The sequence below is a fragment of the Carassius carassius genome, chromosome 47 (assembly GCF_963082965.1).
Source record: "Carassius carassius chromosome 47, fCarCar2.1, whole genome shotgun sequence".
Taxonomy (NCBI): domain Eukaryota; kingdom Metazoa; phylum Chordata; class Actinopteri; order Cypriniformes; family Cyprinidae; genus Carassius; species Carassius carassius.
In genome coordinates, this window is record NC_081801.1 from 3,524,803 (window position 1) to 3,596,891 (window position 72,089).

The following is a 72,089-nucleotide window of genomic DNA, read 5'->3' on the forward strand; positions in this document are numbered from 1 at the left end:
ATAATGTGAACTTCCACCGTGGCCCACGCATCAGAACCTGGTTCACCACCCATCCCCGGATGCTAATGGAGTTTTATTCATAGTGGTATTCTGTTGCTAGACCTGTGCCTCAGTGACAAAACGTCTAAGCATTTTGACTTGCAGTGCTTAAACAATGCCAAAGGTATAATGCATTTTGGGGGCATTGACTATTTATATGAGAAGGATATTTAGTTTTGACACATGGATAAACTGTTTTGGGAGAGATATGAGCTTTTGCAGGGGATCCATGGTGTTGTGCTAAACCATCCAGGTTATTTTGACAAAAGCACTAAATGAATGCACATGTGCCAAGGCAATTGAGAAGGATCTGTGCTATTTTGACTGTACTGACCTTTTATATGGGAAAGGAATCTGCTTTTGAAGCATGGAAGAAGAGTTTGGGGAAAGATATTTGATTTTGCTAGTGAGCTATAATGTTGAGCAGAACTGTAAGACTGTTTGGCCAAAGAACCTTATGGTTTTGAGAATGTCATCTCGGTTTCAAGAAATAAGCCAAACCAATCGAGAAAAACTGTAATAAAGGAATGGCATGAAGAATAATAAAGCAATGCACAATAAATCTTCAAATATCTAATTTTCTTTATGCTAAATATTTCTTTTTTATATTAGATTTTGGGATGAAATATGTTCGAAATGTAGCCTTGAAATGAAAAAAACTGAAATTAACTATTTTAAGCTGAATTATAGAAAAAATACTAAAACTTGGACAGTGTTGTTATTGTTAACTAAAAATATACAAAAAATTCAGAATCTATCTATCTGCATATGAAAAAGTCACTATCAAAAATATTGATAGTACAATAAAATACATTCTTCATTTTAAAAGTCACCTTGAATTTTAATTTAGGGTCCACTGGAAGTACATTTAGAAGTTATTAATAAATACTTATTTTCTGGACATTATCAAGTCAATTAAAAAAAATTAATAATAAAGTTGTTGAGAATAGTAAAACCAGTTCACACACACATTTTCACTTATACATGCACACGCTCTCGTCTCATTCCTTAACACAGTAGAATGAAGCGGATGGGCTGAGAATCCTAATGCTGCATTGCTGAACTTTCAAAGTCAAAGTCTGCAAAGGCAGGAAACAACGTGAGATGAAGCAGAGGGATGTGATCTCACTGCAGCTGCTATCAAGAGGATCAAGTTGCTTTTAAGGATCCTAATACGACATTCTGATGAGCCCTGGAGCAAGAAAATCAACGTCCATGTTAAGCAGCCAGAGAACAAAAAGATGAATTATTCCAGAAGCCAATCTTGGCGTTAATGACAGGTGAATGAAAGGGTGCGTTTGGCCCCACTTTGATCAATCTGTTTTTTAATTATTCATCTGCAGATGAGGTGTCATCTCCTCTTCCTTCTCCTGTTGCTGTCATGTCGTACAACAATAGCTCCTCACGGAGTGAAAGATCTCTTGATGAAAACTGAAGGCTCTTTGTGTCATGGAGAAATTGCATCATCAGAAGATGAGAGACGAAAGGGAGTTTGTCTTGATCACAGCTCTGAAACAAGGCAAAAAACAATCCTGAATTAACCTGATGAGTGAGTTTTGACAGTAAAAAATGAAAACAGGTCAAAGAAGCCGGTCAGAGTCATAGCATAATGGTTCTAGTAAAAGCCTGATATCTGATACTGAATATATAATATTAAACTATATACATAAACTAGCATTCAAATGTTTGAAGTCAGTACGTTTAGGAAAAAAAGCAAGGATGCATTGATCAAAAGTGACAGTAAAGACATTAAGAGACATAAAGCCATAATTTTACAAAAGATTTCTATTTCAAATCAATTAAATTCTTTTGAACTTTCTATATTTCAGAAAAACGTAAAAAAAAACTATGCTTTCCCCACCTTTCAACAAAAACAATAGGCAGCACAACTGTTTTCAACATTGGTGATAATCAGAAATGTTTCTTGAGCAGTAAATCAGTATGTCAGAATAATTTCTGAAGATCATGTGACACTGAAGACTGGAGGAATGATGCCGAAAATACAGCTTTGATCACAGGAATAAATTACAATTTAAAACATATTCTAACACAAAAAGTTACTTTGAATTGTAAAAAAAATGTCCCGATATTACTGTTTTTACAATATTTTTGGATGAAATACTGTTCAGTCAGGCACACTTCATCAAGAATGCTATGCTAGATGCTGGATTATCATTTGATTATTTTTTTCTAATTGTATCACATTGTCAGTGACTATTTCTGCAAGTAATTGATTGATTGATTGATAGACTTTATTAATCCCACATTGGGGAAATTTCTGTGTTACAGCAGCTCAAAAATAAAAAATGTAATATAATAGAATAGAATAAGAGTGGTTACAATAACAGTAATAATGATGATTAGAGAACAACTGTATTCACAAAATAACCAACCTTATGTAAACAGACAGTATATAAATACAAATATACAATTATACAAATAAGTATAATGTAAATGAACGAAGGTTACATATTGCACAATTGTAGGTGACACACGTAATACATAGATAAAGAAATACACATAATGCAGAATAATTGTCCGGTGCTACTTAAAATTCAGAAGCAGCTTGCAGTGCTGCATTATGATGTTGCATTAAAAAGTCTGACTGCTGCTGGAACAAAGGACCTGCGGAAGCGCTCCTTCTTACACTGAGGGTGCAGCAGTCTGCTACTGAAGGAGCTGCTCAAGGAGCTCACAGTCTCATGCAGGGGGTGAGAAGTGTTGCCCATAATAGATGTCAACCTGGCTAACATCCTCCTCTCCCCCACCTCCTCTATGGTGTCCAGAGGGCAGACCAGAACAGAGCTAGCCTTCTTCACCAGTTTATTAAGCTTTTTCCTGTCCCTTTCTGTACTCCCAGCTCCCCAGCATACTACTGCATAAAATATTGCAGATGCCACCACAGAGTCATAAAAAGTTTTTAACAGAGACCTGCACACACCGAAAGAACTCAGCCTCCTCAGCAGGTGGAGATGGCTTTGGCCCTTCTTGTACAGGACATCTGTGTTTGTGGACCAGTCTAGTTTCTTGTTAAGGTGAACACCCAGGTATTTGTATGTCTCCACCATCTCAATGTCAACACCCTGGATGTTCACCGGTGTAGCACCAGGTGGCCTCTGGCGAAAGTCAACTACCATCTCCTTAGTCTTGCTGGTGTTGATGTGAAAATGGTTTAACTCACACCAGTTGACAAAATCCCCGATGACCTCCCGGTACTCCTGGTCATTCTCCTCTGCAACCCTCCCAACAATGGCAGTATCGTCTGAGAACTTCTGCATGTGACAGCTGCTTGTGTTATACCTGAAGTCTGCTGTATACAGGGTGTAGAGAAAAGGATCAAGCACTGTCCCCTGTGGTGCTCCTGTGCTGCTCATCACCACATCAGACACACAGTCCTGGAGCCTCACATACTGTGGTCTGTCCGTGAGGTAACTGATGGTCCATGCAGACAGGTGTTGGTCAACACCAGCCCCCAATAGCTTCTCCCAGAGCAGTGATGGTTGAATTGTATTGAAAGCACTGGAAAAATAAAAAAACATGACCCTCACAGTGCTCTCCAGATGTGACAGTGCTCTGTGTGAAAGATAGATGATGGCATCCTCCACCCCTATGCCTGGTTGGTAAGCGAACTGTAGGGGATCCAGTTCTGAACTCACCACGGTTCTCAGATGTCGTAGTACAATCCTCTCCAAGGTCTTCAACAGGTGTGAAGTTAAGGCAACTGGTCTGAAGTGATTGGGCTCCCTGGGATGTGCAGTTTTTGGAACTGGAACAACACACAAAGTCTTCCAAAGAACTGGAACTCGCTCCAGACTCAGGCTCAAGTTGAAGATGTGCAGGATGACTTCGCTGAGCTGATCTGCACAATCTTTAAGCATTCTGGGGCAGATTCCATCCGGGCCCGGTGCCTTTCTTGCCTTGATCTTTTTTAGCTCCATCCTCACCTGATTGACTGTCAGAGAGAGGCTGCTAGAGGGAGGTATAGAAGCTCCCGACAGGTCTGAAGTCTGGTTGGAGGTGGGAGGAGAGGGGGTAGAATCAAATCTATTGAAAAAAAGATTTAATTCATTTGCCCTGTCACAGTCACCAGAAACAAAGCCTCTGCCACTGACTTTGTTCTGACCAGAGATGGTTTTCAGACCCCTCCAAACCTCCCTTATGTTGTTTTGTTGGAGGCGTGACTCCAACTTCTTCCTGTAACTGTCTTTTCCTTTCCTAATCTCCCATCTTAGTTGTTTTTGGACCGTCTTCAACTCTTCTTTTCCCCCAGATTTAAAAAGTCTTTTCTTTTCATTCAGCAGGGCTTTGAGTTCTGAAGTCACCCAAGGTTTGTTGTTGGAGAAACACCGAACCTAACATCGATATGCCAGTAGGTGGCAGCAAAGGACCGTCTTTATCACTCATTAAACCGATTTATTAAAAAACATTATTTAATTAACAAATGTAACAAGCGACTGCCTCTATGAGCAGTCTTTTAATGATTCACTCAACTGATTTGTTCAAAAGCACAAATATGTTCAGGGATGCAGCAAGAGACTGTATGTGTAAGTCACAGATTCGTTCAAAACAAGAGACTGTTTTTATGACTTAAAGGGATAGTTCACCCAAAAATGAAAATTATGTCATTAATAACTCACCCTCATGTCGTTATAAACCCGTGAGACCTCCGTTCATCTTCGGAACACAGTTTAAGATATTTTAGATTTAGTCCGAGAGCTCTCAGTCCCTCCATTGAAACTGTGTGTACGGTCTACTGTCCATGTCCAGAAAGGTAAGAAAAACATCATCAAAGTAGTCCATGTGACATCAGAGGGTCAGTTGGAATTTTTTGAAGCATCGAAAATACATTTTGGTCCAAAAATAGCTAAAATTACGACTTTATTCAGCATTGTCTTCTCTTCCGGGTCTGTTCAGTGACTTACATCAGCATACATATGTCACTGCGGAGTCGTGAACACAGATTGACAACAAACACGGAAGAGAAGACAATGCTGAATAAAGTCGTAGTTTTTGTTATTTTTGGACCAAAATGTATTTTCGATGCTTCAAAATATTCTAACTGACCCTCTGATGTCACATGGACTACTTTGATGATGTTTTTCTTACCTTTCTTTACATGAACAGTAGACCGTACACACAGTTTCAATGGAGGGACTGAGAGCTCTCGGACTAAATCTAAAATATCTTTCGTAAATTGGATTTCCAAATTTGCTCAACTGTTTAATCATCAACCAACTATTCATTGAACATCTCCACTCAAAAAAAAAAAAAAAACTAAACACTCTTCCTCCTGCTCTGTTCCTCTGTTTGTTTGCTCGGAGAAGAGCAGCCGGAGGATTAGAAGACGTTTAATCGCAGCAAACAGCCCACCTGATCCTCAGCACACACAGATGGGGATGCTGACCATGATTTCCACTTCAGCATGAGAGTGAATGAGGACAGAAAGAGGACACAGCAGCAGATAGACTGCTTAAAGGGATCTTTATAGCACTGAGCTCCTGAAATGAGACACACTTGCTTTAGTAGAAAGCAGGACAGAGAGGACAATGAAGAAAAGAGATATGTATGTACCATGAGGTCAACAAACCTTCACTTCTGTTCTCTCTCTCTCTCTCCTCAGTGTCTATAATGTTGTTGATGAACAAAATTACATATTGCAGAGTGTTAAATGAACAAGCTTTTAATGAGCTTTTAATAGTACTGTCAAGTCAGGTTTAGTCATGTCATCTTCCAAGTTTTAAGTTTCTTGCCTTGTATCTTCTGTCAAAAAACTGCACTTGTTTTTTTTTTGTCAGAAAACTCAAGAGATCTTCGTTACAAATGAAGACCTAAAAAAAATGTCACGTCAAAAAAAGAAATCATACAAGAATCAAGAAACAAGCAAACTAAGAATAGACAATAACCAAATGCAACACAGAACAAAAATAGGATGGATTTGAACTATGCTGTTAATTGATAACATTTTAATTACTCACAATTAATTAAATATAAATACATTTACATTTAATCATTTAGCAGACGCTTTTATCCAAAGCGACTTACAGATGAGGACGGTGGAAGCAATCAAAAACAACAAAAAGAGCAATGATATATAAGTGCTATAACAAGTCTCAGTTAGGTTAACACAGTACACCTAGCATGGGATTTTAATAATTTATGATACTTTATTATTGTGGCACATTATAAGTTGTATAAAATGTCACGATTATAAGGTCACAACAAATCAATTATAAGGTCATTAATTAAATATACATTAATATTTTGCTAAGAAATAAATGAACTTATAATTTCATTTTCATTCATCTAATAAAAAAAAAATTAGTGTAATGATTCACATTTATATTTTTTAACTTGAGCCAATGAAAAATAACTTAATTATTTTCCATTAGCTCAAGTTAAAAAAAAAAATATATATATATATATATATATATGTGAATCATTACCCTATATTTTTTTAATTGGATGAGTACATTCTAATTATAATATTTGTATTATAATCATTACACATGAAATATTTAATAATACAGTATTATATATAATATAATAACACACACACACATACATACATAATATATATATATATATATATATATATATATATGTATATATATATATATATATATATATATATATATATATATATAGTACAGACCAAAAGTTTGGACACACCTCATTCAAAGAGTTTTCTTTATTTTCATGACTATGAAAATTGTAGATTCACACTGAAGGCATCAAAACTATGAATTAACACATGTGGAATTATATATGGAATTATATACATAACAAAAAAGTGTGAAACAACTGAAAATATGTCATATTGTAGGTTCTTCAAAGTAGCCACCTTTTGCTTTGATTACTGCTTTGCACACTCTTGGCATTCTCTTGATGAGCTTCAAGAGGTAGTCACCTGAAATGGTCTTCCAACAGTCTTGAAGGAGTTCCCCGAGAGATGCTTAGCACTTGTTGGCCCTTTTGCCTTCTGTATGCGGTCCAGCTCATATATATATACACACGCATAATGTTTAAACTAGAATTACATCAAAATACTCCTCATACAGGTAGTGTTAGCTAATATGCCTCCCTGATGAGCTCTTATAATTTTTTTTATCTTGTAGGTCTTCCTCTATTTTTATCATTTTCTTGTAAGGAGTATTTTCTCTTCATTAAACTGACAGTGTGATTGTGGGCGGGTGGGTGAGTTTGCCGTCACCCTGTACTGACAGGTTTAAACCTAAACCTCTTTACTAATGAGCACGAGTCCCACACACACACACACACACACACACACACGCACACACAGAATCCTGACAGTCATGATCAGCACTGCACATTGTTTCCCTTCCAAGCATTCCATCTGCACTCCTCCAAAAACAATCCCGCCATCACCTTATCAACACAATCTCAGCGCCTCTCTATCTGTCAGATACATTTCTTACCTTCAGAGTGTCGTTCTCCCAGTCATTTCTCAAGTTTTCTCTGTGCCTCTTCGCTCTCTTTGTCACTCCTCCGTTTTATCAGTCATATGAGCTTGTGAAATGATAAAAAGATGCTGTTGAATATAGTCTCAGCTCAAGGAGCTCACAACTACAGAAAAGTTTAAAAGCAAAACAATCTTGCCCATGATGCTTTTCTCCGTCTTTCAGTCTTGATCTTTGTTTGCTGTTTTTTAGAAAGTGACGTGATGACATACAACAGCTATTTCTGGTTTGTGTTCTTCTTAACTACACATTTATCTTTATTTACTGCTTATGTAACACTAACCATAACCATACGCTCCTTTTTCTTTTCTTTTCTTTTCGTTTTTTAAATAAAACATAAAGAAATAGAATAGTGAAAGAAATAAAGTGTAATTCTAGTAGGCAAATAATCATTTTGATATTTTTGGCAATAATATTCAAAAATACGCACTCTTATTTGTATGCCTAATATGTGAAAAATGTTAAATGTTTTGTGTCACATTCAGTTAGAAATTATATGAATCACATAAATTGTACCATATTTTCAACTGAGAAAATATTTTGAGTAGTTTGCATCTAAAGAGTTAACTTTTTCCATCTCACCTCACTTTCTATCGATGTTAAAAGTGATGCTTCACGTTTCTTTTGTAAAATGAATTAAAAATGAATGGAGATTGGTTGGAAGTTTCAGTTTTTGAAGTGCTGCTAATACGTTGTGTTCTTTATATTGTCTTAAAAACGCTTCAATTTACGTTAATAAAACATTCAAAAGCTCTGAAAATTGTGACTGAACTCCACACTGCAGACTAAAATAAATACTATGAAAGGGAAAGAAACAGTGAAATAATTAATTAAAAAATGCTTTATTCCCTTCTGCTGCGATTCCTCATCTGGCGTTTCAGAGTTCAAGGTGACAGTTCTGAGACGGGACTCATTAGAGAGGGTCTGTGTGAGAGAGTGTGTGTGTGTGTGTGTGTGTGTGTGTGTGTGTACGTGGCTGTGCTCACCAGCTGTTCTTACACAGGCCTCATTAGAGTGTTTATGTTCGACGCTGCTCATGTTTGGTCAAAAAACCTTAGAATAATTTCACACGGTCACAGGTTCACTATGAGCACTATGGGCAGCTGTGTGTGTGTGTGTGTGTGTTTGTGGAATAGTAGTATTAGTAGCTGTTGTAGCTAATTTGATGTTAATGAAAAAACTAAAGTCTTGGTTCATGTTAAACGGAATTGGTTAGGGATATGATGTGTGTGTGTGTGTGTGTGTGTGTGTGTGTTTCTCCACATGTAATATGTCCACTGTTGTATTGATCTGTTTCCTTCCAGACTGAATGACTGAACTCGTATCGATCTCAGCCATTGCTCAATCAGCTTGTTGGTGTGAGTGTGTGTGTGTGTGTGTGTTTGTGTTTCTGACTGTCCAAAACAAATCAATATAAAACAGGATGAATGCATCACGGGTAAGAGATTAACTGTCCCACACTTCATTTGACACAAAACACACTTCTTCAGCTCCAGTGAGAATATAGACCAACATGGACAACGGCTCATTAGGCACATCTCTTAAACAAGGTGATTTTATACAGCATTAATTGTGAAATACATTTAATGCTTCGGTGAACAAATGAAAAATCAGTTTAAAATCACATGCACTTTACATGAGCCTTAAGTCATATGGCCTCATGATGGCCGACATGTTGAAATCACTCAACAAACTAATGCGTTACTCTAATAAGCATAAGAATAGATATATTCTTAAATTGCCATATCTGTACAGATACATCCAAAATCATTGTATTTGATCATTTATTACTAATTTGGAACAGCTTTTGTGCATATGATGGCCTAAAATGTTCTCTAGTTAGGGAACTCACTAGGGACCGGAACAGAGGTAGTTTATCACTGTTTATCTTTGTATTTGTCCCATAATTAGAGAGAGAGAAAGAGAGAGAGAGAGAGGTCACTATGTTCAGTAGACAGTCATTGATTGAGAGTTTTGAATGCATTATTTCCTTCTGCAAACCTGTTTTTCACCGCAGACCTTCTATTATTTATTTATTTATTTATAGAGACAGAAAACAGAAGAGATTTGGGTCCCCAAACAAAGACAAAGAGAAAACCTTTACAAAATCACTATCACAAATATGAATGCCGAACACACAGACACACACACACACACACACACACACACACAGTGACTGAGTCTGCAGTGTTTATATTGTCCTGTCATTTCGGTTCAGGTTTTTAATGCCTCTTTTCTCTGTCTGAGTCTTTGTTTATTGCACATACTGACAACAAAACACTGAAAATTAAATTTCTAGTATATTCCAAGGGGAATGAAAGGCATAATGTGTGTGTGTGTGTGTGGTGGAATGGGGTTGAGTTTTCCTTGCATTTGTCCAATCTGTGTTGCCCATGGCAACAGCTGAAAAAATCATAGTAATCGAAAGCGTCGCAGACACGACCACAATGACACATTCCACACAGACTTCGACAAATCATTTGCTCATTTTGTTCAACATCAATTATTGAACACACACGCACTCCATCTGCAAGACAAAACTGGAACACACACATTATTAATCAACAAAAACGGCTTCACTGCAGATGAGAGAGCTGCTTGTTTCAAACTTCGCCCTAAAATCGAAAAACTCAAAACTAAAGGAAAATAGTAAATAATATTCCATATTTTTTGCATTATGATATTTGAATGACAATAATGCTAAAACCAGAACTGTCGCAGTATTATTGAAGCACCTCCTCTGTTTTCATCTAGAAACAAATCACACATTTGTCTTTCCAAGCTCCTCCCTTCTACTCGTTCTGTGTAATAGAGACTCAATCTTCAATCCATACTTGCTGGAGCTCTCCCAATTAGTTTCTTTAATGACTATTGAACACCAACATCAAGTAAATTACCGGCGAGAGATTTCTAGCCTGCGACCGAATGCAATCCCAGCCTCTGTCCAACACGAATGAACAATCGTAAAGATGTACTAGAGTTCAGAGCCACCCAGAACATTACAGCATTTCCTGCTTTAAATAAGGGTATTTACTAGCAGACTCTCCATATAGCATGTTTCCCCAAATGGAATGAAGAAAATGTGAGAAACTTTTACAACACATGGCAAATTTGCAGTTGTGGGATTCTAAAGCAGAACTTATTGATGTTAAAGCTAATTAGCTGTGGTTCAGTGTGAGACATTGCAAATCAGTTCCTAACAGAAAGAAGAGGAATCATTGGTTTTTGTTCACGCTCTGAAAACATTTTGTATAATAATTTAAACTGAAGTTAAATTTATTACATAAAAAAGTGCAGACACGGGTTTGCTGATTTATAGACAATCGACTCTGATTATGATAATGATTTGGCCGCAGAAAAACCAAGACATGCTCATCATGAAGTTTATTTGGGATTCAAATTGGCTGATGATACTGTGGTTCTGGGCCTCATTCACAACAATAATGAGACCGCATAAACTAACATCATGGTGTCTCTGTCTCTCTCTGAATGTGAGCAAAACTAAAGAACTGATTGTGGACTTCAGGAAGAGACAGCAGCAGCCCTATACTCCTCTTATGATCAGCGGGACCCCTGTGGAGAGGGTGAGCAGCTTCAAGTACCTTGGTGTAAACATCTCCAAGGACCTGACTTGGACTAAAAACATTCAAACACAGGTTAATAAAGCCAGGCAAAGACTGTACCATCTGAGACACCTAAGGAAATTCAGGGTCTCACCAGCAATCCTGAAAACTTTCTATGCAGGGGCTATAGAAAGTGTATTGACTCAGTGTATCTCAGTGTGGTATGGGAACAGCTCCAGTCAAGACTGCAAAGCCCTGCAGAGAGTTGTGCGCTTAACTGAGTGCATTTCAGGGTCTGCTCTCGCCTCTCTGCAGGACATCTATCTCAAACGCTGCAGAAGCAGAGCTGCTAAAATCATCAAGGACTCTATCCACCCCAGTTACCATCTTTTCACTTTGGTGCCATCTGGTAAGCACTTCCGTAGCCTGATGGCAAAAACCGAGAGATTCAGGAGGAGTTTCTTCCCCCAGGCCATCAGGCTCCTAAACTCTAAACCAGCCTCTTAACATCTTCATGTCTCCACTTAATATTAACTTTATCAGTAAGATATTCATCATTCTCTACCTTACATTGACACACTGACAGTGTCAACATTTGCCTCTTGTACATTCCTGTGTATCTTAATATTTAAGACTACAGTATAATGCACATATGCACATTGTACATCTCTTTGTATCTTAATATTTAAGACTACAGTTCACTCTCATGCACATTATTTTGCATTCTATATTTAATCCTACAGTATACATCTTTTTTATATTTTATTCTTATATTTTTATTGTTTACTTTTATTTCATTCTTCATAGCTATATTTATGTATATTTTCATCTGTGTTGTATTCTTTAATAATTGCACTGTCCATGGAGCGGACCTGACTCACATTTCACTGCTGGTTATATATGCTCTATATAATTGTGTACATGACGAATAAAAATCTTGAAATCTTGATTCACCAATAAAAATTTACTGTAACTAAACCTTTTTAATGATTGACATTAGCGAAAGAGTTATATGTGAAACTTTCATTTATGCTCCTAAAATCATTCCCACATAATATCTAAAAATAACACTCACCAAGCACCAAATGCGAGAAAAATCTGTTATTGGCTAGTTACTGGACAAGTGAAAATTTACCATCAGCAGTAAAGCAGCAAGCCAAGTGTTTTTCTTTCTTATTGCCTCAACCACAGAGCACCATGTGCTGACATTTGTGGTGCCAAAACAGAAATATGAGCAAGTGCATCGGGATGAGTCTGGATATTTTTGTGACTGAGAAACTCTGCGAGAGAGAGAGAGAGAGAGAGAAAGCCGGAGAGCTACATTAAAACAAAAATAATTCTTTCTTTGAAATAATATATTCCTAAAATAATATACAGATTTATTATAACTACAAGCTATAAACTATAAGATTTTTTAAATGGTGTTGAAAGTCTCTTCTGTTCACTAAGGATGCATTTATTTGATCAAAAATACAGTAAAATCAGTAACAGGGTGAAATATTATTACAATTCAAAATAACTTTTCTATTTGAATATATTGTAAAATGCTATTTATACCTTTGATGCAAAGATGAATTTTCAACATCTTCAGTATTTCATGATCCTTCAGAAATCATTCTAATATGCTGATTTGCTGCTCATGAAGCATTTATCATTAATATCGATATTAAAAGCAGTTGTGCTGCTTATATTTTTGTGAAAACTGTTATGCACTTTTTTTTCCGCATGAATCTTTGATGGATAGGAAGTTCAAAATGTCAGCATTCATGCTGAAATAGAAATCTTTTATAACATTATAAATGAATAAATAATATAAAGTATATGTTTTACATTTGGGTTCCATTTGGAATGGACAGGAGAAAAGAAAGTTGGCAGAGACAGGAAACTGAAAGAGAAAATGAATATGAAGAGGAAACTCTGGTGGAAAGAGGAACAGTGAAAGATGAGGAGGGCATATTGGGAGATGGGAACAGCTAAAAATAGAGCGAGAAAAAAGAAAGAGAGTGTGGTATGTAGGACAAGATTGACAATTGAAAATGAGATAAAAAAAAAGATTCCAGAATAAAAATCCAGAAACCAGATCTCATGATTATTATTATTTATGTTTTTGCATTTAAAACCTGATGCTTATATTTTTGAGAAACACAGATTCATCATTTCTCACGGATGCATTGGCCTGCATTCGACTCGTCTGATGAGGGGCTGACAGCCCAAATTTGGCAAAAAATAGATGTGGAACATTCAGGATCATTTCGAATATGCATGAGGGCCACATGACATCATGATGTGGGTGTCATGTTGGCATATAACCGTCAGTGACTGGCCCGTTTTCATCAATAAAAAATGGATCTCACTAACTGTGTACGTGTATGTCTGAGTGTTTTCCCAGGGCTGTCAAGGTTCACATTACAGGGATCCTGACGAGGTGAACGGCCTCATTAAGATCTCGTCAGATGTGTTAAACTCCCCCAAGGCAGACACAGCCTCTTCTAATCAGCAAGGTCAAGTGCACTACGCTCAGACTGTGTAATGTCCGTCGATGATTGACAGCTCTGTAGGCCAATCATGAACAACCTGAAGGGCACAAGCTCCCACCCTCCGGACTGATCTGTGACTGACAGCTACAGCAAAGTACGCTGGAATATTTATCATCCGCTAAATCATAAATACAACTAGATTCTGGTGGAGATATGGGTGGTGATTGTCAGCACAAAAACTTGCCGTCACGGAGAGTGTTGCAGATGATTTCTGCTGCATTTCTATGTGGTTGTGCGTCCAAACATTGACCTCAGACATTCTGGGGGAAATCTCCTTAAGAAAATCCTTTAAAAAAGTCAAAAGAATGTTCATAAGATTCATAAAATTCTTTAAAAGTTCTCAAATATTTCCTTCAATATTTCTTAAATAAAATGACTTCAGGCTTTATCTTTGATAATTTAGGATAAGTTAAGGGGGTTTTAGGAACATTTAAGAACATTCTTTTCAAGAATTCTAATTCCAATCTTAAGAAAAAAAAACATGTTTGTGAATAGTAAATATTCTTAATTTCTTCTTTTTTTTTTTTATAAAAAATGTGAAATGTTTTGTGAACCTGGAAAAAAACTGACTATTCTGGAGAATTGTGGTGAATTCACATCAATTTGAGTTTTATTTTTTAGAAAAGGACAAAGAAATCATACTGTACACTCCTAAAAATAAAGGTTCTTCATTGCCATGGTGATTCCACGATAGAACCTTTCAATTCCACAATGGAATTTATAGTGGTTAAGATAGGTTCTTTGGGGAATAAAAAAGGTTCTTCTCTGGCATCACTGCAAAAGCTGAAAAAAAAAAAGTGTACAAAACATACAAATTAGATCATCTGAGTTCATACAAATTGACCAGGTCTCAATCATGTCTGCAGCAGAAATGGTGCAGGATTAGCTATGCACCAAATTTTAGCAGGTTACTTAGGGTTGGTGGTTTGTTTAAATAACTAACTGTACATGACGATAGTCTCTGACAGGCTGTGAATGCGTAAACCTCAGCATACTGTAAATCTTTTCTAAGTTCAAATCTAACCAACTTTTATTTGAGTTATTATCTAAACCTCCATGCTTCACTGGTTTTAACAAGAATATCAGGACTTGGAAAGGAAGCTAAATGTCAGAACGCAGAGGGCTCTTAATCACACGGTAAAGTTGAGAATTATACAACAATGGTTTGAGCAGCCAAATCACACATCTATACTCCAGTCTTTCCTGTAGCATGATGGTAACAAAATATATGGACATAATAATTAATAATTAGCTTTAATAATTATTATTGATTAATAATCAGTAATAATTATAAATTCTGCATGCTATGAATGCCATTGAAATACATTTAAATATTCAAGAAAAATTATAATAATAAGTATAAATAATATTTCAACTAATTAATTATTATTGGTTCTTAAACATTTTATATAAAATATAATACTTTAATTTAATTTATTAATAATTAGTGATTACCACTGTGTGCTATAAATGCTATTTAAGGAAAAGGCATTATTTTTTTTTTAAGAAAAAATAATAATTATTATTATTTCTAATTAGCTTTGTGCTACAAGTGCCAGTGATATGGTAATTTAGAATGCATTTAATTATTCAAGATTAAATAATATAAAAAAATACAAATTATTGATTAGGTTAGTTAATTAATAATAGTTAAAAACATTATTCAATACTTGCTACTGCAATAGCAACTGTATTATGAAAACGTCTAGAGTAATGCTAATGAAAAATGTAAAGTTAGAGGCATTGCAGCTTTTATCCAGTTTTTCCTCAACACCAGTGATGCCCTGCTAGTATCTGAAAAGCCTGGGTGTTTTTTGTTTGTTATACAGACCATGTCCTGTGTGTGGGAGTGTTTGTTCACTTGTGTGTGGATGTTTGTACATTGATCTCCGTATTGATCTGTTTATTGTGAGTGATAAGCTCTCGGATGCGTGTGTGTGAGTATGAGTGAGATGAGTGCTGAGATTTGTTCTAATAGGCAGGACTGATCCTCTCTAAAAGGTCAGGACTCAAAACACAGCGTGCACTTGATGCAATAATTCACTTTTCTCGTTCTTTTTCACAAGCGAGGAAACATTTTGTCCTCTTACATAATGATTCTTCTATTCCTTGTGAAAGTGAAAAGTTGTGACATTTGCCAAGTATGGTAGCCCATACTCAGAATTGGTGCTGTGCATTTAACCCATCCAAGTGCACACACACAGCAGTGAGAAGTGAACACACACCCGGAGCAGTGGGCAGCTATAGATCCAGCACCCAGGGTGGCAACTGGGGGTTCAGTGCCTTGCTCAAGGGCACTTCAGCCATGGGTATTGAATTGAAGGTGGAAGAGCACTGTTCATTCACTGCTCCCCTTCTGTCAGCACCGAGACTCGAACCTGCGACCTTCGGGTTAGATGCCCAACTCTCTAACCATTAGGACACAGCTGCCACCGCTGCCCTTTTCTCTGTCCATTTCATCTGAAACAGATTTTTTTTCCCTCTTGCGGCTCGTTTAAAATGCCAATGTTAACACTAACTAGGTCACCCCATCCCATTATGTCTGTCAAACCATAATTAGAGATATTTTTAAATCTGAGGAAGTAAATTAAGCCCCTGATAGACACCGCTGAATCTGTAATGGAACTCTACAGGGAAAACGCTTCCCGCTTGTACAAAAAAACTTTTGATCTCTAGCACTGATGTAATCAAGTTAGGATTAAGTAAAGTAAATGTAAAGGGATAGCTCACCCCAAAAAAATTAAATTCTGTCATCATTTACTCACCCACATGTCGTTCCAAACTTGTATGACTTTCATTCTTCTGTGGAACACACACACACACACAAAAGAAAGAGAGATATGTTGAAATCAATTTTGTTCATCCATAAAATGAAAGTCTATGGATTCTAGTGTAGTTTTGGACCCCACTGACTTTCACTGCATTGACAAATACATCTGAAACATCCTTTAAAATATCTTCTTTTGTGTTTCACAGAAAAAGGTAGTCAGTACGGATTTCAAACATTTCTAAATGCATGTCGGGTCTTAAATCATCCCTTATTTCTAGCTGAACAGACACCACTACCATTCCTTCAGTAATGCTTCAAATTCATAGACCCTCGCAAATGATAGGATTTTGCACTGTAAACCAATTTAAGTTCAAATTAAATTAAAAATAAAATACAAATAAACATACAAATAAACGAACAAACAAATAATTCAATTAACTTCTGATAGTCTGATCAAAAAATTACAAATAATAAATCAATCACGCACCTGGTAGTCGTGTCACAGTCAATAATAATAATTACAAAATCATAATAAAAGTCATTAAAAAATAAATAATAAAACCTGAAACTCTGAGTCAAATATGTTCTTAGGACAACTGAAAAAATCAGTCATCATATTTAAAACACAAACTATCATTTATAACTTTTTAAAAATATATATAATTAATGCTTTTATAACAAGAATGTATTAAACCGATTAAAAGTGTCAGTAAAGACATTTGTCATGTTACAAAAGATTTTTACTTCAAATAAATGCTGTTCTTTTGAACATCAAAGAATTCTGAAAAAAAAGAATCCACAAAAATAATAAGCAGTACAACTGTTTTCAATATTAGTAATGGCAAGAAATGGTTCTTGATCAGAACATTTGCATATGAGAATGATTTCTGAAGGATCATGTGACACTGAAGACCTGATTTAGCCTTCCATCAAAGTATTAAATTACATTTTAAAATAAACTGAATATGGTATATTTTTCAAAATATTACTATTTTTACTATACTTTTGATCAAATAAATGGAGCCTTGGTGAGCAGAAGAGACATTAAGAAGCTCACAATAAAAAACACTGATTGTCATGTCAACAGCAAAGTCTATGGTGGCTGAACTTTTGAACTCTAATGCAGAGAAATCCTATAAAAATCATGCACAATCAGACAAGCTTGTCTATGAAAACAGCAAACATCATGTAAGCTTTTGAAGCAGATTTTCTCTCTTTTTGCCCCTGGTTATAGCCAAAAATGAATGTTCAGACCTATTTGAGAAGCAGCAGTGACAGTTTGTGGGTGGCTATGTTTGTTTTTATCTGTGTGACCAATCCAGGATGGCATCAAAACGCTCAATTTACATAATGTCTGGCAGCTACAGTCTAAGTAAATCACAGTGAGTCTGAATAAGAATGAGAGAGAAGAGCAGAAAGCCTATAAACAATATGTGAAACAGAGCATGCAACACACGTGCATGCACACACACACACACACAACTTAATGGCATTATATAAAGCATTCGCTGACACACATGCACACATAAACACATAGATGTGAGAGAAAATAGAACACGCATTTGTGGCGCCCTTTATTTCAATCCATTAAAGAAACCTATATGCAGTTTCTCAGCTTGATCAATGCTCCAAACATGGCGTGCAAAAACACACACGCATAAAGATATTTTACGAGCGCTAATGTTCATAAAACAGCCGGCTGAGATGAAACCAATTAGGTTGTGTTCCCATGAGAAACATTCCCAGTGAGGAGATCGCCACATAGCCTACACGCAGAGTCGTATAAATATAAAAGCACCAAGACAAGCTCTGTTCCCTGTGTCTAGTTTCCTGCCAGGACAGAATAAACTGCAGCGACGCAGGAGGATCTGAGCTTTTCTGTACACGGAGTTCATATTGACATTTCTGCAGGGAAAAATCGGTTTTAGTAAATCTTTCACAGCCACAGAGACAGATCATTACAGATTTTCTGTATCGTGGAGAGACATTGGGGGGTTGAAAATGTATAAAATAATGAAAGTATCCTGGTTAACACTCCCATTTATACGATAAAATGTGCTTCAAAGTCATGCTTAGCATTATAACTGCTCTAAATGTTAAATGGCAGGAATAAGACTGCACAAGGGTGTTTTAATGAGGTAATGATGTCTAGCCGAACCCAACCCTTCTGTGACATGAGGTTGCATTCATACTCCATAAATTGCAGATGAATTTTAGCTGGCCTTTACAAGCAGAAATCAGATCTCTGTGCAAATATGAAAGTGATGAAAGGAATACTTCACCCAAAAATGAAAGTTTGCTGAACATTTACTCATCCTCAGACCATTTAAGTAGTTTGTTTCTTCATTTGAAAAGATTTGGAGAAATTCAGCATTACATCACCAGTGGATCCACTGTAGTGAATGGGTGCCGTCAGAATGAGAGTCCAAACAGCTGATGAAAATAACAAATCCACAAATCCATCAGTTAATGTCTTGTGAAGTAAAAAGTTGAGTGTTTGTAAGAAACAAATCATTAAGAAGTTTTTTTTTCTTATGTCAAACCATTGCTTCCGACTATATTATGAGTTTTCTATCCACAATATTGCTTTCGCCAGAGAAAAAGTAATCTTATCTGATTTAAGAGAGAAATATGCACAGATCAAGCACTGTTTACAAGCAGTTCTAAACAAGTATTTTGATGTGAGAACAACAAAGGATGTTTTTCACTATAGGAAGCATTATAATAATTTTATGGACTCATATTTTGACCAGAAGAAACGGTTTAAAGTTAAAACGTCTTAATGATAACTTTCACATAATGTTAATAGTGCACTGCAGAGTATCCACGGGATGCAACTGATGAATTGCTACATTTCTCCAAATCTGATGAAGAAACAAACTCATGAGCTGAGGACATTTTCAGCCAATCATTTTGGGGTGACTAATCCTTTAAACCTTCACACTAAATCAGTGATAATTCATGTGGTCTATAAACTATACTGGATGTATTTTAGCAGAGTTTATAATGAAATATATGGACAGTGATTTTCTTGGCTCCTAGTCTCAGTCTGGAACGGCCCATCGGATGCAAGGTCAATAGGTTCTTATCAGCCCACTAGGAAGAAAAATCGTTTTAAAAGATACTTGGAGTGATATCATAAAACATTTCTCTGGAAGAGCTAATCATCACATTGATGTGTTCAGCATAAAAAAAGCACAAATTTCTAAACCCAACTCAATCATTAATGCTTATACTGCATCGTAAAATGTAGCCTTCTCATAATTATAATGAGGACTGTGCTGCTGATATGAATCATGTTAATATTTAATTATATTTTTAAACACCTTGCTATACGGTTGTTAGTCTGAATGTTTTATACAGGCTGAACACATTACTCGTGGTTGCTGCAGTGAAATAAAGCCATATAAATTTGCAATAATGGTTTCCACAGACACCAATCAATAATGCATAGGACATCAATAGCAGCATTATTTCAAATATAAATCTGGCAAACTTAACTGACCACAACTTTCTAAACACACACAGTGGCCCCAAAATATATTATATTTGGATACTTAAAATGTCTGGACATTATTGCAAAGATGATAAAACATCAACTCAAATGGCATCTTGACAAATGCTGCAGCATCTTTTCTCAGGAATTATTTTCTTTAGTTTTGCTCAGTGACATACTTTAGTTTTTAGAGGAGCATTATATATGATGTCTTATTTAGAAACCTTAAACTTCTTTGTGTTAAATATTTTACTTCAAAAAAGTGCTAGCACTTACTATAAGATAAGTGCCACTTGGTTTGATATTTTATAAAATGCAATCAAGTCCATATAAAACACAAAATCACAAAATTTTAGAGGTCATTATATAGTATTTATGCTTCCTATGCTCACCAAGGCTACATTTACTTGATCAAAAAAACATTGGAAATAAATATTGTGAAATAATCTACAATTTAAAATAATTAAAAAGCACCATAAAACTCCAAAGTCTTGTTTGCTGTCAAATTTATGATTGTCGGGTTTAACAACAGTGACTAAGAGGTAGCCTACATTTTTAAGCAAATAAGAGATTAAACTTAAATACTGGGATGGTAGGCTTTTTTAATGTTTTTGAAAGAATTCCAAGGCTGCATTTATTTGTTTAAAAAAAATATTGTGAAATATTGTTACAATTTAAAATGTGTTTTCTTCTTAAATATATTTTAAAATGTAATACATTCCTGTGATGAAAACCTTAAAGGGTTAGTTCACCCAAAAATCAAAATTATGTCATTAATGACAATCTTTCAATCAATCTTTCATTCGTTATCTGGCTCGGCTCGGCTCGGTGTTCATCTTCAGTTCTCTCTTCACAGCAGTTCAGCAGTGTACTGTTTGAGTAAATGAATTACTCCGGGATATTGGTTTGTTTTAACTCAGGGAGTGTCAGCCACATTAAAAAAGTTAACAGCTTAAGTCATTTGTGGATTAATGCGTATTGGAGACGCGAACAGTTACAAACGATTCAGTTCGATTTGTTGAACTGGTTCAAGAAGATCCAGTTACATCGAATGATTCGTTTGTGAACCGGATATCACTAAACTGCAGTGTTTTGAACTCTCACAACAGACACGGAAAAGAGAAGACAATGCTGAATAAAGTTGTCGTTTTTGTTATTTTTGGACCAAAATGTATTTTCGATGCTTCAAAATATTCTAACTGACCCTCTGATGTCACATGGACTACTTTGATTATGTTTTTCTCACCTTTCTTTACATGAATAGTAGACCGTACACACAGCTTCATTGGAGGGACTGAGAGCTCTCGGACTAAATCTAAAATATCTTAAACTGTGTTCTGAAGATGAACGGAGGTCTTACTGGTTTGGAACGACATGAGGGTGAGTCATTAACGACATAATTGTGATTTTTGGGTGAACTAACCCTTTAACTTTCAGCAACAGTAGGCTACTGCAGTCGTCACTGTTACGTGATTCTTCAATATACCCTTCTAATATGCTGATTTGCTGTTCATAACATTTCTTATATCAGTGTTAAAAACAGCTGTGCTGCTTCAATATTGTGGAAACCGTGGTAAAAAAAAAAAATACCGGATTTTTTTTTCATTTCTTTTGAAATAATTTGTATTGTTCGTTTTAAACGCCGTTTGCAGGTAAAATGTACTTACAGTGTAGTAAGACTGTTTTGATGCCGCGCAAGGTTGGACCAATTAGCTCAGTCCCTCCTCCTCTCGCTCATCCCTGTTGAATTTTACATCCGGTTTCAGCACCTAGGACAGCTCTCGCTCCCCCAATCTCTCTGCCTCACACAGCGAGATACACACAAAGTTTTGGGCTAACCAGACCTCCCTGCTTGACGCTAGACCTCCAAAGCCGCTAATCTACCGGGGACGGGAGTCGCAGGGGGGCTGAGAGACGCAAGGGAGAAAACGCGAGGCGCGAGATGCCCAGAGACGGCTGCGCGAGACCGAGTTCTGTTTCTCTGTCATTCCGCTGCTGAGAAGAGAGCGAAAGAGAAAGAAGCGAGCGACCGGGGACCCAGGAGAGAGGCGAGAGCACTAACGAGCGGGTCTTAACGAGGCACCGGACCGGATCTGCATGCGAGAGCGAGACCGAGCGAGGGGAGGCGCGAGATGCAGCGCGTGAACAAGCTCTTGAGTCTCGTCGTGCTGGTGCTGATGGGCACGGAACTCACGCAAGTAGGTCTATCGCCATCTTTACCTCCCACACACACACACACACACATCTCTAACACAGATCAGACTGCAATGAATTAGCCAAATTAATGGGCAGAAGAAATTAATGAATGGGATTACAAGCCCAGAGATAGGAAGAGTAACGGTTATACTCAATGACAGCTCACAGCAAACACGAGAAGTTAAAACAAACATTCATTTAGGACTCATGTTGCTGTATATTCAACCCTCATATATTGTAAGACTGATTTTGCATTCTTTGTTTGGGGTCCTAAGGAGTGAAACAGTGAAATAAGCTTCTAATGGAATCAAAACCACATCCTAAAAAGACCAAATGCTTCTGTTTGGGATCAGTTTGATCATGAAAAATATACACTGCAGAAAAATCACAAAATAAATCTAGTAGAAGTGTTGCATTTCAATGCATGTATTCATGTTTCTGAGCCCTAAATGATGTTTTAAGTGGGTTATCAAGTTTATAGCAAGCTCACATATATAACTAGCACAAGTCATTGAGTATCAAGTTGATATAAGTATGTTTTTGAGCTACTGAAGGCCTTTGGAGACCCCACACAGAACTTGAGAAGTGCTAAGTAATATTAATGCACTTCACATTTTGTAGAGCTGTAATTGCACATTGCTATTATTAGCACAATACTAATTGCATGAAAGAGTGTAATAAGAGTGAACTGCACATTAGGGCTAATTATGATTATTTCGCAAAAAGAGAGGGAATGAATATAGACATTTCTCAAAATGGGGCTGACATGTCACCATCTATCATAATAGTTTCTTTATACCTTTGGATAGATGCCATATTTAATCTTATATCAGTGAAAAGAAGTACATGTACAGTGTTTAATGGGTTAAACTGTACCTCTGTCTTTATTTTTCTTGTTCAGTCAATGCAACTTTGAAATGAGACTGAGGGGTTGTGATAATTAAACATGCCAAAACAATACTTCCTGTAAGTGTCCCTTATTTTCATTTATGTCATATTAAAAATGGTATCTCCCCCAAAGGTGTACATCCCTGGCAAAATGGACACTAATATGGTGAAAGAGGCTTTGCACAAGAGGATTGAAGAGCATTTGGCCGCTCTTACTAACATTACCCAGTGCACAGTGTTCTTGGCTCCTACATATGCAAACAGCGCTCTTCACACTTCAGTTATTACTTTAACCAGTGTCTCACTGTAGCATGTATTTTCCTCTTGATCAGAAAGGATGAGCTTGTGAACCGTACAGCCTGTGTAAATGTTGCATTAGGCTCACAGTAGGGCAGCATGCTTACTCGGCATGTGGTCACAAGTAAATCTCAAACTGACTCTGCCAAACCCATCAATTTCCACCGCGTGGCTCTGTTCATCTTCTCATCTTGGAGATTTACGGCCCATTGAATCGGTTACAATTTGGCATTTTCCTCAGCTTTAGCCGGGTTTGAGAAGAGGATCTTGCAACATATACACAAACACATCGGATGTGTTCGAGTAATAGATGAAAGGCACATCATATACAGTCACTTAATATCCAGAAATCATAACTGACCAATAAATATACAAGGAAAGGTGTTCATTCAGAGCAACACGGCATTCTGGGATTCAATTTGGCTACTGTCAGTGTTAAATTAAACACATGAAATACCTTAGGTGTGAGCAAATGCATGTTGGGACAAGGTCATATCATCTTGTCTTTCACAAATGCAGTGATCTAGTTTCAAACTCAGGAAATTGCCATAGTTTGATAATTGCACTGTGGAAACTGAGTTGTCTTTCAGTTTGTGTGTGTATAGGAGGAGTTGAGATGAGTCACTGGGCCCTTTATCTGTTCTGTTTATGGCTTACATGCTTTATTATTTGACTCAACACTCTAAACACACTAAAAATAAAGGATACATTTAGAAAAAAGGAGTTGTGTGGTTTCATGTCAAAAGAGAGTCTACTTGAGTTCCTCAAAGAGCTTTTTATCCTCTAGCTCTTTAGGAAACCAGTTGTGTAGTGGTGCTCTAATGGACCATGAACTAAAGGCACTTATCTTGAATATGTATGATGTGACTTCAGTATCTTCCAAAGAACACTCTTCTTCATTGGTATCTGTGGTTCCTTGAACAACCTTTAGCATTCATGGAACAGTTCTAAGAAAATGGTTCTTTTAAGAACTGTTCAATGAAAGGTGCTTTGGGGAATCAATTTTATTTTTATTTATTTATTTATTTTTTTGTACAGAACACATCCTAAGCAGAACACCACCTTTATAATCCACTCTTTAACCTAAACGGCAACAAATGGCCAATTCATAAAACACGACCGACTGAACACCATCCACAAAACATCTCCTAAAATGTAAATACCCCTCACAGAACACCCCTAATCGCACACAAAGAACTACTTACTAACAGCTCCTGAACCAAAACTCAATAACTCAAGAAGTACAGCTACTTAACACAATCCACAAAGCATCTTCTTAATGGAAACACCACTCACTGAACATATACTGAACATTACTCACTGAACACCAGTAATAAAAAAAGCCCATAACACCACCCACAGAACAGCTGATGGATCTCATACTACAGAACTGCTAAACACCTCCATCAGTTCTCCCACTCATTATCAACTAGTTCCCAACCTGGAACGGTTTGACTGAATGAGGTCTAAAGTGATCTCATTTGAAAATCAGTAACATAATTTAGGACAGAATGCAAGATGGAACATAATATTTCCCTCTGTCCAAGTTATGTGCCAACCATCGATTGGAAATTGATCCAACCAGCAGTTTTTCTAGAGGGCCTAATAGATTGAAAAATACTGTATAAAAGCATTGATAAGTTGGTAAGATTATAGATGACCCCTCTGAAAATTATATATGTATGTATGTGTATATATATATATATATATGTGTGTGTTTGTGTGTGTGTGTGTGTGTGTGTGTGTGTGTGTGTGTGTGTGTGTGTGTGCGTGTGTGTGAGAATTCAAATTTTAATTCATTTAATTAATAATAATATATAATTCAAAATAAAATATAAACAAATTATTTTTATTATGTATATACATTATGTATATGTTTTTCATAACATTTCTCTTTTTATTTATGTTTATATATTTTTATTTTAAGAAAAGTTTTTCATTTTAATGATTCTAATTTAAATAATTTAAATTAAATATAAATAAATAAATAAATAAATAAATAAATAAATATATATATATATATATAAAGGTCCCTGTGGTGCATATGTTGTCTATTAAATTTGTGTTAATGTCCTAATAGTATTTCAGTATGTAGTAAGTCCAAATGTAGAATCCATTCAAACTTCCATTAATGAGAGAGAGAGAGAGAGAGAGAGAGAGAGAGAGAGAGGGGGGTGATAATATATCCAGCTCCCCCAGCTATAGAATGAATGAGATTAGTTCTTGATTACCACGGTAAAGATACGCGTCTTCTATGGTCTTATCACCTTTATGGAGATAAAGGTCATCACTACGCTCTCAGAGAAGAGAATAATCTAGCCTGTGGATAAGAAGAATTGTCATATTAGTAATGACCCTGCCTTTAGTCGATTCTGTCTGGTTGTGTGCGCCCGTGTGTGTGCGTTTAAAAGAAAACGCAAGCTGTTGTTTATATGATGGCATTTCACCACGCCTGACACTCATTGTTTCTTTAAAAATCCATAAATCACACGTGCACATGTTGTTCGTCAATCTCCAATCGATAGCAAGACAGATCTATCATCAGCATGTGCTCGATCTTTATACTTGTGTTGTCCATCATATAATTCTTTAGCATCTGAACTGTGAAAGGACAAGTGTGTGTTCACTCTTTTGTAAAAAGAGATGCACAAGGAAGAGACGGAAAGCAGGAGGATACAGGGCCACTTTGACTGTCTCTTCTGTGCTAAGGACAGTAAATGATTTGAAAGAGTGTGCAGAAATATGATAACCAGTGACCAGGATATAACAGAGACTTAAGGGCAGACTATTTTAATGTATACCAATAAGAAACCACAATGCAACCTCCTAGAAACCATAGCAATACATCAGCAATCAACTAAAAACACAAAAACAAGCAACCAAAAGGCAATAAACTAACAACCATTCAGAACACCCTAAAAAACTGCATAGCAGCACTCTAACAATCACCAAGTACACTTAGCAACAACCCAGAACACACAAGCATTTAAATACCAACATACAAACAACCAAAAAAACACCCTAGCAACATATTAACAACACTTTGTACAGTTTAAAATCATGGCAATGGCAATGTCAAGTACTCAGGACTTAAACACGCTTTAGGAGCATAACAACACCCTGGAAACCACCCAGAACAACCTATCAACAAAAATAATCTACCATCTGTTCACACATACAAACACACATTGCTCTGCTTCCCTTTACCAAGATATAAAACAAAATGTTCCTACATCACAAAATAAATAGCTATGTTTCGAAGCAGTTATACTTCAGCTGGCGACGGATATTCTGTAAACTACCACTGAAAACAACAGGAAGAACAGACTGCTTGTAGAGAGGGAGAGGAGGAGGCGCAGGGTTAGGGGAGAGTACTGTAAATGTTCAAACAGCAGGCCTCCGTTCCAAACTCTTCTGCAGTACCACAGGCACCAAGGCCCAGAGTCAGGCAGTCCATTTAAAGTTCTGCAGAAGAAAACTTCTAAAAACATGGACTTTACTTCTTCTTTCTCTTCTTCTCCACACAGCAGAACTGTTAGGGAGGTCTCCAGCACAGGCCGATTGAGAAATCATTCATGTCGCGTTGGACTGTGTTTTTTTTTTTTTACACTGAAGGCTTTAGTAGACCATTACAGATGAGTTACTGCTGCCACAGTCTCCTTCTGTCCAACAGCTCAGATGGTTTCTGCTGGTACATTTCGAACCAATCGCCATCTCGCTCTCCTGATCTCCAGGATATTATCGTTTTGCTGGGGGCTGCAGAAATCACACAGCCTGCACATGAATTATTAAAAGGTGATAAAAAGCAAAAAGAACAGTGTTAAAGGGAATCCCAGCTCGAGATTACGGTTTTGCTGCTCTCACGCTGATGAAAGTAAAATTGATTGCTGTTGCCTTAGAGAACGCAGTCATAAAACATTCATATCAGATGTTTACTGCATATCTTGTTTCAGAATTAATAGAAATATGCACCTGACTCAATAGATCATTGCTTTTGTAAAACTAATCCATTTGTTTGTACAGAACATTCAGATTAATATGGAATGTTCAAACTATTATCAAATAGGTAATAGTAACTTTTCTGACTTTTTTCTCGCAATTGTGAGTTTACATTTCACAGTTTTTTTCTCAGAATTGCATGATAAAAACTTGCAATTCTGAGACAAAACTGAGACAAAACTTTATAACTCATAATTGCATGTAAAAAAAAATGCAATCGCCTTTATATACAGTGACGGAAACAGGCTGCCATAGATTAAAGAAACTGTTCACTCATAAATAAAATAAATAAATATGTATTTACCTCCATGTCGTTCCAAACCCATATGCCCCATCAAACCCATCATTTCCAATTATACTCAATGCAAATGGATCCTATCAAGCATCAGAGATGACAAAAAATAAATTAATAATAACTTGAGGGTGAGTACATGTTGATAATGGATAACAATCCCTTTAATGTTTTTCTTGATTTTCAATATGTTGTCTTAACTCAATGAAACAACTTTTTATTCCTATTATTCCTGTTAATGTGTATAGAGAAACATCTCATAAACTCCATTAAGTTCCTGGTGTTGCATGACTTAATCAGCATAGATGTTTGGCATTAAAGGTACAATTTGTAAGATATTTGCAGTAAAATATCCAAAAACCACTAGGCTAGTGTTATATATTTTGTCCAGCTTATTACTAAAAATATCTCTAATGTTTTCAACTACTTGTAAATCATGAGAAAATTCCCATTCTAAACAGTGACACGGAGCAGTGCAGTCGCCTGTCAATGATGTTAGTTACCCTTTGTTACCGCCTTTACTGACGTAGAAACCACATGACAACAGTTTCATGGATAAATGCGGAAGTAGCTTCGCGACAAACTTCAACTAGAAAGAGATGCCGATCTCGCTTGTGTTTTACTCGACAGGTGAGTTGTTTTGATTCGTATCTTTACAGAAAACGTATGCTATTATAACGAACAACAAGATTAGTATTATGTGGCATACACCCCAAACGCGGGGCATCGCATCGCATCTCTAGACCCGCGGGAGGACGTGTCTGATCCATAGTCTGATCGCGTCTGTGCATTGACTTTGTATGTAATCTACTCACGCAAATCGTTGAACTCGCGTTAAATCCATGATTTATCTTTCCATCTGATTGATGGCCGTCAGCGGTTGGGTAGAAGACAACAAATCCCATCATTCCATGCTCCTTCTTAGCGTCATAAAACCACGTGATTGTTATTGTTTTGATAGTGCGCCCTCTCGTGGCAGGTCCTACAACCTGTACCTTTAAGTTAGATTTTTTGATTCATAAGCCAAAAACTGCTTTATTAAAAAGTATTACTTATCAAAGCTTTTTAATTAAAAATTGTCAGCTTTTATTAAATGCCAGAATGAAATCTAGGTTCGAAATAACTATTTAATTAACACGGTCAAATTCAGAGTGGCCCAACTTTGAGAGCATTATAACAATCTTCACTTTATTATTTTTTATACAAAACATCATTCTACCATGTGTGCTGATACTTTACTCATTGATCTCTGAAATAAAAAAAAGCCAATTTGATTGCCAATGTGACGCTGCATTGTTCATTTGGCACACACGCTCTCAAGGCCAAAGAAATTCAAGCCCTGGGTGATTTGTGCTGAAGTGACCTTCTATTTCTATGGCTCTATCATTCATTCACTCCATCTCTCTTTTATGTCTCTCTCCATCTACTCAAACATGAAAATACAACCATAGTGCAGGATGGTAATCATGTTACATATAGGGATGACATGTCAAGAAGATATTTCAAAGGGACAGTACCCAAAAATTAAAAGATGTGTTTCTTCATCAGAACAGATTTGGAGAAATGTAGCATTACATTTGCCTTAATTTTACCATTTGTCGGTACCTGTTTACTGCAGAGGATCCACTGGTGAGCAAGTAATGTAATGCTAAAGATCTCCATAAAATCTCCATAAAATTCTTATTTTTGGGTGAACTATTTCTTTAAAATATATATATTGTGCATTAAATTTCAAGTCACACCATAGCTTTGTGAGAGGAACAGCCTGAAATTTCAGTCTAAAATTTTCAAACTTGACTAACAGTCATGATCGCCATTCACTTTCTTTTCAAGGAAAAGAACACCTTGGACATTCTGTTATAAATAACTCCTTTTGTGTTTTATGGGAAACCATACAGGAAATAATACAGGTTTCTAAAGACATGAGGATGAGTAAATGATGGCAGAACTAGTTCTTCAAGGACAATACAGAAAGATTGGATCATTGTGGATCCACAAGCAAACCAAAAAGTGTGTGTATGTAATAGACAGTGACAGGCCGGAAAGAATATCTGCCCTAGATTCAGTGTTTTAGATGTTTTCTGTGTGATGTTTTATTAAAGTGAGGTTGGATATGCTGACAGAGACACAACTGGATGCCTGACACTCCCTGAATATCTCTCAGCCTGTGTTTCTCTCTCGCTCAAAGGTCAGTCTACCTTAAGCGCCATAACTTTGACATATTCATGTTTTATTCCAAAATATCAGTTTATTTTGGATTTATAATCTGATTCATTTATTAAACAACCAAGAAGGATTGGGGTTTTTTTTTATTCAGGGGAAAAACAAATAAGTATGGATTTTAAACACATGTATGTATGTATGTGTATATTTATATATACACTTGCTACTGGTGCATAGTGTCACATACATACGTTCCATATTTTTGTTATTTTAAACTTTATATGCCTATTCAGCAAAACTTATTGAATATATCAAACAAAAAATATCTCAAATCAGTTTTAAAAAGGAGGTTCTCATTTTGACAAATTACCCTGTGCATCTGCGATTGGCCGATGCTGGAGATTTTCGCATAATAGTACCATGCCTTAAAGGGTTAGTTCAGCCAAAAATGAAAATTAGCCCATAAATTACTCACCATCAAGTCATCCTACATATATATGACATTCTTCTTTCAGACGAATCCAGTCGGAGTTATATTAAAAATTGTCTTTTATCTTTCAAGCTGTTTAATGACACTCAGCGCTTGTTGCAGTGCATCCGTCCAAAAGAAGTGAAATAAAAAGCACCCATCCATAAAACAAAAGTGTCTAACACAGCTCCAGGGGTGAACAAAGGCCTCCTGTAGCAAATCGATGCGGGAGGATGACATATGAGGTCAGTGTTGTGGAAACCAGCATTTGTTAACAGGTTCAAAAGAAGCAAAGTTCCAGTCTCCTCTTTGCTTATATCGAAATCCTCCAACATTCTTCATTACAAATCCTCGTTTTGTACTTTTAATTAGTGACTGTTGTTTTGTTTTGATCTCTCCCCTGCGTTTTCGTGTTTGTCACTTCTGAGCAGCGCATGCGCAAAGCTGACATCATATGTCATCTGCCCAGGACTACTTCTGTGTACAACAGTTAGCGTGAAAAGCACATGAAACTTGATAGCCTGCTTTCTTTTATGATGTTAATATATCCATTGTGAGACAGTCAGACAAGATTATACAGCCTAAAGAGTGTGCAAAGAGCGCTCCCAATATAATTATTAAAAGCTTTCATTCACTTCAGTTCATCGTGATCTCACAACGTTCTTTTAATCAGTGATGCTGTCTGTAATGCACAATGAATCTCTTATTTACATTGTATCTACACATTGTTATAATGAGAGGATTCACGAGCTTGCAGAAATCAGTACTTGAGGAAAAACTCTGTGTATTGAGTGGTGAGAGAAAAGTTGATGCACTTCTGAACCTAAATACACACTGGAGCATTTGCCAAATATTTATGGCTAATATCAGACGGGGCCCCCTGGTTCCCCTGGGCCCAAAGTGGCCGCTTACCTTGCTTATTGGTTAAGTACACCCCCGTGTCTGTCTGTGATTAATAGGTGATTTATGAGACTACACTACTCATTCTGTCTTACTGCCAGATAGTGGTCGGGTGTAATTGCATCACAGTTACGCCGATCACAACACGGGGGCGCTCGAGTCATTCTAATGCAAACTGAATTAATGCACTAAAGGCACTGTATCTGGTGTGTAGGATGCATGCAGAGTGGGTCTTCTCCGGGACCCTTTGACTCTTATATATTTCAGTTTTCACTAACAATCCGTCAACGCATGTGCATGTCAGATATTTACAAATGTGTAAGGTATTCCAGCCTTTACATAATAGGTATTCCAACCAAATATTCCACTTATGTTCCTTTATTTCCCAGTCGTATGTGTAAGCTAGTATGTCCTCGTGACATATCTTGTGAGTTCTTTAACAGTAGGCCTGCTATTTCTGGGGAAAACAAACAAACAAACAAAAACCTCATAAAAGTGACTTATGGAAGAGTGCTTGTTAAAATAGCCCGTTAGCTGTGTGTGTGTTTGACATTACAAGTCCAAAAACACTAGACTCAGGTTCTCTTGAGGCCGTAACCATGTCAGGAACACCATAAAACTGGTCGTATATAACCTTAATATAGACTTACATATTACAAGTTTAATCAATAGTTTTGTTTAAAACTTCGGTTACCTGTGTGTCGGCAAAATAAAACTTTTGTCGTGTGAAAGAACCTATGCTGCAGTTACAATTCTTATAGGGGAGCAAAAGGGTAGCACGGGGGTTATATGTGATCGTTATTCACTGCCGTTGATCCGGAGTGGGGCGTGACATTGAGATGTTCCGTTTACAACCTTAAATTATATCGTGTCATTTACAGGATCCGCTGCCAAGTGCAAATCCCTTGTGGCGCGTCTCGTGAGCAGAGGCGCGCTTGACGCGTTCTAGCCTTCCGTTATATAGGAGCGCGTGGCGCCGCCTCCTTTCTCATCCACGGAGAGCAGTCGGTGTGTGCAGTTGTAATCCATCCTGAATAAATCACTTGCGTGGGGAAGGCGGACCAATAAGGGCGTGAACGCAAACAAAAGAGGCACGGATAACGGAAAAGACACTAGACGGAAGCACCGCGGAGACAAGGGTCACAACTGCTTAGTTTTTTATTACTCAAACAACGTCGGACACCCTTCAATCATTGACATTCATGAAGATGAGCACCGCGAGACCGTCCGAACCGGGACCGTTAGAGGAGATGTTGCGGATGATGGTGATGCACGAGACGCTCACGGGCAGCGATGCTCGCCGTTACTGTTCCCCGGTGGCTTGTGTAGAATGAGAGTTTGGGTCAGTGCGCAGAGATGTCGGTGCCTTTGCTAAAGATCGGTGTGGTGCTCAGCACCATGGCAATGATCACCAACTGGATGTCCCAGACACTGCCTTCACTAGTGGGGCTCAACACCACCAAACTGACCGCGGCACAGGGCGGCTATCCTGACCGGAGTATAGGAGTAAGTCTCGTGTTCCTTCCCCTGAAAATTCTAAACAAAAGTTAAAATATTAAGCTTGTATCAAGTAAAAATATTTTCCATTTGCGCATATAGTAGCGCGTTGCAATTAAGCGTAATATTATCATTTTTAAAGCGCTTTTTTGTGTACAAATGTTTATTCTTTTGCATTCTACTCCATTAATTCCTTAAAAAATCCAATGCAGGATCGTGTGTGCACGCCTCCTTGCGTGTTCTCCGTTTCAAAAAGTGGCGTTCACGGACCTGCTGACCGTGATGTCATGGAATTTCGAACGTTCAGCTATTAATATAACAATTTGTAATGTTTCCGCGTTCCAATTAGCTCTATTAAAAAAATTTTATTTTAATAAATGAAAATTGCTGCAATAAGTCAATTGAAATCAGGAGCATTTTTTTGTGTGATTTCACTAGACATGGAAATGAGATTTCAATGAGACATGGAAAAGTCCACTGAAAAAATCTAAGAGGTTCTTCTGAACGCAAGAACGTGTTTTGAACACATATGCTTAAAAAAAGAATGAAGAATGGAACAAATAGGCTATCACCAAATACACTGCAGATGTAATGCAATTGTGTTCACTTTCATGAACAATTTTAATTTTAATATCACTTTAAATATTGGGCCAGATTAAAAATGGAATATAACAAGAAAAAAGACTGCAAAAGTCTTTTTGTGGTGTTATGATATTCCATTGGGTTGGAGATTGTGGAGATTTAGGACTCTCCAGACCTGCATCAGTGAATGCTCATCAATTCTCCATCTGTCCCTCAATGTCACCAACTCCAGACAGACTGTGATTGGATCTGTAGCTCAGCAGCAGTTCAAGAACGACACACAGCTGAACAAGATAGATGGCCTCTAACAGCTGTCTGTCAAATGTGACTTCAAAACTGTGCACATGATTCAGGCTGACGTAAAGCTGCTGTGTTTTGATTGGTGGGTGGGGAAGTGGGTGTGGTCTGATGTGGCACAAGCGGATGGGATTTTGCGCAATCTTGTGTCATGTGTTTGTAATGCTAATAAGTCTGGGATAATAAATAAAACTAAGAACTTGAAGAAATGTTGTAATATCTCTCGTTCTGTCTCATCTTCTCACAGGTTTTACCCGCCAACCCTGAGGAGTCCTGGCAGGTGTACAGCTCGGCTCAGGACAGCGAGGGCAGGTGTGTGTGTACGGTCGTCGCACCGCAGCAGACCATGTGTTCACGAGATGCCCGCACCAAACAACTCCGCCAGTTACTGGAGAAGGTGACCTCCTGACCCACAATGCTCTATTGATTAGCCCTTGGGAATCACATTACTTTTGTAAAGTTGCCAAAGACACTGAATCTATGACAACCAGAGTCTGGAGTTTTCCTCCAAAGATCAAAGTGACCTAGAGGCATGCGCCTAACAACACAGGCAACAATATCATTCATATCCAAATACTCTGAGTTAATGAGTTCCTCTGGAACAAGGCTGGCACAAAGGCAAACAGACTTTCTTCAGAAAGACGACGATGCAACTCCTCGGACACATCAATCATTAGCAGATGTGGAATAGCTGCAGAGGTCACTAGATTTGTTATATATTCATGTTCAGAGTCGATATATTTAGATGTTTCTTATCGTATATTAGATTAAAAAAAAAATTGTAATGAAAGAAATTTGTAAGGAAAAAGCAAGAATATTGCATTTTTGTTCAAGAGAACATATATATATATATATATATATATATATATATATATACTGTTAATTTGACATTAATATTTAATTTCTATATATAATATTATATAAGTTTAATATAGTGTGTGTGTGTATATAAAAAATAATAAGAATATATATATATATATATATATGCCTAATCACACCATGTGAGTTTTCCAATTTACAAATAATAATAATAATAATAATAATAATAATAATAGTAATTTAATAAAATGTGTTTATAAACAAAAAATATTAAATATTTAGTACCTGTGTGTTTTTAGGTGCAAAATATGACACAATCAATCCAAGTATTGGACCAGAGGACTCAGAGGGACCTGCAGTATGTGGTGAAGATGGAAGATCAACTTCGTGGCCTGGAGACTAAATTCAGACAGGTGGAGGAGAACCACAAACAAAACATCGCCAAGCAGTACAAGGTAAACACACAATTAAATGCAAGCAGTGCACATATTTTACATATATGCACACATCGCTCCACACTATCACACATGAACAAACTGCAGATTGCATGCACACCTACAGTATAAATGCTTGTGTGATTTTTTCTGAAATGTGCAGACATGTCTGATTTGATCAAAACAATTAATTAACTTTTGGTCAAATGCAATATTTGCATTGTTGTGCAAAAAAATTAAACATTTGTTTTTACTGAATTAAATATGATTCTATTATTATAATAACATATAATAAAAAAGCAAGAAAAATAAAGGATCTGCACATTTCAGTTTTTCTATAATATAACAGTCCAAAACATCCCATGAACCACATACCTGACACATGCATGAAATATAATTTTTGTTTGCACTTTGTAACACAAGTCTGAGTACATGTGCGAGTACATGTGTGTGTGTGTGACTGTGAGAGCACGTGAATGTGTTAGCTAGGTTAGCGAGTTAGCTCCCTGTGCTGAGTGTGTTGTTTCTTGCTTGCAGGGCTAACTATAAAGACATGATAGGAGAGCCAGAGGCCAGAAGAGGCAGGTCTAACCCACGATTGGCTGAAGTGGGCCTCAATCATGCTGTTTATGTCACGATTCTCATATTCTATTCGACATTAGCTGTAAGAAACACTCCTCCCCCTCCCTTATCCAACCACCAATCAGATCTCCTCCTGCATGCTACTCTAAAGAATTGTTACATTTTATTTATATGATCTACATTATTTAGTTTCATTGCTATATTGCTATTATTACTACTACTACTTCCATTATTATTCTCATCTTTGCTAGTATTGCTTAAGTTTTCATTATTATTATTATTATTATTATCTCTTATTATTTGTCACTATGAGTCTTTGGTTTTTGAAATAATATGCGTTTTTGGAAGTAAAGAATTTAATCTTAACATCACATTGTTGTATGTGAGTTGTAATTTCAGCATGTGTCCCTTTCTGCTGTTGCATTCTAAACGACAACTAATAAAGTCTTTTCCCAATTGTTTACCGTGTTCAGAGCGCTTGATTTCGCCGATAAATGTTTGTAAATATATTATTTTTTATACGGATATGAGTAGTTTTACTGCAGCTTGGCCTCTGGTCTCTCACTGGCTCTACAAGCACACACACACACACAAAGACTCTTAAAAATAAACGTTTTTAATGTTGTTGTTTTTTGAAGCACTTCAGCAAAGAATCCTCTTCTTAAAAAATATCTCAGGGTTCTTGAGGTGCCGCATTAAATGTAAATTTTTATTACAACAGAAGTTCTTAAATATTAGCATCCATTGTTGTTAAAGTGCATCAGTACATACACTAAATGGCCCAAAGTATGTGGACACCTTTTAGTTAAAGGATTTTCATCTACAATATCACTTGATGTATAAAATCAAGACTACAACCAATATAGTCTCCTTACCTTTTGAAAAAGAAGTTCACTTTTGGCTTACCTTGATAAAGGGCATGTATTATGGAAATATTACACTTTAGAAAATACTTAAGTGTGAACTGAACTGAACTGAATAATATGTACAAGATACGTGTGCTTTAGTATGTTAGTCAAAACATTGAAATCAGTGTATTTCTTTAAAGCACAGCAAAAGACTTGAAATGTTCTTTAGAGTAGAACTTTTTATTTGACCTTATAAGTGTACTTACATGTTAAGAAAATCACCTGTAACAATTATCTGCAAGTACAGTTTTTTAAAAATATACTTTTAAGATTTGAAGTAAACTATAAGTGCACATTCAACACAATTAATAAAATTTATTTAATTCAACACAAAATGCACACTTCTTTTTCACAAGAGCAAACGAGCGTTTATAGCAAAACGGGACCTTATATATAATATAATATTATTTAATGAGCCTTCTGGTGGGGACAAGACCTGAACTCTTACAAAAGACCTTTGTGACCTTTTTCAGTCACCCAACATCAATACCTGACCTCACTGATGCTCAGAAACAAATCGCTGCATCCATGTTTCTGCATCTAGAAAAACCTTCCCAGAGGAATAGAAACTGTTACAGGAGCAAAAGAAAGACTAGATGCCCATTCACACCAAAACTGATTACTAGCATCCACACCAACGCATGATAACACGTTTTGTCATCTGCCACTTTAAATGCTTTAGCTTTTTAAAGTCAGGTGAATTCTGATTGGTTGTCAATGTTTTTTATCGTCCATCAGCTAGAAAAATTGTTCTGAAAGTGATTCAAACGACATAGTTTCTTTGTGCCCTTATTATTATCAATGTGGTGTTGCCTCTGCCATTCTTTTAAAACTAGAACGTTATCTTTATCATTATAGTTTTATCCACGGTGTGAACGGGTCTTAACTCATTGTAAATTGTTTTAAAATTAAAGGACATTGGTGTGGTGTTTAGATGTCCACATACTTTGAGGCAGATACCAATGGTGGTAAAACCCATTGAAACGTTTATTAAGAGTGTCGAGATGAACAAATGCACATATTAATGTACACACAACAGTATTCAACACCTAGATTGTTCAATTCAGCGTAGACAGCAAGGGTTCAGACAAGTTTCAGAACACACAGTAAGCAAGACTTCCCAATGCTCCCACTTTACGTATTTGCAGGCCATAAAGGCAAAAATGGCAGAGCTGCGTCCACTGATCCCCGTACTGGAGGAATACAAAGCAGACGCACGGCTGGTTCAGCAGTTTAAGGAGGAGGTGCAGAACTTGACGTCCAGCCTCAGTCTCCTCCAGCAGGAGATGGGAGCCTACGACTACGATGACCTGCACTCCCGTGTGGTTAATCTAGAGGAGCGGCTACGTGCGTGCATGCAGAAGCTTGGTAAGACACACACAGTCAACAAATACTTATCTTTCTTTTACCAAAAACATGATAATGGATCAGCATTGTTTACTGGTCCTGGAATTCCAGGTACAGTGCAAAATAATGTGTTGATCACCATAAAAAAATGATGATTAATGGAGCCAATCTGCAACTGTTAAAATAATATCACAGCCACAAGATGTAAACTATTAGTGTATACATTAGTTTTTTTTTTCTGTGAAGAACAATTTTACAACTTGCTTGCATGACAACAAATACATCCATGAATATTACAATGTAAAATGCTTTTTCGACTCTCTGCGCACAGAATAAAAATAAGAATTAATGAATTATAATGAAAGAATGGAATTATAGTGATATAGAAATTAAGTCGAATCTGAACCTAAATTCACCGTCTCTCTGATTCACTCTAATCTGATTCTTAAAACACTTTGTCTGCCATTTCCCAATGATGAAGAACAATCTCAAACGAGATCTTTTTAAATTGTTTGTTCTTCCTGTTGGAACTTTTGCTTACGTCTGTCTCCTGCTTCTCAGACATTTCTCCTGAGGAAAGGTCATGTGTCTCCTCGAGGGCTTTCAGAGATCTCAGGATCTCAAACCCTGTTGGATTTGACCAAAAGTCTGTAATCAAACGTTTCAGATTTCAGTATTTCTCATCCATTTCTGCAAAGTTCAAATGTTCTGAGCTGCTCTCCACATGAATTTTACAGCTCTGTATTCTTAATGTATGTCAACTATTCTCTCATTAGGGTCTGTTTTAGTTTAGCACAAACATCTGAGATGTAGCTGATACTTAAATGAAGCACAACTGAGAACTCAGTTCAAGTCTCTTGAGCTATAAATGAGTAAAATTATGCATTCATTATCACAGCTTCAATTTCCCAGCATCCACACAGTTTCTGGAAGAGAAATCTGGGCCAGTTTTACTGTACGATCAATATGGCTTTAAGACAACTGACTGATCTCTCCTTTCACACACACACACACACACACACACACACACACACACACACACACACACACACACACACACACACACACACACACACACACACACACACACACACTTGAGCTCATCCATGTGTGTCGCTTCTGATGAATATGAAACACTTACAGGAAAACTACATGAATTTCACATATTCCCATGCACATTTCATCCCACATGTGACATGAATGAATTTGTTTTTTTGAGGACAGATGTATCTGTTACTGTTCTAAGCAATCAGATTTATAGCAAAAATCTTTTTTTTTTTTCAGAAATGTACAAATCTAGTTCACTATTTCACTAGTTCAATATAATTCCTCAAATGCCATTTTGATGTGATCACATAAGATTAAACAAGAACACAAGAATTTAAAGGGATAGTTCACGCAGAAATGAACTTTCTGTCATCAGTTACTCACCCTCATGTCGTTTTCCTATGGAAGTCAATGGGAACCACCAACTGTTTGATTACCAGCAATCTTCAAAATATCAAAAATCTTCTTTTATTTTTAACATAAGAGAGCAACATATTCTGAAACATATTCTAATAATTTTTATTCACTACTTAGATTTTTTTTACAGCCTATATATTGACAATAATGAATCAGTAATGATGTACAATGTGTGAGAGGGTTGTGCATTTTTCAGCAGATGTGTCTGAAATATTAGAGAATCAGGGCTTTAGTCTAAAGATAGTAGCGTAATAATTTAGTCCTGTATCTCCCTCCAGATAACAGATTACAGCTCAATGTGTTAATCTCAAGCGTGTGTGTGTTGAATGGCTGAGGCTGAGCAGGAAAATACACACACACCACGGTTATTACTCACCACAGGATGTCAAAAAACATAATTTTTATAATTATCTTGCAGTTTATCTGTATATTATATTCTCTCTCCGTCACACACATGAAAACCTTCATATGTATTCCCATATTATCAATGAAGACTTTTTCTCTCTCTTTTAGCTATGAAAGCTCATAATGAAACTGAGTTTGACTCAGTTAAAGTCATTTAATCATAACCTTCACTCCAAGATATAAGATTACCACAGTAATAATGACTGAATCATACTCATCATAACATTACAGCATTTAATCTCATTAAACTCATTAAACTTGTGTGATTATAAGCTTCTCGTTAGAAAGTGTGTGTGTGTTTATGTGCGCAATTATATATGTGTGTTGTGTTTCCTACAGCGTGTGGTAAGCTGACTGGCATTAGTGATGCAATCACTATTAAAATATCCGGGTCTCGGTTCGGATCCTGGATGACAGACCCTCTCGCTCCTGAAGGAGACACAAGGGTGAGTGTAAATGCACAAACATACATATTTCCCAATTTTAGACATATATAAATGCAACCAGACATGCGATATCATTCAAAAGATGGGGTTAGTAAGATGTTATGTTTTTGAAAGAAGTCTCTTTTGCTTACAAAAGGTGCATTTATTTGAACAAAAATAATAGTAATATTTTGAAAAATATTATTACAATTAAAAATATTTTTTTGTATTGAAATAAATTGTAAAATGCAATTTATTCTTGTGATGCAAAGCTGAATTTTCAGCATCATTCTTCCAGTCTTCAGTGTCACATGATACTTCAGAAATCATTCTAACTTGCTGATTCGCTGCTCAAGAATTATTTCTTATAAATGTTGAAAACAGCTGTGCTTTTTTTCTTCTTTCTTTGATTAATAGAAAGCTCAAAAGAACAGCATATTTTGTAATGTTACAAATGTCTTGACTGTCACTTTTGATCAATTTAATGTGTCCTTGCATTTTTGCATTTGTTAGTATTTGTGTATAATGGTAACTTACTTCTGGAAGACAAACAGGATTCATTTCTGAGATTCATTAACATGCAGATAGTGGAGGATACCTGGTTATGTTATGCCAGGAATAAAAACCCACAAGCACATAGCTGCCGGCAACCACTTTATAACCACATTGCTTTATAACCATAAAGAAAAAACAAACCTAAAATGCAAATAGACATGCTTAAGAAAAAGCCACGTCCTATATTGACATACAGTATACACAGAGAAGAGTTAAAATGCACAATGAAGTTCTTTGCCCTAAAGGGACAAAGTCGTGGCCTAGTGGTGCTGCCCACTGCTCTGGGTGTGTGTTCACAGTGTGTGTGCGTGTGTGTGTGTGTTCACTGCTGTGTGTGTGGACTTTGGATGGGTTAAAGAGTGCAGAGCACGAATTCTGAGTATGGGTCACCATACTTGGCTGTATGTCATGTCACTAATGCCATTTCAGCTAAAATCACATGATCACTGTGCAGTAGATTGGTTTATTCAGATGATTTGTCTTACTGTACAGGTGTAAAAAAAAAAACATGATTCTTAGAGAGTTATGACTTATAAATGCTCCCACGATTCAAAGCTTTGCCTTTTATTCTCCTTTGACACTTCTTATTCTTTTATTCTTTATTTTGTATGCAAGTTTAATTTTACACTATCATTCCAACAACATTTACAAACAGTTTGTGAATCACTTGGAATAAAATAACAAAAAAGAACTCGTTTGTAACAACCATTCGTTGGCAAGTTTACTTTTACATTGTTTATCACTCTAACAACATTTATGAACAGTTTGTAAACAGTTTTGGTGGTATCGCATTACAAGCTACATGGGTTTAGATTACTTTTTTTCAAGTAACTAGTAAAGTAAAGCATTATTTTAAAATTTACAAGAAAGTGTCTGATATACTTTTTCAAATAAGTAATGCAAACTCTCATTTATTTACTGAAATCTGTCCTGTCCCAATGTTGGAAGAAATTTGGAGTGAGGTACAGAGGCACTTCCTTCAGCCTGAGGCTAATTAATTTCATTAGGCATCAAAGGGCCTTTACAGTTGCCAAAAAAATAACTTTTGTGATTTTTGTTAATAAATTGAATAATCAAGCACAGTTGCCCAGGTGACAAAAAGTAACGCAAAAGTGCATGCATTACTTCTCTATCACAATTCGATACTTTTTGGTTAAACACAATATTGTAATGCATTACTTTTAAAAGTAAGTTTACTCAACACAGTTTGTGAATCACTTGGAATGAAATAATAAAATAAAATAAAAATCAACTTGTAATAACCATTTGTTTGCAAGTTTACTTTTACACTGTTTATCCTTCAATCAACATTAATAAACAGTTTATGAATCACTTGGAAAAAACAAAACAGTTCAAAACAAATATTTGTTTGCGAGTTGAACATCCGTGGAGTTGAAGCCAGGTCACTAACTCTCACAGTGCCACGAGGGGAAAATAAGCGAGGCCAAATAATTTTCCACTCGTCCAGATGTGAAGTGCTCCAGTGGGGCTCGTAATGGAGGCCGCCGAGGGGCTTGTGATAACGGCTGGAGGTTAAGAAGGTGGAGGATGAATGAGGGCAGCTGGAAATAAGTGTGAAATGTTCCTGATGGCCTGTGGGTATAAGCCGATTCTTAGCCTAATCATCTCTCAGACATTTGTGAAAGTGTGAAAAAGGTTTTTGGTGATGTTGGATGGCAAAGCAGAAGTGCGCTATAACCTTTGACCTATTTATCTGTCAGATTGCACAACATTGTGGTTAAAGATCTGGGCCGGTTACCAAACGTTATAGTATCGAACCCACATGGGCTGATCTATGAGCCATCAGCATTGCACCGTGGCCAGGTTCTTAACCTCAGGTTGCAAGCGAATGTTGTTGCTAAATGACAAATTGGCAATTAGTAGTTGGCATCCCAGAGCTGCAAATGCTTCAACTGCTGCATTTGTGAGAAGTTTCCCAGCATATGCAGGTTTCCAGTTCTCACTGATGATAACAAAACTTGAAGTGAATTGAACTGAATAATGACACTATGAACTGAACCGAATCAACATTGAACTGATTTGATCTGAATAACGACACTGTCTTCAGTAGAGCTGCTTTACAGCAGAATTTGAACTGGTCTCATATTTGATAAAGTTTGCATCATCTGTTATTTTCCTGTGTATTATTGTAAATCTGCTAGATGCTAGATGCTAGGAAGCTCAAGTCCTTCTTTGTTTCACAAGCATATCTTCTGTTTTGCCATTCCATTAATGACACTAAAACATAAAATGGATAGATGCAGTCTTAAAAGCTGGCTGCGGTGCTAAAAAAATAAAATAAAATACCAACACCTGTTCAGTGTTCACTAACTATTAACTGTAGTTCACATGCTATTGTCTAGATCTTCATGCACCAATTTTTCATCCAAAATTAACCGTTATTACTATATAGCTATTATTGAAATTTGTCACCTTTTTTGTATTAAAAACAAAACACTAAAAACTAAAATAAACAAGATATGTAAGTGAATAATAGAAGTGAATTTTGGTATCAAAACATTATAATGTACAATTTGAAATTATATTCATTTTAAGATTTGCTATAATTGCATTCAACAATGTTAGAAATATATATATATATATAAATGGATCTATACAAAAATAAAAATAAAATTGTATTTGCCAATAATTATTACCAATATATTGTCAGTGTTGGGAAGGTTACTTTGGAAATGTAATAGGTTACAGATTACAAGTTACCCTATTTAAAATGTAATAGTAGTGTAACTTTTTTAATTACTTTAATAAAGTAATGTAACTAATTACTTTTGAGTACATTTTGATTACTTTTATAAATTTATAATGAATGTTAATTTGCAACTGTTAATCATCTTCAACCATTTTACACCATGCAGGTTTAACCTTACAGTAGTGCTCAATACTGTCAGACTTTCACCATCCTTCATCACCTGAATTAAGATGATCACATTTGAACACATCCACCACACAATCAGACTTTAGTACTGCCTTTTACTTAGAGATTGATCTGAAGTTCAAAGCAGATTTAAAATCAAAAGAAATAGTTTATAGATACTGTTTTTAAACCAAATCTTTGCATAACTACAGGCATCTAACTGCATCTAACAATGGTTTGGGGAAAAATAGTTAATAAAAAAATAAAAGCATATACATCAACTCAAATATGGTTATCTAATATGCATGTGTCCTATTTTGTGTACTAAACTCCTGAAACATTGGTGTCTTTTTGAAACACTGCTGTCTCTTTGTATATGATATGATGATAGTTTCTCAAAATAAGTAAAAAATGCTCATGAAGTGACTGTTCTAGAGATTAATTTCCATGAGGGGCGGACTGGGAAAAAAATAGGCTGGGAAATCTCCCACTCATACACCCACAACCCATTCTGAAACATGGACAACCCTATTATTATTTTTTTGGACCTGACATGAAAAAATGTGAATCCTTAGGTTGGGGGACTTGCAACGTAATTAAGAGTTCTCTCCTGAACTGCACCTTCACTTCCATTATCCATCCATCTCTCTCATGACTTTAATACTGAAGATTTTTATTTGACTTTTACCATGTTTTGTAAGTGCAATTTTGTTTTTTTGGCAAATGAATTACCACTTGTATTTATTTTTACTACAAATTCCATAGTTAAACCACGGTTAGTGCCATACCATAGGCTATATTAATTTTCCTAAGGGTTGTGTTTTTGTATCCACTAGCTCCCCCTAAACCTATGATAAAATATGATGATTTATCTGCTAACTTACTACTGTAACATTACAAAAGATAATAATGACGTCGTTTATACAGTATTTTGAGTGATTGCGAGCAATGTGCTGCTGCTTGACTAAGTAAACAAAGACAAAACTACATTAGCATCTTTACAAGTGTACTGACCTACTTTTGATTTATTCGTCCTAAATGTGGCATATTGCGTCCGCGTTATAGGCTGAATTCCATTTTTATGACTGGATTCTACGAATGTGTTTTCCGCGTCTCGGAGATTATGGGCCATATGTCTTAGTGCAATTTGGGAAAGAAATAAGCTGTATGTGGATGTGTGTAAATATTCAAATGTAATCCTCTTTGTAATCGTTACAATTTTCATAAGTAACTGTAATTTAATTACTCATTTTTTCTTAGTAACTGTAACTGATTACTGTTACATTTATTTTGTAATTAAATTACGTAACGCCGTTACATGTAACTAGTTACTCCCCAACACTGTATATTGTGCACCCAGAAAGGATGATTTTGCTTAATAAAATGTCAATTTAATGACTATTTGTGTGCTTAACAATTATCTTTAAGGTCGTCTTATATTATGATTATAGTTGTGTAACACTTTAGCTATGGCTACATCAACAATTTAGTTTAGCTTTGTATCTTACTGCCAATAATCTTACAATTAAAAAATAATAAATAATAAAAAAAAATTAAAATAATAATAAATGTTCACCAACCACCAATTTTGCAGTGTACAGCAGACTGGAAAATATTAAAGAACAACAAATACTCCAATACAGAACAAAAAAATAAAAGAAAAAATATTAGAGCCCACTGTACTCATATTAGATCTTTGATTTAGAAACAACACACTTTCACCACAAAATACACAATTACAAACCCATTATAGTGATGCCTTGCACAAGATAGTCCATCCAAGCTTCATAAACGCAGTAGAGCAATTTTAAATCATAGAACATATAACCTTCGTTCACACCCACAGACCTGGTTTTAGCACTCCCCCCTTCCTCTTATTCTGTTTTTGTCACACTTTGGGTTGGAGGCTCTTGTTCTCAAAGATTGATGAGACCGTAGGCTGTATGTGTGAGACAGGCAGAGCGTGGAGAGAGAGAGAGAGAGAGAGAGAGAGAGAGAGAGAGAGAGAGGTGTGTGTATGTGTGGGAGTGAACAATAAGCAATATCTCAGAGTGGTTTTTGGCTCTTCAAAGATAAAAAGCTTTGGCAGAGTAGCGTGTTGCTGTCAGAAATATCAAGCAGAGATGGAGCAGCATTCATGCTCTGCGTGAGCATAACGTTAAAGCCAGAACAAACGCCCTGTGACTGACCAGAATGTGGTCAAATATTAATGCCGTGTTCTATATTCTGATCAGATTCCAATTTGATTTCCAACTTCTGACCATAAAGATTCTCAGAAGTTGATGCATACAGAAATAAAATAGCAATGTTACCAGAGTTAAAGATCAACAAAAAAATAGTCCTGGCATCCAAATTCCAAAGGACAAGCTAATATTTACACTGCATGTATATGATTATCAGAGATGATTATTTACTGTGTTTTACACACTCACACTATGCCTTGCAATGCAGGTTTTATTAAAATGTAATGATAAAAAAAATAAATAATAATTAACAACTTTTGAACTGTAGTATATATTAGCTATATTTTCTCTCTTTGCAAGCTATACAACACAAACCCAAAGTTTTAGATGGAAATGTGACCAGATCCTGGCCCGAAAAACATCTGTTGGGGAAAAAAAAGGTTTATTGTGTTATTTTGGTGTTGGTGCGCTCAGCTGATTCTTGGCACTTCCTTCTACTTTTGGGATTTTATGTCACCACCTCTGTCCAGGACTCACTCACTGAGAGTATTACCACACAGTCATGTGTAAAGATGCTTTGGAACAGGTTATAATGTGAAAAATGCTGTTAAAACAGTGAAATCTAATCAAATGTTAGTGGTGCAGCTGTGCAGTTAACAACTGTGGATTTCAAAAGAGGTAAATGTTGTGCAGTATGTTCAAACATGCAGAAGAGAGAGTGAGTGTGTACGTTGATATATACAGTAGATGTTGTTTACCGCCTCGTGCCTCATAGAGAGCACACAGACGTCCCGCTGGGCTGCAAGGCTCTGGAATATTCCGTAAGCATGACTGCTCTATCTTTCCATTCGCTCACCGAGAGACAGAAGCCCCAGCCATGCATGTCGCTTTTATCCGGAATTATCTGGAATTATCCCCATAGGGTTCGTAATGCCTGGCACACAGCAACTTCCTGGCTGTCAGTTTTCACCGCCTGCGTTCTGCCACAGCTAGGGAAGGATGGACACCTTCAGTCTGAAATTTAATTAAGACCTCGCTGAACATGTCCTTCTGTGCTGGCAAATTAATGCTAGAACCAAAAAATCTAATGCAAGCACAAGCAAAATAAAGAACAACTTGACCCACTTCGATTGATCGTTGAAAAGATTAGTATAAGCTTCAGTACTTCTATCTATCCATCTATCCATCCATCAATCCATTCATGCACCTATCTATCCATCCATTATCTACCTACCAACTTATAAACTTCAAGTTTTTTTAAACTACAAAATGTTCAAAGAAGGCTTCGTCAAGCCAACATTCAAAGTTTAAAGTTTATCTTGATAGACGTTAAAATCTGAATTTAAATTGAAGTTCCTGTTTGCTACCTCATATTTATTTCAAATTCAATTCAAAATAGAGCACAACTCTGATGAACATCTTAAAAAGATTAGATTCAATATCCATTCTGACAAACATCTGCTGCATGTTGTGTGAACATCCGGCAGGCATACTGTAGTTAAACAAATCCAAAGACTAATGCACTAATGCACATCTGGTCAACATACTTGTGTTACAGGGGTGTGTCTTATTAACTCAGTTCCTTGTATTGTTAGTTGTTTATATTGATCACTTACTCTCTCACTTCTGTCCAGGTGTGGTACATGGATGGTTACCATAACAACCGCTTTGTGCGCGAGTACAAGTCTATGGTGGACTTTATGATGACGGATAACTTCACATCTCACCGGCTGCCGCACCCTTGGTCTGGGACGGGTCAGGTGGTGTACAATGGCTCCATTTATTTCAACAAGTTCCAGAGCAACATGATCATCAAGTTTGACTTCAAGACGTCCACCATAAGTAAATCTCAGCGTCTGGACAATGCGGGCTTCAGCAACACCTACCACTACGCCTGGGGCGGACACTCCGACATCGACCTCATGGTGGACGAGGGTGGGCTCTGGGCCGTCTACGCCACCAATCAGAACGCGGGGAACATCGTCATCAGCAAGCTCCACCCTCTCACCCTGCATATAATCCAGACCTGGACGACCAATCACCCAAGGCGCAGTGCTGGGGAGTCGTTTATGATTTGCGGGACGCTCTACGTGACCAACGGCTACTCGGGAGGGACGAAAGTCTACTACGCCTACCACACCAACTCCTCGACATACGAATACATCGATATCGTTCTGCAGAACAAGTACTCGCACATCTCTATGCTGGACTATAACCCACGAGATCGTGTACTGTACGCTTGGAATAATGGACATCAAGTCCTGTACAACGTTACGCTTTTCCACGTCATCCGCTCGGAGCAACTGTAACCTTGCAGGATTTGGTTGGGAGTATCTGAAGACAATCTTTAGGAATGTTCTTAAACATATTGTTACAAAAATGCTATGCTGAATGAAAACTAAACCTGAATAACAGACATGTGAATGGAACATAGGACACAAGATCATAAACAGATGCCAAAATAAATAAACAAAGCCACGCCTTTCTGTTTTTTACAAAAGGACTTTACTTTATAGGACACAGTCTGATCAGATGTTTTCCAGTAGCACTAAAAAGACATTTGTCCATGCTTTACTGAACACTGAAATGAAGGGAACGTTGGTATTAGTTACAGACTAGTAGTCCACACACAAACTCATAAACCGAGCATGTGCAGGAAAACCGATGGTGCTTCACTTGGCATACTAACATGAACGTCTTACCAGTTTATGCACTATCCTATGTCCAAACTGTGTGTGTTGCAGAGCTCATTTCTATAGGTAATATGAAAAAATATGATTGGCTGAAGGCGCTGACTGTTGAAAGCTTGTAAGGTTTTACTTGAACTTCTCTGCGATTAAGATCTGTAGTTGGACCATATCATGATATTTTATAATGACCTACATGTATGTAGCACCTGAGAACAGACCAAAGCGTGCTATTAAAGTCAACATGAAATCACACATTCCTTGTCTTAATATGCACAATTACTGTAACTTGCTCCACCTCTAAAACAACCTTATTTTTCGGATGACATTTTCAGCTCCTCCATCGAACACATCCATAATTCTGGTCATATTTTACAGTGCAATCAATTCCCAATGGATATAATCAAGTCTCGTCCCATGTTTTTCTTGTCGAAGATCCTGTTAACACAGAAACACATAATTTCATGTTGACTTTTGACCTTCTCTGGTAAGATTATCACCCTTCAGGATACTGATACTCACATTGTTATGCTTGTAAATGGATGTCAACTGCATCTGCATCATGATTGCTATGTACGATACACCAACTTCAAATAACAAATGAGCCGGTTTCAATCTTACTCCAATTTAGTCTCTGTGCTGGTGATTTCTTGTAAAATGATTTCTTTAGTTTTGCATGAGCAGGTGTGCTCAAAGGAATGTTTACCTGTGTGATGCTGTACATGACAGATTTGGGATTAGGGATGGAGGGAGGGAGGGAGGGAGAGAAGTTGGGGATGGTTATAGTCTCTAGCAACCTGGGAATTAAAAAAAAAGAGATGCTTGTTTATATCTGGTTTGTTTCGAGTGGCTTGTTTCTTAACGCCCATCGTTGATTTTGTAGATTCACCATTTGATGTTTTTGTAATTTACAGTAATACCGTCTGCTTGAGCAATGCTTCAATGTTTTTGTTTTAGTTTGTTGGCATTAGAAAGTCACATTTCTGTCATGAAACCAAAAAAAAAAGATCCATATCAGAATGTAAAATGACCCTAAGTCGCTTTGGAGAACATCTAAAATATGAATATGAAACTATAACATCCTCAAGCAGTCTAATATATAATGTAATCATTTTAACAAGGCTCATACTGTCTTATGAAGATAATTAGCCGAAGCTAATTCCAGCTTTCATTCTTTTTGCGCTTTGCTGGATGTGTGTTGTACCCGCAATACGATGATTCTTATCAATAAAAGAGGATTTATATCCTGATGTCATCATTTGGTATTGATCTCTGAGTGTGTTTCATTATGGGGTCAAGGTTTCACCCTGGACCAACCTTGTTGAAAGAAACTAGCACAAAAACGAGCTATGGGATGCTGGTTTGTGCTCATCAAAAATTATGGCTTTCTATTTCATATTTGTAAGCATATGTCTGACAAATTTGAATGTCTATGTGGTAAAACATACAAGATTGGACGTGGTTATGAGGTTCCTAAAACATTGTGAAAATACATACTACACTAACAAACACCTGACATCTGTTAACTATGTAGGATACCAAAAATCATTAAAACAACCTCTTCACAACAGCAACACGCTGCACTTGCTATGATCCCACATGGGGCACAATGTAGCAGCGGCTAGCTCAACTAAAACACTGCTGAGCAGTGCAAGTTTTTGTCTTTTCTGTTGAGTGCTCCAATTATGTTACAATGATATACTATACAGAAACTTTCTCACCCAAATGTAAGTGGTAACCAACACAAATCACATACTGCCATCTACCAGGAGTGGAATGGAAGGAGCAGAAACTAACTCTAAAGAAACAGTAATGATTTTAGAAAGGGCCTTTAATTAATATTGATTTAAACTTGTTTATTCCAAAAACAAAACCATTCCATCCCAAATGAAGATGCTAATATACAAATGTTAAGGCAGTGAACTGTGGAAATACATTATTTATCAATGTCAGATTAAAAGACAATTAGAACAAATGTTAATTATGTGTCAATCTTTCATATATATAAATCTTAGTCTAAATCCTGCCATATATTTTTTACTGTTTAACTAGGAAATGCTTCATCCCTGGAGCCAAATGAATAGCAAAAGTAGCTTTAAAAAAAAAAAGCAAAAGAAAAAAAAAACATTTCATCAAAATTCCAGAGGAACGTTTCACCTTCTAAGTTAATATTGGAACTGAAATGGGCAGTAATGCAGTGAGCAGATCCAGCTGCACATGAATATAATAGACCTGAGGCAATGACTCCTCGTGTCCTTATCAGAATATGACGGGACATGGGCAAAATAGCATTAGACGTTCAGAATGACAAACTATAATCTCTCTGGAAACGGCCCTGAAAAGTCGAACACTTCCTTCTGAATCTCTCTCTTCCTTTCTTTTAAGAACTCTTTCCATCTCCATTTAAAGAGCGTTCTCATCTCTCTCATGTGGGGTTTAACAGTCTCTCTCGGTAAAGCATAACAATAAATCTTCAATCTGCTAATTCCTCCCTTCCCCCTTCTCTCATCCTTCCTGTTTCTTCTACCCCCCTGTAAGTTTTCTCTCTCGCTCTCTCTCTTGGAGTAAGCTGCTCACTGTAAAAAAAAAAAAAAAAATTACGGTAAAAAACCGGCAGGTGTGGTTGCCGGTATTTTACCATAAAAAATACAGTAGGCAGTAGCAAATAGTTTTAACTTAAACTTTACAGTACAATAACTAATGTTAATATACCAGGCTATTGAAGTACTGAAATCTGTTTTGCACCTTTGTAAAACACTGATAACCAGCAAATTCAGGTGGTGATGAAAAAGTCACATGATGAACCAAAGCCCATCTCAAGCAGCTTTTAGACAATAAGGTATATAGAAGGTGCACAGTGTCATTCACACAAACATTAAACACCATCATGGTAACACACATGAAACTGAAATAATGCAATAAACATTCATTTAACAACATTAGGTCTAACACACATCCCTAATATGAAACTGATAAGAAAAAGACATCAAATTTGAAATGTAATGCAAGGAATTCCGTGAATGTCAATTTATGGTTATTCACTGTATATAGTAGGCGAATTTACCATTAACCATTTAACAGGTTTTTATTGTAGCATTTTTACAGTATTTTTCTGTTAACAGTCTTTTACAGTGTGTCCACCCTGTGATCCTCTCCTCTCCCTCCTTCCCTTTTTCTCTCATTTGATGTTTCAGTCGATGAATAAATGATTGTTTCTATTCTGAGCTGCTCGGTCTGGGAGAAACGGAGAGACTGAACAAAACACAGGGTGAAATAACAGACTCTTGCTGTGTGAAACAATGCACCGTCGTTTGGACTGAATCAATCTACATCCTAAACAGGGCTGAGATTCTTCTCTCCAGCTCAGCTCTTCATCAATCACTCTTTCTCTCACCTTTTTCTCTCTCTGCCAGCCAGTTACGCCATGGATGTTCCACTTGTGGCCCACTGGCCAAATACGCCCCGTCAATCATTTTTATTCAGCCTGATGACACACTAGAGCACTCTGTGTGCAAAACTCAACAGGCATCAATTATACTAGAGTGCTGCACATATTGTGACCATGTTTAAGGTCTTTCTGGAAAAAGTTCAGCAAACAGTTTATCATACACAAACTGTAACAATGTCATAATTTCATTTTAAAAATCTCACTGAAATTGTTTTTTTTTTTTTTTTTAATCTGGCTCTTTAAATGAAGTCGTACAGCCCTGACACGGACTGAATCCCGATCTGCATACTAGCCCCCCTTAGTATATTATCATTATATGTCCCAGATCATATGACTTTGAAAACAGGAAAGAAAATGTGTGGTACAAAAATGTGAACATTTCTTAATTTTCTGCTAGGCAATTTCATCATTAATTACAAAGTAACAGCAAGTAAAACATTGAATTATACATTACATGTTTAAGTAGAAGGACTGGAATCAAATTTAAAATAATGTAATCTCACAATATCATAATTATTTTCAGGAAATTAACCAAAATAATTTAGAAGAAATAATACCCTTTTTTAATTAATTTTTTCAGTGAATTAAATAATTTATTTAATTATTTTCTCTTTTGGTGAGCAAAAAAAGAAAAGAAAAAAAAGTATTTTATAAGAAAATAATAATAAGCTTAGCGAAAATACCATCAGAATTAAATGATGTTATAAAGTTAATTATGAAAATAACTCTATACATGCATTTGTATAGTTCTTACACAATACATATTGTGTAAATTGTTACAGTAATTAAAAGGAAAATAAAATAATTATTTAAATACAAATTTATTTAAATATGAAACAAATTCAAAAGTTGTAAAGCAGTCTTAAAAACACAATAGTCTCATTTATTTAGCTCAAGTCAGTTCAATGATTATTTATTTCAGTTCAATAACAGTGTCGATCTTGCTAAATTTATCCTATAAAGATGCTCTACAGAAGTTTTGTACTGTAGGGAGCCGTTGGGTATCCAAAAGTAAGGCTTTATTAAAAGCGTGGTCAGACAGGCAGTGTCAAAACAACAGCAAACAGTAATATCCAAGGCACAGGCAATAGGGTAATCCAATACACAGGCAAAGGTCAGGCCAGGCAGCAAACAATCAAAAAACAAGGAAACAGTCCAGGGTCAGAAACAAAGCAAGGAAACAGGAAACAAGGAAAAAAGGGAACACAGGAGAATACGAGAACAGGCTTAACAATCATCAACGGTGTGAGAGCGTGTGTGTGTGTGTGTGTGTCATGGCGGCGGCAGGTTCACACGCGGTTCCGCTGCACTAAAAATGTAACATCTACACCCGTCGTAGCTGCCGGCGAAAACGCAGAAAAGAGCCAGTTATGTTATTATCAGGACTAATCGCAATGTGCTTGGTTTCAACCTTGAAGTTTACATACAAAGCTGCTTTAAAAAGCGGTAAAATCCAAAACATCGGATGGCGAATCCATGACCCGACAAATGTTTGTCCTGAAAGTAAACATTTGTATACCACCTGGGCAAACTTTGAACAGTACAATCGCCCACTTTCTGACCAAGAGTGGATGTGCTTTCAGGCACAGGAGAGAGAGTTCAGGAAAACCCTGGATGTTAAACTAATTAATGACAGACAAATAATACAATTCACTGGAACTAACCCGCGTTACTGGACTAAACTTATAACCATCTTATCTGGAGTATACTACAGAAATGGATCTTATACAGCGACTCACAGAGATGGGAGACCATTAGGAATACCTTTGCTAAAATACACCGTAAGAATCCTTCGGAAATTCCCCCTCTGTAAAGCACTCTCACCGAGGCCCGACTCAGAGACGCGCACTGAATGGATAAATCAGCAGCTGCGCTACGTACGGGAAACCATCCAGCCGGCGCTCAACAAAGCGACAAATTCCAACAGTATGAGAGAACCCAGAGTGATAAGCGGAAACGAACTAGCCTATCTTTGGGAACACCGTAGGAGTAAGGCAATAGATATAATTCTAAACAAAAGCACTTACCCAGACCCCCCTCCTGCGATAAATGATATGAATAAAGTTTATGAGTATTATGCTGCGAAATGCCAACCAGCACAGTCACACCAACAGATGGGCAGTCCTCCGTGGTGCGGCGCTCTCGACCTGGAGGACCCGAAAGTTGCCCCCGTTACTTCGGACTTCACTGCAGAGGAGATCTCAAGCGTGCTTTGTAGTCTCCCGAACAACAAAGCATGTGGTGCAGATAGTGTGACTTATGAAGTGCTCAAGGCAACAAAACTATTTTCAATAATGACATTAACTCAGATTTTTAATGTCTGTTTAATTAACCGGAAAGTTCCCGATTCTTGGAAGGGAGCTATTATATATAGGATCCCCAAAAAGAATAACATTCCAGAAGATCCCTCCACCTGGAGAGATATATCACTGCTCCCCACTATATACAAGGTATTTATGAAGTGTGTTTTATGCCGAATTTTACCCTGGCTGGTGGAATCAGGAACATTGTCAACAAAACAAAAAGCATACATAGAGAGGCAGGGAATGAATGAGCATGTATTCTGTTTGAAGACTGCCATCGATGATTTTAAACATGAATCCTCCCGTTTCTATGCGGTATTTCTTGATTTTCGAGACGCGTTTGGCTCTTTACCACATAGCGTAATGCTTCATTCCCTTGAGGAAATAAAACTGCCGGAACAGTACATACATATAGTCAAGAATGTATATGACAATTCCTTTTTACAAGTGATTTGCGGACATCAACTATCGAAACCGATTAAACTTGAAGTTGGGATTAAGACGGGATGTCCCTGGAGCGCTGTGAACTTCATACTGGCCTTAAACCACTGGCTGAAATGGCTATGTCTCCTTGCCCCGCCTGGTATTACATCTCCAAACCCAGTTCAGGCTTTTGCCGATGACGTCCTCATAGTATCAAGAGAGGAGAACGTCATTACCAACATGCTGTCATACACCGACCGCCTTCTGCAATGGTCTGGACTCGAGGTTAAGAATAGTAAATGTGCGGTGTTCTACGAACGACGCAGCGGGGGTAATAGATGGTATAAGGCAAAGAGTGATCAGCCTCCATCATTCATAATGGCTGGAAGCACAATTAGAGTTTATTCAAGACACGAATCATACAATTATTTAGGACATATGTTTAATGTGGCAGGAGAATGGCACGAGCAAGTCAGTGATATCTGCAAAGAATACTCCAGCAGACTAGACTTGATAGATCAGTGTCCTCTACCGACCTGTATGAAACTCCAGGCCGTTCGAGATATAGCTCTTTCCAAGATTCATCATCTGTTTGCTAATGTCCACATTGCTAAAAAATATCTTACGGAGCTGAACAATAAGACCGTGCAGCTGGTAAGAAAATGGTTAAGTCTTAACACACACACAACAAGAAGTATTCTCTTTATGAATAAATCCGAAGGGGGACTGGGGATCCCTAACATTGAGTGGATTTATACAGCGACTAGAGTAAAGCATCTACTGCATATGTTGAATAACGATGACCCTACAGTTCGTGAAGTTGCCCGGGGCTCAATGTTGCTGGATCTGAGCAAACGTAAGGTCCCCTATGCTGCAGACGGAGAACCAGGTTTCCTCGGTTTCCGGAAGAAACCTAGCGGAAAGCTGGAGACCAGAGCTACGGGATTTGGAGTACGTTCGGATTGGCCCGATCTGAATGATTTGTGCCGCAATAACAACATACAGCTGAACTGGACACATACTGGCGGGGAGCAGGTGAATATCAGTCAGGGGCAGATTATGGATCCTAATGTGTATGCTGAGGCATCTATCCATCACACTGGAACCAGTGAGAGGTTGAATAGCCGGACGTGCAGGTATGAAATCCTCCAATACTTTCAAGCACAACAGCGTGATTACTGGGTTAACCTGCGTCTTCAAGAGAAACTTGCATGTCTGCAGAGCGCGGATCATACAGTCTCACACTCTGCGTTACAAAATTCAACCATCAACGAAGATATCTTAAAATTTGTTATTAAAGCTCGGCTTCAAACTCTCCCGACCAAATACAACCTCTCTTTGTGGTTCCCAAAACACCACGAACCATTCTGCTTACTACACAGCGATAAGATAATGGAATCCACAGCGCATATACTGAACGGATGCCCCGCGTTTAAAGGACTTTACATCGCGCGTCATGATCGCATCGTAAACATAACGGCTCAAGAACTGCGCAAAGTATCTGGACAAAGTGCAATACATACAAACAAAACTGTTAAAATTAGCTGGTTTTTAAACTTGAATGATAATAATATAAGCTCTCTTAGAAGTGTTCTCAGGGAATACCCAAACACTCCAGACATCGTAGTCATCAATGAACTTTCTAAGAACATTCTGATCCTGGAAGTGGGCTGTTGTTTTGATCTTTACATGGATTTGTGCTTTTCTGAGAAAATGTTAAAGTATCAGTCATTATGCTTTGGCAGTGTGTGGTTACAGGATCAAACTGATTATTCTTATTTTTGGTAGCTTGGGACATGTGCACAGATTATGTGTCAGAGGCTTGCAGATTGCTGGACTGAGTAAAAAGAGCTCTAAGCAAACAGCCAGATATTGTTCTGTGTCAGCAATCATAGGCAGTCTGCATGTTTGGAGAAGACGATGTCACCTTTATCCATAGCCTACTCTTTGAATGTGGTTGCAACTTGCATTGTCTTTATTGTCAGGTGAAACATAATAGGCTCTTTGTGAATATTTGGATGCTGTTGTTCTAATTAGTATTTGTCATTCCAAATAAAATAATCAAGTGTGTGCCATTCTTATAGTAGACTGATGAGGTGATGAGAGACAGGTGACTACAATTGGTGAGTGCTGATGAGTCTGGGCAAAGGATTGTGGGAAATGGAGTGAAAAGTAAAAGCCATGAATGAAATGCCCTCTGGTGGAGATCATGGGCAATCCAATGGAAAATCGTGACAAGTGTCATATTCAGTTCAATTCAATTCACATCAAGTTTTGTTTTGTTTTCATCCGACAGTATCAGTGCCATCAAATTAATAATTTTACTGAGTATCAGTTGTCTTTTAAAGCCCAACTAAGCAATCCAAAGGCGACAGTAGCAAGGAACCCAAACTCCATCAGGTGACAGAAATGGAGAGAATTTTTTTTTTTGTCTTATTTCGTACTTATAACACAAACACATAAGTTGCCAGATTTTACAAGTTTAATCTGGGCATTATGATTTTTGCCAGACTGCTGCCTGAGTAACACCTGCTCTCCTCATTATTCAAGAGGCCTCCAGATTGAGGCTCCTCTCCTCACGCACCTGTCAATCAGACAGCAGATGAGACAGAGCTGCTGAAATGAGCTGATGTTTATGCCACATCTGGATAAAAGCCATGGCCTCAGATGACACTGAACACACACACACACACACACACACACACACACACACACACACACACAAGACTTTTGTGTCCTGATTTATTTTTGGGAGAATAAATAAATAAATAAATAAATAAACCAAACAGCATGTCTGTGTGTGTGTGTGTATGCACATTATGTATATATACAACACATACACTATTGTTCAAAAGTTTGGGGCCAGTCTGGCTTTTTAAAGGAAAATATTACTTTTATCCAGCAAGGATGTATTAATTTGGTCAAAAAAGACAGTAAGGACATTGTAATGTAATGTTACAAAGGATTTCCATTTTATAGATGGAATTTCTATTTAACAAAGAACCCTGAAATAAAAAGTACTACGGTTTACACAAAAATATAAAGCAGCATGATGAATGAAAATAATTATAGGAAATTAAAAACAAAAAGTAGTTTAATTGTTACAAATTTGATTTTACGGAATAACATGTTAATTTCTATCTTTTTATTGTTGATCTGTATATTCCCCATCTGTCCTTCTGTTTTTTTTTCACCAAAGGATTGCTCTGCACCTAAACACACACACGTCTCTTTCTCTCCCTTAATGTGACAGACGCATCCATCTGTAGCTATGAATAATCAATGAACTCCATCTGTTCATATGAGACCTGAGGAAGAGAATCAACACTCTCACACCTAATGTTTACATTTCTCTGTACAGATGTGTGTGTGTGTGTGTGAGAGAGAGAGAGAGAGAGAGAGAGAGAGACTGTAGGCCATATTCTTATCAAAACAACTCTAAGTCAAAAAGATAAGCTGACAACATTAATTTTGAATATAATCAAATTTCAATTTCTTGCAAATTAGCTAATTAAAGGGGTCGTATGATGTGATTTCAAGTTTTCCTTTCTCTTTGGACTGTTACAAGCTGTTCATGAATAGATAAGATTTGTAAAGTGGCAAAGACTAAAGTCTCAAACCCAAGGAGATATTCTTTATAAAAGTTAGGAGTCAACCACACCTACACTGTTAACCCTTGCTGTATTTTCTAGGGTAAATAACTGTAAAATAGCCAGTGTTTTGCTGTATCTTCTGGGAACAGTATCTTACTGTTAAAAAACCTGGTAAGGTCAAACAGTGTACCTAAAACGGCTTATTTGCATAATGCATAATGAAGACCCTGTGTTTCACTGTGAAAGCAAAAACTACTTTGCTTTGCCTTCCAAAAGAGTACACAGCTAGAAATCAGTAGTTAAGCTGTATTTACAACACTGTTCCAGAACAGATCAACCCAAATATTCAGATGTGTACTACAATGCCGTCTGTTCTGACTCACAGTCTGTAAGTATGTATTTATATGTAAGGGATTTGCCACTGATGATTCAAACGTGAGTTTTGATCAGTGTACACTAGCGCTTGTTGTTTGTCGTTTCTCCGATCACAAATGCAGACATGGTTTTATGTTTACACAGTGCGATGCTACGCAACGCGTAAAAAGACGGTATAAGTCATTATAATCCGTAATTATGTCCCCACTGGAAGCAACAAATGTCTTGTTTGTATTACTGGTTTGTCTCATCACACTGGTGTTCTGACAATTTGTGCTACCCTGTCAGATTTTGCTACCTCCCATTAAAACAGATGGTAGCATAATTCGGAAGCAAATGTATTTGGCCAATCACAACACATTGGATAGCTGGCCAATCAGAGCACACCTCGCTTTTCAGACTGATGAGCTTTGTAAAAATCGACATGTTTAAGAAAGGCATAAACACATTTCCACATTACACCAAATACACAAAATAATGTTCTTTTTAGCAACATCACATGACCCCTTTAATCTACAGAGGAAGCAAACATTTACTCCTTATTTTCATATGCAAAATGTCTTGTGTGATGTTGTTTGTGTGTGAATGGATAGCTGAACCCTGTGCAGCATGTGTGTGTGTGTGTGTGTGTGCATGTGTTTGTGACGTAAATCAGTGATGTTCATCACAGACGATGGTAACAGAGACACGTCAGATACACAATAGCTGAAGCCACTGGCCACAGATGGTTCATTATGATTCCTGTGCATCAGACTCTGACATCATCTGTCCTCATCTTCATGGACCTGCCCGTGAATCACCAGATCCACCTGTCCACATCAGAGTTCTGTCCTATAAGAATGTCTACAGCTGCATTTGCACTGCCAGGCTTAACAGGCTTTTTTATTTTTATTATTAATGTCTGATCATTTTACAATCAGCCCCTGCCTGTCTGCTGAGAATTCTCCACACTTCACTAATTATTCTGGTTAAGCCAACTAACTAAACAATATAACTAGCTAACTACACAGCTAACTAACCAGCTAAGTAAATAAATGAAATGACTAAATAAATAAAAAGCAACTAACTAACCTTAATAATTTATACAACATCTGACTACTAACTAAATAATAATGGACTAAATAGATTAAAAAAAAAAAACTAAATAAATAAACAACAACTAAATAACTAAACTAAATACCTGACTAAATAAAAACAACCAAGTATATAAATGACAACTAAAACATAAACTAAAACTAAATTACAAACTGACTAACTTTTAAATAACTAATTTAATAAACAACTAATAGACTAACAAACAAACACCTAACTGTTTAAACAAGTAACTGAATACTGTATAATGCAGCTAAAAAATCTAAAATAAATAACAATCTGACTAAATAAGCAACTAAATAAACAAACAACAAACTAAAATAAACTATATATAAAAACTATAAAAAAAAAATAAAATAAAAATTATAAAAAATAAAACAAAACAAAATTAATCAGCTTTTTATAAAATAATCTTTTTTTTTTGCTCACACACACACACACACACACACACACACACACACACACACACACACACACACACACACACACATATATATATATATATATATATATATATATATATATATATATATATATATATATATATATATATATATATTTATAATACTATAATAAGTACATACACAAGTAAATAAAACCATTAAATACATTTCTAAAAAACTGATTAAATAAACAGAGGACTACAGTATAATCAACTAATCAAATCCATTTATTAAAAAAAATTGTATTGTTCGGATAAATAAACATATTATTATTATTATTATTCTTTAATATTAATATTAGAGAATCACTTAACACTTAATATTACTTAATATTATTATCATTCTTTTCCAGCTGTTCTCTTCTGAAAATAATGGATTTGCTCACTCATGCCATTGTATATACTTTACTTATTCTAAATGAATTTAAATGATAATGAATTCTTATTCATGTCTTTCACATTATGTTTAAATATGTTCACACAAAACCATCCATGAGCGTCTCACTTAGATGCATTTTCACCTATGTGTATATTGATTTTGGCTAGTGTTTTATCGCTTACAAACTCTCATTGTCTTTCTGTGATGGAAAGAAATTCCAGCTTTCTCAGGCTCACAGAAACCAAAGGACAAAACCAGGACATCATAAACCATAACTCCTTATACTACAAGATCAGTGTGAATTAAATTAAAATGAGTTTCAGTAATTCAGGTTGTATAGCTATTTGTTTCACAGCCCTCTCCTCCCTCTTTCCTCGCTCTGCCTCTATCCAGCAAAGTCTATTTATTCCACCATGACCTTCGACTTCTGTTCGCACTGTTCCGGGGGAACTGCTGATTTCCTTGAGCTCTCTGCAGGAGGTCAGACCTGTCCCATAATGCACTGCAGCAGTGCCAATTTCTAAGCATGCAGCGGTCTGGCTGGCTGTCTGGACAGGTTTCTTAAACAAGAGCCAGAAACAGGAAGTCCAAAATATGAACCATAAATCATCTTCTGTCTTCACCTTTCTTTTTGAACTGTATGTGCCATTTCACTTACTTGGTGTCATTTTCATCTTTCCTGTAATGATTCTCTTAAGTGAAATTAACTGCTTTCTTTTTTAAATACTTAATCATTTTATTTTTTACACATTTTTCATTATAGCATTTTAAATCATCGTGTTCAGAATGAAATATTAGTATATTTCATACTGGACAGTAACCCTGAAAACTGCCTATTGTTTTTAAAAATAGTATGTGAAAGAATACAGATTATGTAACAATAAACATTTCAAATAGTTGTACTCTGCTTATATGAGTAAAAATGTGTTCACCCTCAGGCCATCCAATATGTAGATGAGTTTGTTTCTTCATCAGATTTTGAGAAATGTAGCATTACATCACTTGCTCAACAGAGGATCCTCTGCAGTGAATGGGTGCCGTCAGAATGAGAGTCCAAACAGCTGATAAAACATCACAATAATCCTTAATCCTAATGAATCCATAATTCATAATAATGTTTCCTCCAGTGAAGTCCATCCCATTTTTTGGCTTGTAAATGGTGTTTGATCTGTGCATATTTCATTACAAATAACTGGATTACGGGTGATTTCTGTGAACCCTGAACCTGTTTGAACATGTTGCTGGATAAACAGGATACATTTTAAATTATGCACAAGACTGCAAGTGATTAACATATGTCTGGCAGTGCTGGTTTCCTTAAGATCTTTGACCCCAACCTCAGTCTACAAATGGGCTTCAGACCGAAGAAGATATTTGAAGCATAAAAACTTTATACATAATGAGTGAAGCTGTAATAACAGTGCTTGAAGTCTTGCAGGAACAGAAGAGAAGGACAGACAGTGAGTCAGCAGAAAGTCTTACTATCCGGAGGTCTTTTTACAGATGTAACAAGGACATATAAAATCCTGGGGTTCTTGTTCTCTCTCAGATGGATTTTTAATAAGTGGTGGAGCTGTAAGTATGTGCCACAACTGCTGAAGGTCACACAGGAAGTTCTCAGTCAAAATCCGGGAACTGATGTGAACTGAATACACTCAAATGCACCTCCTGTGAGTACTTGTGATCGGATTTTGAGATTCGTGCAGTGAATGGCCCCAAAAAGCATTTGGACTCTTAAAACACTTAAAAATCTAGGAATGTCTTTGCATAATATAAAAGCATTCTAAAACATTCTATTAATGTTAGAATTTGGTTTCCTTTAGTTATTTATTGGAACCAAAGATTAATGTTCTACAATTTATTTATTGTAATTATAAAATCCCATTCCTAAAGTGTTGAAATTTTATTCTACAACTATAAAATAGCTTATAACAGAATTTTCCCTTAAGGTTTTTTGTTTTTGTTTCATTTTTACAACCATAACATAAGTTATATACAAAATGTACTATAATAATTATTTTAACACTCTAACACAAATTTACTTGGATTAACCAAAAAAATTTTTTTTTATTGATTTGGGGGTTGGGAATAATATTTGGTAAAGATGCAAATACTAACAGTCATAAGATGATTAAATGCTTCAGTATTTAGTATCTAATGCACTGACATTTAGACATTTTTAAGTGTCCAACTCTAAAAGTCATGTCCTTTTTACCAGCTAAAGCAGTCTTTCCAGAGCAGCGCTCAACATCCTGGTCATGTTCAGAGCCTCGTTTTATTTCACTTTTACGATATTCAGTCATAAACAACCCAGAAACAATGCAGGACTTTCATATGCAGGCTTATAAAGCAGATTATTCATTACTTTGCACAAAGAACAACCTTCACGGAGTGTTAAAAATGCTGCCCACATATGCATTCATTCCCTGTCACACACACACACACACAAATGGAATGAATATAAATGTCCTCCTCTGCTAACACCTCCGGTCCATCTGACTCTTAGGGTGTTATGCTCCAATACACCTCTTAATCCCTCTCTCATTCCACTTCTGTCTCTTTCTCTTTCTTATTCCCATTGGCAGTGAACTGTATTGTAGGTGAGGACGATCAGACAGGTTAGAAGAGTAGAGCTCTCTAGATCTGAACTTCGAAGTGATTTGAAAATGCTCTACATAAGCAGCATCTCCATCAGTTGTTATAAATATCACTTCAAATATGAAGGAATGCGTTAACATGCTAAAATTCTTAGTTGACTACCAAAATTCATCATTAGAGTGTTACTAGACTTAAAAACGACATCAACATTACATAGAACATTATTTCCTAAATATATTTAAAACATTTAACCATCTTTACATCTTTTTACTGAGCTCAATATCAATAAACAGCCCCTTTTGTAACTATATATTATTCCTTTCAGTATTACTAAGTAAGAATATTTATAGTTACATAGTCAACCAATTTCTCTAAAAATTTTTCCACTGAATGATTCACACCACATTCTGGGATTGCTTTATCCACACACACACACACACACACACACACACACACACACACACACACACACACACACACACACACACTAATTACACTATCAGCCCATTTCTCACCATCAGATTCTCCCAACAGGCCTTTCTTATCACAATCGCATATCCTGACTAATCCGCATCCATATGAATCAAGGGTATTTAAAAGTATTTAAAAGAAAGAGAGATAGTTATTAATCTTGTTCAAAAACTTAGTGTTATGCTTACCTAGACAGAATTTTTTTTTATCATAGATGCACTCACAACAATTGACTACTCAGTAAGGGATGAGTAATTAAATGCTTTTGTTTTCTATAAATTAACGTTGCATAATTTTAGCAGATATTTTTAGTTCTTAAAGGTGATAAATTAAGATGCAACACTCGCAGTATGTTGTACTTCAGTGTGCTAAAAATCTACGATTTTTTTTTTGTGAGGTCTATGATAGTTTTGTGTGTTAAATAATTGTAGATATTTCTATAATAATCATTAGACTTCCTGAAAACAGTTTTGCACATCAGCAACTTGTATTTTGTGTGTGTGTGTGTGTGTGTGTGTGTGTGTGTGTGTGTGTGTGTGTGTGTGTGTGTGTGTGTGTGTGTGTGTGTGTGTGTGTGTGTGTTTGTGTGTGTGTGTGTGTGTGTGTGTGTGTGTGTGTTTTGTGACATATCAGGACACAACTCTGTATAATGACATGGGTATGACACAGGTATTACAAGGAGAGGGTGACTAATGAGGACAAAACCCATGTCCCCATTTTTCAAAACGCTTATAAATCATACAGAGTGAGTTTTTTTGAGAAAGTAAAAATGCACAAAGTTTCCTGTGAGGGTTAGGGTTAGGTGTAGGGTTGGTGTAGGGCCATAGAATATACAGTTTGTACAGTATAAAAATGTCCCCACTTTTCACAAAAACAAATGTGTGTGTGTGTGTGTGTGTGTGTGTGTGTGTGTGTGTGTGTGTGTGTGTGTGTGTGTTTTACATAAGTCATTATCTCACTCTCACTCTCACTATAAAGCATGTTCATTTTCTGAGAAGTTTCTAATTAGCCGTGGGTAATTACGTTCTCTCAGATCAGTTAACATGAGACTCTGTGCCTAGACTAGGAAAGATAAAGGCGGATTTAAATGGAAGGATTGATGAAGAACATGTCATGGGATATTCTTCTTAAATCCAGAACTCATTTTCTCTAGTAATGTTCCTCCTGTGTGTGTGTGTGTGTGTGTGTGTGGAGCTTTATGAGGGTCATGCTTCCAAATGCAGGATAGATGATTCACATGTAATATTATTCATCTTATGTAAAATGTGTCCATGCAGAAAGAAAAGGAGGGAGAAAAAAGAAGAAGCAGATCATCTACATGCTGTTATTTTCAGATGTTAACGAGACAATGTAGAGGATTTTGTCCTGAAAGGAAAAAACTGCAGTGGGAGAGAGAGATTGTGTTGGTGTTAAACGCCCTCAGATATGCACGGAGCAGAGATCTTACAGCATTTATATTCATTTTGCTGCACGAGAGAGGATAAAGTCATCTCCACTGTCAGAAATAACGATACATTTCACAAAAAAATAAAATACATAAATATATGTTATATGTTGTTTATATGTGTTTCGGTACATTTGCATTATTTGCCTGTTTGTATTTTCTAACAAAAACACAAGAATCGACTTCTTAGGGAAACAAATTGCAATCATATGAACAGACCAACACACACACACACACACACACACACACACTCCCCTGAGCAATCTCTATCCCTGTGCATCTCCAAATCCGATCAGAGCAGATCACAAGGGAATGATGGATTCATCTATCCTTCCCCTTTTGCTCCCGGACACACATTAAAGCTCATGCAGTCAGCCTTTTTCTCAGAGGGAAGAAAACACATGAAGTTGGTATTCACATGCACAGAAACCAAATGAGCAAATGGTTTATTCACTCTCGAATTTCCTCCTTGTGTCGAGCGCTCGAGGAGAGGATGTGCTAAAAGAGAGCGAGGTGAGAGAGAATCCGAAATTCCTCCCATGATCATTAAATAATTTAGAGACACTGCTCCACTGATCATTAGAGAGACGAAGAGAGGGAAGGGGCGCAGGAGGGAGAGCGAGGAGATTGCAGAGAGACGGTAAGCAGGAAAGTGGGTGTAATAGAGCGGAGGATCTTTCTTGGAGGCAGAGAGAGACTGAGAGAAAGAAAGAAGCTGGAAGATGAAGAGAAATCTTCCAGTTTTAGAAGAACTTTTTCATTGTCCTCTTTGAACCGCTGCCGCATCCGAGGGGAATTGCGCGAGCAAGCGATCCGAGGCATTAATGAAGCAACGATAAACCTCACATGATTAATTCTGATTTGTCTCTCCTCCTCCAGAGGTTGTGTTGGGATTAATTAGTACTCTATTCAAAGTGTTAAAGTTCACAAAAAAGCATATTCGATTATTTGAAATATGAGCCAATCATAGTTTTTCTATTCAAAGCGAATGCTACAGACTTCATTCTTAAAATATATTTAATAATTATATAGCCTAATCTAGATCTATCTGATGTATGTGTGTGGAAAAAACTTACATCCACCTCAATAGGAAACAGTGAGAGAATCTTAATTTTCAGGTGAACTGTTTCTTTAAGAGAGACCACTTGATTTACTTGAATTACAAGCACTGAAATGTAATACTTACAGTAAGATACTGTAATGATGATGCTTAAACAGCCTTACACAGCCTCTCTTAAACCTCACAAATCTCCAATTGAACACCAGCAAAGATCCAGAGCAATCATATATAGGCATTGGTTCTGATCCCATGTGGATCTAGAGAATTATTGGCCTGCCAGACTACTACTATTGTGGCCTTGAATGAAGCACTTAACCACACGCAGCTTCACTGAGGCATCGGGATAATAAGATAACCTTGAGTTTGACCCAGACGAGATGCTGTTTGCTCCAGTGTCTAACAGCAATGATCCAGATGACCAGTATACATATGCCCATCAACATCTTCAGTTTAGAAAAGAAAATCCATTGCACTTTACTTTTCACTGGAAAAGAAAAAGAGAACAGATATTATGTCTGATTTTTTATTTAAGATTTAAAAGCTATTATTTATTTATCACTAAAAATGTATTCATTAAAAAATAATGTAATGGAAAAATTGTTTAAATTAATCAAAACAGAACTTAGAAGTAGAGGCAAATTTATTTTTATGTTATTATTATCATTATTCTTGTTATATTTAAATAGTGTTGTAAAGTGCAGAAACAAATTATTTTATGGTATAAATAAACACATTAAATTTTTATTCATCATTAAAAATATTTATAAAAAACAAAAACAAAACAATTGAAACAAATAAAAACACAACTTTAAAAAATAATTGCAAAATTATTATTTTACATCATGCACTGCATTAGGCAATAAGGAAGTATTGTTAGGTGTCAGTGTTACATCAAGTTGCAACATTTTCAGAAACCAAATCTAAGAATATGAACCATTAAATTATTTTTGGGGACTAGTTAATATATAAAACACACAACACCTATCTTTGTATCTATATTATTGCTCCTGACTCATGTTGCCTCATGGGATAGCAACTGATGCAATAGGTCTGGTGTTGTTCATTCAATTTTTGCACATTTTGAAATCCCCGTAATCTGACATACTTTTTTTGCATATAATATACCGTAGTAGGAAAGCATGCACATTTGAGCACAAACTCTATCTAAATATTACTCACCTCCTTGGCTACAGCACTAAAATACAGATCCAACAAAACACCCAGTAGACTCAGAGGGCCATTGCGAGAGTAAGTTTGCTTAGAGAAAACACTCATGTGGTTGATTAAAATTCATTTTGAGATTGGAAAGAGCCAGGTCAGTTTGAAATCAAATGATAATATAGCACTGAATTGATTCAAAGCATTTTTTTATGTCTCATACTGCAGATTCGAATAGCCCAGTCTCACACCCCACAGCAAAGCAGGTCAGTGGATGATGCAGTCAACATGCATAACATGCTGCATTACATCCTGCAACACCTCGACAGACCTGGGAATTATTCAAGGATCTTATTTGTGGACTTCAGTTCAAGCCTAATCTTCTATCAGCCAAACTGACCCTGCTCTCTATACCCACCCCAATCTGTTAGTGGATTACCAGCTTCCTGACAGACAGGCAGCAACTAGTGAGGTTGGGAAAACTCACATCCAAGACTCTCACTATCAGCACTGGTGCCCCTCAGGGTTGCGTTCTCTCCCTACTGTTCTTTTTGCTGCACATAAATTGACTGCACCTCTAAAGACCCCTCTGTCAAGCTTCTTAAGTTTGTGGATGAATCCATAGACATCGGCTCATGAGCAGCTTGCTGTCTGGTGCAGTCTTAACAACCTGAATACGCTCAAAACTGTGGAGTTGATTGTGTACTTCAGGAGAAACCCCCTGGAAACTGAAACTTACCATCATGAAGAGCACTTTTGCCCGGGCTCCACCATTATTTCACTTTATTACCCTAAATTATACTGTATGTATGTCTGCACTTTCTGTATTGGAAGCTCCTGTCCCCAAGACGAATTCCTTGTGTCTGTAAACACACTGGGCAATAAAGCTCCTGATTCTGGTTATAAATATAAATGTACTAATAAACAGCCAATATGTTAGTAATATGCATGCTGATAAGCAACTAGTTAATATTAAGAATTGATCCTTAAAATAAAGTGTTACCCTTTTGTGCAATGTGATCAGAATGTACAGCAAAACTTCTTTCATATTCAAGTTATTTTTTGTATGTGTAAAATAACAATTAATTAGAATTAAAAAGTAATTTAGATTGGCTGGAAGTTATATTTTCAAACTTTGAAATGAACCCTTCAAAATATTTCTTACATTTTATTAATTGGTCTTAAATTCACCTTCATAAAACTTGCATAAACCCTGATATAGGCACACTGAATCCTCTTTCAAAGTGATAAAACAAAAGAAGCTTAACTTTACAATTAATATGTGCATTTGGAGGAACTCTAGGTCATATCCGAGTGTAAGACTAGTTTGTACAGTAGTTGTACTAAAACGCCCTGCTGCTCTTCCCCAGGAGGAGTTCATTTGCTCTGGACTTGAACGCACCGTACTGAAAACTCAAGACCTCGGGGTGAAACATGGACCACTAACACACACATATATGGATACAGCAGCCACCTTAAAGACAAAACACAGCTGCATGTGAAACCGGGGTCAGAGATAATGATGTGGAACTAGTTCTCATACAGTGTCAAGTCTATTTGTCGAACAGTGTGTTAACAGCGATTTACCTCAAGAGGCTAGACCAGGCCTTGTAAACTCTCCTGACCTGAGCTCTTCAGCACTAAATCAGGACCTTTACCTCCAACAACCTGGTGGTTCTCATTTAGACAGGCCTGTTTGATGTCATTTTGGACAGTGAGGAGGTGAAGTCGCACACACAGCTGACTATGTGTGTCTGTCTGCTTGCCACGCATTCTTTTTCTCCTTCCAGTCTTTCTCTCTAGCTACACTTTAATATTTAATGCACATGCCATACAGCAGATGGTACCATAAAAAAGAGCATAAATATTTGATGCAAACTCTCCTCGGCTCTTTCTGTTCTCCTTCTTTAGATTTTTCTCTTGCTCTCATTCATGATGAAGCACGTTGTCAGTATTGTTAGCGATCGCCATTGTGTCATGCATTTGTGTTGACTATTAAATATTAAATCTTTGTTGATAGTTATGACACAGGTAGTCAGGTAATTTGCAGACTCGTCAAAATAATTTAGACGTAATATGTGCTCTGTGGTTAATTTGGGTCGTACACCAACCCTGTGCTTTTAATTCAAAGCTTTGTTGTGCGAAGTCAGATCTCACTTTGCACTATCCTGCTTTGTTCAACAGCCATCGGGAGTCCAATCAAAGGTGAGACAGAGCAAAGGAAATGACTCATTTGCATTCTCGTTAATATGCAGATAGTCTTATTTTTGAACATAAATCACAAACGGTGCAAGAGCGGCTTTCATTCCATGGCAGCGTTTGATCATCTTAAAACAAGTGAAAAGCCATTAATCATTCAATACTAAATGCGTCAACAGTTTTCTTGAACTAATATAAGGCAGAGCAACTCATTAATCAAAAGAAGAATAAATCAAATGAAAAACAAAACCAGTGAATGTGGCCTTTTGGATGTGGGAAAACTAATCTGAGCAGTATATGCATATGCATCTACAGATGTTGGGTTTTCTTGCTTGCGGTTACTCAGAACATTTAGTTTACACTACATTTTTAGATTTTATAAAGGAAATTGGCAATACAAAACTCCAGGGTGTTGTTCTGCAGTTTCTAAGGTGTTAAAAGTGTTGTTTAAAATTTTCTGAAGTTGTTGCTAGGGTGTTCCGAAAGGTTGCTATGTGGAATTTCATATGTTCATTATGCCTTTTACACATTTAGAATCTCGTTTAGAATTAATGCTTTGTTAAAATCCCATATAAAGCACTGGTAGGTATGGTTGTTTTGCAATATTTTGTTAATTTAAATAAAGCTGATACTGAATAAAATATAAATATTAGATTGAAGACTTAATTCGGGGGGAAAAAAATTGAAATGTTGCATTGGCATCTAACTGAAATAAGTTGGAGTTGAAGCTAACTGGAAATAAATAAATAAATAAATAAATAAATAATAATAAAAAATAAAACTAAATAGAAATATTTAAAAGAAACAAAAATAATAAAAAATGACAGCATATCAATTTACACAAAATTACCAAATATTAAACTAAAATAAAAAAATTCAGAAAAAAAACAAAAATTAAAAAATGTATTTATTTATCATTTTGTGCCACATCAGCATTAAAGGCTATAATTATCCATAAAAAACTCAAGATTGACAAAAAACTCTTAATAAAAATACTTCAATGCATTGTATACAATAATTTACTAAGCAAGTAAATAAATAAATAAATAAATAAATATGCAGTCTAACAAATATTACAAATATATGATATTTGATTAAAAACAAATTCTCATATTTTCCAGGTAGTAACTTTTTTATTATTTTTTAAAATGTCCATTTGTGTGTTATAAATGTTTCTAGTATTATTTAAAGCAGGATATTCTAATAAAATATCTTCTTCACCATCTTGGATGGTCAAAAACTATAATGTTATATAAATGATATTTAAATAACACTGCTAGTATGAGTACTACTAGTAATAGTGATTCTTGCCTTGAAAACAAGAACGATTGATGGCTGTCATAGCTATGAGGACTGTGAAGTAGAACTGGGCGTGCATCGGCAGTTTAATGTTGCAAATGGAAAAGCCAAAGCTCTCAGATGGAATGGCCTGATGGTCCATTAGTAGAAGATGAGCATTTTTCTTTCTCTCAAGGGAATGAACAGACACAATGTGTGGGGGTTGCAGATCTGTACATAATCCAGTACATCCTGGGCCACTTTCACTACGGACCAATCAGAAGGGTTTAATTCGCTCAACCAAACAACCAGGAGGTTAATGCAGTTTCACCAAACCAATCAGGACATTACAACCACACTGGATTAAAAAAAAAAGGTGTGAAACAGATGTTAGTATTATAATGAGATTCTATATTTAGTAACATGCTTTGCCTGAACTACTCACACTCACATTTACTGTGATTATGAGACTACTTGAAAAATGATGGAATTTGCTACTGTAAAATAAAACTCCAATTTCATAATGAACATATAAAGGTTCAGTTTTCACTATAAAGATGATGTCAAAATACACAACTGGAATTTGCTCTGGTAAAGTACAACTATGATGTCATAGTGAACATGTGGATGTTCAGATTGCTCTTGCAAATGTGATTTCAAAACAAATGTGTCCATGTAAACTGTGTGAACTGATAGTTTTCATTCATTTGCAGCTCCAGTCGGTCACTTCTCATAGTGATGGATGATCGATTCAAGCATACGGAGCAGAAACTTAAAGTCGAGAGGGAAGAATGTGCTACTAACACATTCATCTAGTGCTGCACTCAGGCAGCCAAACGCTGGAGTCTCACAGGAGTCAGAAACATTGAATCTGATCCCTTTGATGCGATCAGACAGAAAGCCAGAGTGAGAGTTTATCTGGCCGAGAGTAAGCCAGCAAGCCACTCAACAGCATGCTGAAGAACATTCACTAATCAAAAAGCACTTCAGCAAAACACAATACAAATAAACAACAGCAAGTGTCCAGGAAACACAAACTACTAGATTTTTACATTTTCTGAAGGAGCAGTAATTACAATTAGTAGCCTAACCATTCTAAGGAAATTTAAATATCTGATTTTGGCTAAATAAATTGGTTAATTATGGCAGAGCTGGTCTGGTTCTCTAATGAGTCATAACAAGTCATGTGCAATTATAATTAGTGCAGTCTAAAAATATATTTAAATTACCATTGTTTTCCCACAAGTTGAAGTTTTTGCATCACTTGCTCACAGCTGAATCCTCTGCAGTGAATGAGAGTCCAAACATCTGATAAAAACATCACCATAATCCACAAGTAATCCACACTACTCCAGTCCATCAGTTAACATCTTTTGAAGTAAAAAACTGCATGTTTATTTCCTACAAACCCACAGCTTTTTGCTTCACAAGACATTAATTGATTGAGTGGTGTGGATTATTTTTGGATTATTGTGATGTTTTCATCAGATGTTTGGACTCTCATTCTGATGGCACCCATTCATTAAAGAGGATCCATCGGTGAGCAAATGATGTAATATCCCAAGAAGAAACAAACTTATCTATGTATTGGATGACCTGAGGGTGAGGAAATGTTTGGCAAATTTGCATTTTTTGGGTGAGCTATTCCTTCAAAGCCATTTAGAAAAAGCCAGTGTTGT

General features: G+C 36.6%; 1 protein-coding gene and 1 long non-coding RNA gene across 3 annotated transcripts; one reads left to right on the forward strand and one right to left on the reverse strand.

Moving 5' to 3' along the window:
• Positions 1–841: 841 nt before the first annotated feature.
• LOC132130784 (uncharacterized) lies at positions 842–7,708 on the reverse strand. Its single transcript, XR_009428777.1, has 3 exons — positions 7,476–7,708; positions 5,410–5,537; positions 842–1,548 (listed from the first exon to the last, which is right to left on the reverse strand). It is a non-coding gene; the product is annotated as an uncharacterized LOC132130784 (long non-coding RNA).
• A 13,912-nt stretch (positions 7,709–21,620) lies between these two features.
• Positions 21,621–49,405, forward strand: LOC132130314 (noelin-like). 2 transcript variants are annotated; one of them, XM_059541998.1, is made up of 6 exons: positions 21,621–22,081; positions 33,711–33,860; positions 34,582–34,737; positions 37,355–37,574; positions 39,762–39,868; positions 47,095–49,405. In XM_059541998.1, the coding sequence occupies exons 1-6, from the start codon at positions 22,016–22,018 to the stop codon at positions 47,767–47,769; spliced, it is 1,374 nt and encodes a 457-aa protein (XP_059397981.1). In that variant the 5' UTR covers positions 21,621–22,015; the 3' UTR covers positions 47,770–49,405. The 2 variants fall into 2 exon arrangements, with proteins under 2 accessions (XP_059397981.1, XP_059397980.1); XM_059541997.1 differs by lacking the exon at positions 21,621–22,081 and adding an exon at positions 32,063–32,593.
• Positions 49,406–72,089: the final 22,684 nt, after the last annotated feature.

What these genes read in the sequence shown, in the direction of transcription:
- LOC132130314 (XM_059541997.1), top strand. Translation starts at nt 32,444, where the DNA reads ATGTCGGTGCCTTTGCTAAAGATCGGTGTGGTGCTCAGCACCATGGCA. An exon ending in TCCGCCAGTTACTGGAGAAG is followed by an intron (nt 33,861 to 34,581) that starts GTGACCTCCTGA and finishes GTGTGTTTTTAG; the next exon opens with GTGCAAAATATGACACAATC. An exon ending in CTCCTGAAGGAGACACAAGG is followed by an intron (nt 39,869 to 47,094) that starts GTGAGTGTAAAT and finishes ACTTCTGTCCAG; the next exon opens with GTGTGGTACATGGATGGTTA.